This window comes from Triticum urartu, chromosome 6, assembly GCF_003073215.2.
Source record: "Triticum urartu cultivar G1812 chromosome 6, Tu2.1, whole genome shotgun sequence".
NCBI classification, from domain to species: Eukaryota; Viridiplantae; Streptophyta; class Magnoliopsida; order Poales; family Poaceae; genus Triticum; species Triticum urartu.
In genome coordinates, this window is record NC_053027.1 from 353,939,654 (window position 1) to 354,011,742 (window position 72,089).

Consider the following 72,089-nt stretch of genomic DNA (forward strand, 5'->3'; position numbering starts at 1 on the left):
GCGAAGGCCCATTGCATGGCTGATCCCAATGTTGGACAAAGGTTCTACGGGAACGGTGTCACCATTGTAAATGTTGTGCAAATTGATGTTGGTACCCTCCCATACATATGCACGCCAATCTCCACTGGCACCGAGCCTAACCTCTGAAACGGTGGGCAGCGGGAGAATTATGAAATGGACATGGAAGTAGTCTTTAGAATGCATTTACTATGTGATCAAACTCATCACTTACCTCCTCATCGGACAAAATCCGAGTGCCCCTCAACGTCAGCATCTCAAGGGGCGTCAACTTGCAACTACGACCATGCCACACTAGAGATACCCCCATGGAAACATCCTCGTGCATTGCACGTAACATTAAGATGCATTTATATGAGTAGTTTATCTTGTGAGAGAAAAGGATGAACGACGGAAGGCCTTATTTGCAAATATGGAGAGGGGTGTGGGTATCTTTTTGCAAAATTGCCATAGTTTTCTTCCTATCCGTCAGATATAAATCGAATGGCCTATATTGCAGCATGGCAGGCACACCATCATCACCAACTCTGTTTTTTATAAGAGTGGTAGACTAGCAAGATGCCCGTTCGTTCCACGGAACATCAAGATGCATTTGTATGAGTAGTTTATCTTGTGGGAGAAAAGGATGAACGAGGGAAGGCCTTATTTGCAAATGTGGAGAGGGATGTTGGTATCTTTTTGCAAAATTGCCATAGTTTCCTTCCTATCCTTCAGATATAAATCGGACGACCTATATTGCAGGATGGCAGGCACACCATCATCAACAACTCTATTTTTATAAGAGTAGAGATAGAGACTACTACTACCAATGTGCTGGCCCGTGCATTGCAATGGATCCAAAGTAGTAGAATAATACTTGTTCGCGGGCTAGAAATATAAACACTCTAGTTTTGATATGCATATATCAGTAAAAGTAAATCATGCTTCACTCAAAATATATTCCTCAGGCTGTTTTGATGAGGTGAGGGACGGGTGTGGCTGGTTTGAAGATAACATGTTTTAAAAAAATTGGAGCTGTTTTTTTTACATTTTGTAGCATGGCACGACATCCTGTGCACCTAAGTGTCTGGAAAAAAATGATTTTGGGTCGCTGGCACACCCTGCGGCAAGATGTCCGTGTGGGCTTCTTCTATAACTAGCAAGATGCCCATGCATTGCAAGGAGCATCAAGATGCATTTTTTTACAAAACACCAGTTGTGATTTACCCTTGAAGGAGTAATCCCATGTGTAAAAACTAATGATATCTCGAGAATTTTATCGGAAAAATGGTATCTTTGGAACAAGTTTTCTCTACTACTACTGTAACACCCCGGATGTAATTTACCTTATCTGTACTCCAACTCTCGCCTTTTCGGCGCTAAGTTATTTTATTTCATCGGTGTCGGGTTTTTGTCTCTGTGTGTTGTTGTCTATGTCATGCATCTCATATCATGTCATCATGTGCGTTGCATTTGCATACGTGTTCGTCTCATGCATTCGAGCATTTTCCCCATTGTCCGTTTTGCATTCCGGAGCTCCTATCTCCACCGGTGCCCCTTTCTACCTCTTTTCGTGTGTGGGGGTTAAACATTTCCGGATTGGACCGAGACTTGCCATGCGGCCTTGGTTTACTACCGGTAGATCGCCTGTCATGTTTCGTACCATTTGGACTTCGTTCGATACTCCAACGGTTAACCGAGGGACCAAGAAGGCCTCATTTGTGTTGCAGCCCAACACCCTTCCAATTTGACCCAAAACCCACCAAAAACCCATCCATCATCTAGAGCATTCGATCACGATCGCGTGGCCGCAAACCGTGCTCAATTTGGAGCCTCCTAGCTCCTCCTACCTATAAAAAGGTCTCTCCCTCAAAAATTCCGGATCCCATCTACCCCTAAACCCTAGTCCCGCTCCTCCGCGCGGCCGGACACGTCCGCCGGCCGCCGGACAGTTCGCCGCCGCCAACCGCTGCTCGCCACGTGGTGCGCCGCCACCCACTCCCGCTCTGGCCCGCTCGGCCCGGGGAGAGCCCCCGAGGCCCGCGCGCGTCGCCGCCCGCCACCTCGTCTCCGCCGCCCGATCCACTCACCGACCCCGCCGCCTCGCCGCCCGGTGTCCTGCCGCCGTTCGCCACGCCGCCGCGAGACCCCGCCGCCCGGCCACCGGAGCTCCGCCAGCGCCGCGCCTGGCGAGAAGCCGCCACCTCGCCGTCCGGCCTCCGCTTCCCACGCTCCAGCGAGCGCCGCCAAGTCCGGCCACCGCAGCTCACTCCGGCGACCTTGATTTCACGAGCTGCTATTGTGCTCGCCGGCGACGAACCTCGGTTTCCGCGCCGGATCCAGATCTGGTCAAACCTCTCGGTAGACTTCTTCCCCTCTAACCCTAATTTTTTTAGCAATTTTCATCATGTCGTAACTCTCTCATCGTAGATCCGATTTATGCGTGTAGCATATCAAAATGTTCGCCTCGACGAGTACATCATTTCATCTCATTGCATCATTTTCATTTGAGCTGATCTTGATGCCCGAAATGCTGTTGGAAGATGGCTATGTGGTGAATTTGGCAGATCTGTTTCACCAGATAGCTATTTGTCATTTTTGCCATATTTAATGTGTGCATGCTATGATCCTGAGCTCTACATGTGTTTTGTTATATGCCATGCCATTTTTACAGAGGTGCTTGCCATGTATTTTTGTGACATTTGTGGTGACTAGCACAAGCTTGCAAAGTAGCGTAATCGGTAATGCTGATTTCAGGGACTTGAAATTTCACTAAGTCCTTGTTCTGTTTTTGTCGTTATGCCATATGTTCATGTTGTTTCCTAGTGATCCGTGCCTATTTTGAGGATGATCAGTAAGGATGTTTTATTAACATTGTGGGTCTCTATCCATCCATGTCTTTTTTTGCATTTATGGAGAACCCTAGCTTGAGTCAATCGAGCTCTACTTTTGCTATAAAGTGAATCCTGGCAGATTGTTGACATGTTTAGAGATTTTGCCGAGGATGTTGATATTGATCCGTGCTTGCTATGTTATTGTTCTTGCCATGTCTAGCTTCTATGCTATGTATTCTTGATGGGTGTATGCTTAGTTTGTCATGCCATTCTCTGAATCTGTTTATGTTTTTCCATGTTCACATGCTTGCAATCGTATTTTCTGATCCCTTTTGGCTCAAGGTCACTAAGGGACTTTTGTTAAGTGCTTTGAGTAGCTTCATGCTATGCCTTGCTTTGCCATGTTAAGTTCCTGTAGCATATAGTTTTCATGCTCCAAAGTGTGCTTCCTGATGATAAGTTCCAGACTTGTGTTAATTTCACTAAGTCTGAAACCTGTTATCATTTGCACTTTTGCCATGCTTGTTTGAACCTGTTAATGGATGAATTAGCCGTAGCTCAGTGTTCATATTTTGTCAAGCTCCATGAGTGGATCCCTTCCATGTATTTTGTTGTCATGTTTGAGTGCTTTAGCATATTTATCTTGATGCATTTAGTTGGTCACTTGCTGATTATCGCAGACCGGTGCCATATTTGTTTTGCTTGCCATTTCCAAACCGTGCATCCGATTCCGGTGATCTTTATATCGATATCAACCAAAATCACCTCAAATTTACAGTGGCACTCTTGGATTTACAGGTTGAGCCCAGGTTCAATCATTCCTTGTCAAATCTTGCATATGCATCACATACTTCATCCCGCATATCATACCATGTTTGCATCATGTTGTTTGAGCATTGCACGTGGTTGATTGTGTTCCGTGAGCTTGTTGTTCTTGTTTGGGTAGAGCCGGGAGACGAGTTCGTGAACGAGGAGCCCGTTGAGTTCGCTTTCGAGGATCAAGTCAACTCTGACAACTTTGCAGGCAAGATGATCATACCCTCGAAATCACTTCTATCTTTGCTTGCTAGATGCTCGCTCGTTTGCTATGCCTATGCTACGATACCTACCACTTGCTTATCATGCCTCCCATATTGCCATGTCAAACCTCTAACCCACCATGTCCTAGCAAACCGTTGATTGGCTATGTTACCGCTTTGCTCAGCCCCTCTTATAGCGTTGCTAGTTGCAGGTGAAGATTGGAGACCGTTCCTTGTTGGAACATTGTTTATTGTTGGGATATCACTATATTATCTTGTTATCTTAATGCACCTATATACTTGGTAAAGGGTGGAAGGCTCAGCCTTATGCCTAGTGTTTTGTTCCACTCTTGCCGCCCTAGTTTCCGTCATATCGGTGTTATGTTCCCGGATTTTGCGTTCCTTATGCGGTTGGGTTATAATGGGAACCCCTTGATAGTTCGCCTTGAATAAAACTCTTCCAGCAATGCCCAACTTTGGTTTTACCATTTTCCACCTAGCCTTTTTCCCTTGGGTTTCGCGGACTCAAGGGTCATCTTTATTTTAACCCCCCGGGGCAGTGCTTCTCAAAGTGTTGGTCCAACTAAGCGATGTCTGGGGCTATCAGGGGCAACTCTGGGCTGGCCTACCCGACGTCTTGCTCATCCGGTGTGCCCTGAGAACGAGATATGTGCAGCTCCTATCGGTATTTGTCGGCACATCTGGGTGGTGTTTCTGGTGTAGTTTTACCATTGTCGAGGATGTCTTGTAACCGAGATGCCGAGTCTGATCGGAATTTCTCAGGAGAAGGAATATCCTTCGTTGACCCTGAGAGCTTGTGATGGGCTAAGTGGGGACTTCCCTGCAGGGATTTGAACTTTTGAAAGCCGTGCCCGCGGTTATGGGAAGATGGGAATTTGTTAATGTCTGATTGTAGATAACATGAAACTTAACTTAATTAAAATGAATCAACCGCGTGTGTAACCGTGATGGTCTCTTCTCGGTGGAGTCCGAGAAGTGAACACGGTGTTGGAGTAATGTTTGACGTATGTTGTTCTAGGATCACTTCTTGATCATAGTTTCTTCATCCGTTCTTTGCCTTCTCTTCTCGCTCTCTTTTGGGAATAGGTTAGCCACCATATATGCTAGTTGCTTGCTGTAGCTCCACCTCATACCTTGTCTTACCTATAAGCTTAAATGGTCTTGATCACGAGGGTGCGAGATTGCAGAGTCCCCGTGACTCATAGATTACTTCTAAAACCAGATGCAGGGACCGATGATACCGTTCCAGACGATGCGCTTGAGCTCAAGTGGGAGTTCGATGAAGACTCTCATCGTTACTATGTGTCTTTCCCAGATGATCAGTAGTGGTGCCCAGTTGGGGCGATCGGGGACTTTGTCGCATGTGGGGGTGATCTTTATTTTGGTACCGTAGTCGGACCATGAGTGTATTGGATGATTGTAATGTTATTCATGTATTTGTGTGACGTGGCGAGTGTAAGCCAACTATGTATCCTTTCCCCTTTTATCTATTTACATGGGTTGTTGTGAAGATTACCTTACTTGCGACATTGCTTTCAATGCGGTTATGCCTCTAAGTCGTGCTTCGAGACGTAGGAGATATAGCCGCATCGAGGGCGTTACAACTACTCCTTGTAGTGAGCGGTATGCAATGCATGTGTCAGCAGACATGATAGCTTGTCCATGGAAGTCGAACCACGGCGACCATCACGTTTCTACCACTACCACCCGCGATTCCCATGATGCTGCTCCAACCCACGGCACGACGTCCCTCGACGTGCGCCTCATCCCTCTTGGCCCCACCGCTCCTCTACCTTTGTGTGCATGACATGTGAGCTAGCTGAACTGTGGTGACCATCAAGTTTCTACCACAACCACACCCGATTGTACGCGGTTTGCCTGCTCCACTCCTGTGCTCCGATCCATACTCCCACACCATCTAATTTTCATCCAACGACTGTGACACATTTCGTCGCGGGCATCAATCTTCAGCTGGAGTACTTCTGTACTATAGGTAGTACCCGCCTGTGTGGCCATCTACGCCTGTAACGCCCCGATGCCCAGCTGTGGCACCCTCGCCATGGCCACGCCACCACCAGTCGGTTCATCTCGAAAGAGTGAGTCGCGAACCACGCCACCACCATGAGAATGACATGTGGGCCAGCCGCATTTAAGGTCCACATGTCATTGACTCATAGGCCGGTGCACTAAGCCACCGAATCTCGGTGCCGTGGGCCCCAAGAGCAAAATGTAACTCCTACGGCAGGCCTTGTGGTGCTCCCGCAGTACGAAATCATCCAAACCCGGAATTTGTTTCTTACTACTACCAATGTGTCGTCATGTGCGTTGCAATGGATCCAAAGTATATCTATTTAGTGGAGTGCACTCTAAACACATTATCTATTTATTTTTCTCTAGCCTTTCCTAGCCATGCAACTTAGCCGCATAAGCTTCATGGGTGCCCCCCACATCATATTATTCATACTACATTGACTGAAAAAAAGATAATCACCCAAAACAAGATCTTCCCATTTTTTGTTCCTATGATGCTATGTCGTGCATGTACCTAGTTGTATAGTGGTAGTACTAGTTGTAGTACAAACTTCGTACTAGTACGAGTAGTAGTACGGAATGCTCCTACTCTATTAACGAACCCCATCTGACACCAAATTTCTTGGGTTCCATGTTATAGCTAGATCTTCCCCTCCTCGTTTCTGTTTTCCAACATGGTGGGCGGGGTGCGGTTTGCCAATAGTCAGTTTGCTCAACTACGGTCCCACATGAAAGTGAAAATGGTAGGAAACACGCCTTCACTAGCTATGTGGCATGCCAGACGGGCCGTGGAGTACGCCCGATTCCCGGGTGTGTGGGTGTGTGAAGCGAACGCGGCATGCCTTTTAGTTTTACTAGCAATGTGCCTGTGCATTGCGATGGATCCAAAGTAGTAGAATAGTAGTACTTGTTCACAAACTTGAAAGAAAACACTCTTGTTTTGATATACATATATACCATGAAAAATATATTATTTTTCACTAAAAATATATTTCTCAGGCTGCTTTAATGAGGTGAGGGAGGGATGTGGTTGCTTTCAAGATAATAAGGGGTTTTCTGCAAATTGGAGCAGAGAAGTGGGCTATTGTCGCAAAAATGCCACAACTTACGTCACGGCCGTTAGATGCAGATCTAATGGTCTGAAACGACGGATGGCAGACACACCACCGTCACCAACTGAGTCTTTTATAGGAGTAGGAGTAGAGAAACATGTATAAATTATAACATTTCGTTTTGCTCCTTGGCACGATCGATAGATAGAAATAACGATTGGAAACACTAGGGCGGGGCTTTTTCCACCAGATAAGTAGGGTAGTAGCTAGGTTGGTGCATCATCGGTTTGGTCATATGCGGTCCGACATGTTCTAGTGTTTCTAGAAAGATGCCCGTGCATTGCACGAAGTTGATGGAAAAGGTAAGAAAAACTTATAAATTGACGGATGGAGTACTAGTTACAGTGACGCATATAATTAAGCAAAGGGATCACAGATGTCTGTATTGACTGGAATGAGAATGCAATAGCACAATAAGAATTGAGGCCACGATGATGCGATCGCAGTCGTGGTTACAGGAGTCAACAAGAAAGATGTATCCATCAACGTACGACCTCCTCCTCCTCAACTCAGTGCACTGGGCCACTGACCGGCGGCTAAGGACCGGCGGCTTTTGTGGTGAGGTCAAGGTGCTTCTCAGCAAAGGCATACAAGGCTTCCAGCCGGTTGAAGAAGGCCAATGTCATAGCTTTCTCACTGGCCTCGTAGATACCTATGTAAATGATTTTCTCTTAGACGTGGATGTGTAGGTCGATGAATTCTTGCAGGGCGAGGCGCCTCGCAGCGAGCGCGAACTCCAGGTGGACATTCTTCGTGGCGTCGGCGGGCAGTCACAGGGACAGCAGTGCTTGAAAGAGGTTCCAGCCATGAAGGCCGATTAGAGTGGTAGGCAATGAGGAGCCCGGGTGCGCGGGCTGGAGGAGTACGGCAATGTCGTCCATGAGCTTCTTGATGACGGTGAACCTATTGGTGTTGGTAATGATCATCCGGTCCAACTGAGAGTCGTAGCTGGCGTCGATGATGGCCATCCACCAGCCGGTCGCCAACACCGTCTGGAGACAATCCTCGGCGCCATGCCACAGGCCGGCGTTGTGGACAATCTGGCACAACCGCTGGCCGCTCGTGCGCATCGCCGCCATGGGTCTAGAGTGAGCGCTTTAGCGCTTAGTGTAGGTGCTTAGGCAAATGCTTAGGTGCGTACGATGTGGTATATGCATTGGAACGGAGGGGCGCCTTTATATGAGTGCAAACTGTGTTGCATTCACATCGTGGTGCCACCTTTCTTGTTCCTCCTCAGATTACTTCCCTCATGCATTCACGATGCTAATTGAAGGAGGATGCATCCTTGGCCGTTCAACATTTCAGGAACCTCTACCCTCTCCCCCGTCTACATTAAAGCCGTATCGAGAACTACGCCGCCCACTATCAAATCGAATAGTACTACGCCGGCCGCTGCACGCACGGCTGAACACGCCTCCTCGCATCCATCAAATGCCTCCATTAAACCCGCATGCAAACCGAGAAACCTACTCTGGCCACACGTCCGTTCATGAGCAGGCCAGAATTAAATGCAACGCCAGCCGAGCTCCTCCCGTCCGCCCTCAGTTTAAACGAGGCCAGATGCCAGCCAAGCTCCTACTGTTTGCCCTCTATTTAAATGAGGCCAGACAGACAACAGGCAAGAATCGCACCCCTTTGCCGCACCCCCATCTCCTCCTTCACCATTTTCTCCAATCTTCCAATAGCTTTTGAGGAGCTGTTCTCCAGGATACTACCTGGCTAGTGGCCCGCCGAGCCCTCCGGATACAGGCGAGGCCGTTTGGTGCTTCACCAACCTCGCTTGGCCCAATGGAGGCAGTTGCCCCCCCAAGCTGGCGCGTGGTTCAGCAACTCGCCGCTCCAGTTCAGCTCGATGAGGAGTGGCGAGTTGCTCCATGCCAGCACGGCGGCGAGCACGGTAGCACGGGCGTCGTCGCTGCCGCGTCGTACCGCGCCACCAGTGTCTGTGGTGGCCGTGCCTCCCGTGCCTGCAGCAGAGCCATGCATGTAGAGACAAAAGCCGGGTGCATGGAGAGCGACGAGTCGGTGGCCAGCTTCTCCGTGTCCGCCGCCATCATCGAGGAGAAGTAGAACACGAGAGGACGCCGCCACTTGGGTCCCATTAAGGTTACCGCCAAGCTAACAACTGCGTACTCAGGTGGTTTCCTTGCTGCTTCGTATCTTCCGAGGATCTTTGTCGACCCTGCAAGTGTCTACCGGACATGAAGAAGACAAAGGGATCCGCGGGCGGCCATTTCGATTATATACTCTATTAATTATACCATGAGAGCCAGATTAGCACCGCTTACTTCATGTAAATGTAATGAAATCCATCATGTTTATATGAAGATCCGGCTTTTTTATACGAAATCTTTCATGCTTATATGAAATCAGTCAGTGTTTGCATGAATTTCCTCTAGTTGGTTAGAGTTGTGAAAATGTATGCCGCTCGCGTTTGATGTCTTCCTCCGCGGAAGGAAGCAGGAGGAAATTTGCCGGCTTCCATTGGAGATGCTCTTATACTATAAATAATAGAATCACATCCAATCCATTTGAGTTAATTGTGTGTATGATTTTCCCTCGATAAAAAGTTAATTGCATGTACAGTGTACATATGACTTGCAGGGTGGCTACAGCTTCATATAGAAAGTTAAAAAGAAACAAGTACATCCTTAATCATGTATTCTAAGTACTCTGTGGGTTCCACTATCAATACAGTAGTGAAAGAAGTATATATTAAATAATATATGATATAAAAATCTAAAGTTAAAGACAGAATTCGAACTCAGATCATCGCGTTGCAAGCATCCGGCGCTAACCAGTCCAACACATTTTTGTTGTGGACCATGCTGGAGATATATCTCCATGTCTACTCTTATACTCCCTCCGTTCCTAAATATTTGTCTTTTTAGATTTCAAATGGACTACCACATACAGAAGTGTATGTAGACGTATTTTAGAGTGTAGATTCACTAATTTTGCTCTGTATGTAGTCACTTGTTGAAATCTCTAAAAAGAAACATATTTAGGAACAAAGGGAGTAGAAAACAAAGTTGGTGATGATCATGTGCGTGCCATCCTGCAATATAGGCCGTCAGATTTATATTTAACGGATAGGAAGGAAACTATGGAAATTTTGCAAAAAGATACCCACACCCCTCTCCACGTTTGCAAATAAGGCCTTCCCTCGTTCATCCTTTTATATCACAAGATAAAATACTCATACAAATGCATCTTGATGTTCCGTGCAATGCACGTGCATCTAGCTAGTTTCTTTTAAAATAGTTACTCCGATAATTAGGTTGAAGTGATATATTTTACGGCTGCCCTGAATGATTTCAGATTCACTAGTAGTAACAAAGAAAAGGTTGCCTTGTTAATTAACAGAAAACAGGGTGAAAACTATCACATGAGGTCGGTAAAAACAAGGCACACTGGGTTCAGCGTCATCGTCACTATGGCTGTGCGCGCGTGAGAAGTTTACATATCGAGGGGGCTACGGAGAGAAAGACGTATCGAGTGTGTCTAAGTGAGGCATAGTGATCCAATGTTTGAGAGAGAAACCAATTGATAGATTAAGATTAGATCGAGTTGTCACCCTTCTGCTGTGGGGGTGGGGGGGGGGGGGGGGGGGAGGGGAGAGAAAGACATATCGAGAGTGTGCGCGGCATGCACAGAGGCACAACTAGCGAGTGTGTGTATACTTGTGTGTTTGAGAGAGAAGCAGTAGATAGATTGCTATCAAGATCGAGGTGCCACCCTACTCCTTCGGTGTCGGGTAGTGTGTGTGCGTGTTTGAGAGAGAAGCCGGTAGATAGATTAGTATCAAGATCGAGGTGTCACCCTACTCCTTTGGTGTCAGGAAGTGTGTGTGTGGGTGTGTGTGTGGGGGTGGTGGTGGTGAAGTGACACTTAGATATAGGGGGAAGGAGTTTGTGTGACACATATCTATATTAAGGGATAGGTAGATACCATGTGTGCGAGGCATACTTAAAGCATCACAGAGATAAACAAATGATGTGCATGCAAGTGCCGGAAAAATGAAGCGAGAAACAATGTCTACGCGCGCATGTGTGTGAGAGAGAGAGAGAGAAATCTCAAAACAAAATGTGCTCTGCTAGAATCCCATTGTATGTATTCATATGGTACCGGAACTCGAGTTAACGTTAGGCATATGTGTGAGAGACATAATTATACTTTGAGACATTAGTGGCAGTGTTGGGTGGGTAGAATTAAAGGGGTGGGCGTCTTCGACAGAGAGAGTGTATGTGTTTCTGTGTGAGAGACTTGTAGGACGGGGTAGAAAGACGAATTATAGTTTTGATGGAGGGAGAGAAATGCACGAAGAGAGCGTGTGTGATTGCGATGCCCACAGAGAAATGAGATATGTATGCGTGTGAGAGATATTGCACAATTCATTCATGTGTCACTATCTAGTGATCATGGATGCGCATCACTTGAACATAAATCAATATCTACTTCGTATCGTGGCCAAAGATACAATATCGATTCAACACTATAAAGATTGGATACGCACATATCACATTTTTTTCTTTCTAAATAATCCTTTTCAATTGTGCATACCAAAGTTACAGTGATGTTTCTTCAAACAACCAATTTAGCTATCATGTACATGCACCATTGTTAGTCTTGCATTCCAATTTATTTGTCTTGGATGATTTAAGGTTCTATTATGAAGTAATATATGTAATATTCATATATTAATTCAATGGGTAAGCAATTTATGAAATGGAGGCTATGTAATCATATGAGGTAACACTTTTAAGTAGCGGACTACAATATCCATTTCTTTTGTGGGACTAAGATATCCATTTCTTTTTCTGCGCCTCTACAATAACACCTCGATGAATTATGTTTAAAGTACTAACCAATGGCACTAAATTATCTATTTACACGAGAAATACATAGGCTGAGCATTTGATCCCTTTTTGTGAACACGCCTCTACGCCCGGATGATTGGCCGCGCCTGTGTGAACGTGCAATTTATCGGTGCATCATCCCGAGTTAATGTCTTTTTTTCTGGGGTGGACTTCACACCAGTTATTAACTGCTGACGTGTGCCCCGTGTACACAGTCTCGCATGACATTCCCGCTAGCACTGTCCAAAATTAGATGAAACTGGATATGAATGATCCCGTGGGCGGCAAAATCTCCCGCCTCCTTCTAAAATTTCCGCCACTTAGTCTTTAGCACGTGAAATTCCCCTTTTTTCCTTGGTGCACGGAGAACAATAATTACAATGCCGCCCTCATCTACATAATAGGTCGAGGCTTCTTTGATAACTTCCGGTCCCCCCACGACACGGCACCCCCATTTCCTCTCCCCCTCCAGCAAAACGACTAACTCCACAGCACCAGAGCATCTTACATCACGCCGTCCGTACTTCATCGGCTTTTCTACCCCTCCGCTCTCGAAACCCTAGAGTACTCATCCACCGATGTACCAGAGCCCATTCACTGCCAGCGGCATCCACCTTGCCGGATCTGCTTCTACGACCGCATCTACCCCTCTCACCTCCCCTAGAAACAAGTAGACTGCTCATCCACCACTGTACCATAGCGCATTCAGTGTCGGCCTTGTCCATAGCGCCGGATCTGCTTCGCCTGTACTCTCGTCAACCGCTGCACATCTGCAGCAGCTCCTTCATACTCCCCACCAGAGACGCTTTGTCCAAACCCCCCGGAGCCGCCCCACCGACGCCCCCGTCGACGGCCTCTAATCCTGTTCGCCAACACCTTCCTCAACCCTACCAGAGCCGCTTCACCGACACCATCGTCAACCCTACCGGAGTAGCTTAGCCTATACCATTCTCAACCGTACTGGGGCCGCTTTGCCAACTCACAAGTCCACAGCCTCAGATCCACTTCATCACACCTTCGTCCAACCTACCGAAGCAGCTTCTGACGCCCCTTCCATGGCCGCAGATCTGCATCGTCGACACCATCCTGAACCCAACCACCGAAGCAGCTTCACCGATGCCCTCATCCATGGCCTGAAACCCGCTTCGCCCACACCGTAGTCCACCCTATCGGAGCCGCTCCACAAGCACCCTACTCGACAGTTCTAGATCTACTTACCGGACCCCGACATCTAGGGCAGCATCATCACCCTTAACGTTTCTAACTTGATTCCCACCATCTGGCAAGATGCCAAGCACTCGCCACGGCCTAGGTACTTGTCACCTTTAAACCCGTCGAGCATCACCTGCCCGATGTACTTCAAATATACTAACATGTCACTGTTACATGTTATGCAGTTGGCAAAAACTACAAGGATGATGTTTCTTCTGGATATAACAACTTAGCCAACCAAGATCCTGGACTGAGGCATTGCTATGATCTTGTAAGTGCGCCCCTCTCTTGTATTGTTGTGTGCCAGCCAGCGTGCTTTGCAAGGATTTTCGACCAGTAATCCCTTTCTACAGACAATGATTTCTACTACTGGCTGCTAAATTAGATATGTAGATATCATTCATGATACTACCTCCGTTCCTAAATATAAGTCTTTATAGAGATTCCACTATAGGCTACATACAGAGTAAAATGAATGAATCTACACTCGAAAATGCATCTATATACATCTGTATATGGTCCATACTGGTATCTCTACAAAGACATATATTTAGGAACAGAGGTAGTACATTACACAAAATCGAAGGTGGCATGTAGGAATTCCAGTGCACTACATTAGGCTCCCTTAGAGCGCCTGCTAGTCCAACACACAGAGTCATGGCTAGTTTATGCTACGCACACAATCGTTAATTGGTGGTTTAAATATGCACAAGGGACATGCAATGTATTATCATGTAGAGATGTCTGAAATTAGCCGTGTCAACCTGCAGATAGGGTTACGCAATGAAAAAGTACAAGATGTATGTGGCAATTTCATGGAACATCGTAAAAAAAGGAGAGGCAACGGTGAGCCTATACAGTGTGCTATGGTAGGTCACTCCTCCATTGCAATCATCATGACATGTTATATGTATGTCAGTTCTATTTGCCAAGTTTCTTAGGGACAGTTATTATGAGTTATCCTAAGAAAATAAGCACATGTGAATATAAGCTCTAGGTAATAAGACAACCAGTTCTTTTCATTGCCTTCCTTTTCAGCTTATCTTTGGTATGATTAGTGAAAAGTCTAGATTGCATTATATTTTGTCATTTTGCCCCCCCATATGAAAATTAATTTGATTTGCAAACATCACAAATTGAAACCAGTGCAGTAATTAATTTGATAGGAAAACAGACCATCACTATTTGTTGAAAATGCCTTTCAAAGATACCATCTACTTGGCACAATCTACTTTGGTCAATGTCTTCCATAGAGATCCCATTGCCTAATTTAAATGAAGAATGCATGACCCAAATTTAAATGAAGAACAATAATTTATCGAAATTGGATGGTCCAAGTGGCTGGTTATTATCATATAGCACCCCCACCTGAATTGTATAACAGAATCGCGATTCTGACAACCTTGCTATTTGCTTTGATTACTTGCGGTTCCTGACCCAACACTCTAACAAAGCTTGTTAAGGATTTAAACACTAAGGGCTGTTGTAGTGGGGGCTTGTCTAACTCATAGGTGAAATAAAGGTTTGGTTGTACACAAAAGTCAGCTCCCCTGGAGATCCAGTTCGAAGGCATGCCTAGTTTTTACATAGTGCACACATAGTAAATGCTCATTTCATTGTGTGCAAGTGCAAGAGATGTGGCATGTTTCATTATGTGGTGTTGTTTTGTTATAATCTCATACTTTTGTGTTGTTCATAGGCTGGAAAGAATGCATATTTATCTTCCAAGGAGACGAGTAACTAGTTTGTGTCACCTTGCAAATGGGGTGCAATGAAGATAAGATTGAGGATTTACAAGTACAAGATGTTAGGAAGGAGCCTGGCAAGATAAGGAGGAGCAGTGCTGAGCCTGTTCAACAAGTTAAGGTAAGTCACTGTACAGTATCCAACTCAATAGTTAAATTGCTTGTTTGTTTCAGGCATAGTTAATTTGCTCTTTTCAATTGCTTTATTTGTCCTCAGTTAATGAGATGCCCAAACAATGATGCCTGATGTTGGGTACTTGTATAACTATTAGTTGACATAATCAAAGGCCTTACCATTTAATTACTCTGGCGAAGTGTGCCTGAAGCTTTGAAGTCTATTAACCAACTATTACTGCATGAAGCTCACAATCTAGTTTATACTAGGCTAATGATTGCATAGTTTTGCTTGCTGTAGTAGGTTTGTATGAATCCGTTTGCTATTCATTATGCTCCCTAAGACTTTAGTTGAGCTACAGAACGGCCAACTGCTTGCTTACTTATACGCAATGTGCTGTCTCAATTTTTAACTTGTCTGCGTTTTGGATTTAGCCCCAACATCATGCTCCTATAGTGAGCTAAGAGAGATTTCTGTATGCGGGCTGCACAGACTACCATTTTTTGTAATTTTTAAAATATCACCTGCTTATGCTTCATGACATGTAACATTATTGTTAGTCCTATTTTGCCATGTACAAAATAGTCTTTCTTTCTCGCTTCACTGATATAACTATATTTTCGCCCTAGTCATGTGTACTTATAGAAAGATTTCAGGATGAAGTGACAACAACAAAAAGATCTGTGAGCAGCGCGGCATGGCCGTTACCAAATGATTATGGATTGGAATCGGAATGTGCTGATGTTCTCTAGCATCAACTAGAGGTGGCAAGACAATGTGTACATGATTCTCAACGTACAATCAACAAGTTGAGACTGGACTTGCAGGTATTAGATGCATGAGTCAAAAAATGAAACGAGACACCGAGGTAACCATGAAGGAATTGGAGATTTTGCAGACTAAAATTTATGCTATCTGAATCCGGCCAATCCTATTTTCTGAAGAGATTATAGTTCAAATGGCAAGTTCCGTTGATGCGTGTCCATGATGTATGAGCTTTATTTGTCTAGTGTATGTAATTTGCTGTTTGTGTATGCTTTATTATCACTGGTGCCAAATTATAATGCCCAGTGGATATATTCGGTTGTAATTTCTTTATTGTATAGTGTAGGATTATTCTACGTTTCTATGCCTTAGTCTTTTTATTGTATAGTGTATGTTTTTTAGAAGCGATAGTATAGAGTAGGATAGTTCTTGAATATGCTATATCGTTGAAACGGGGGCCATCACGCCCAAACATTTCCTGGACGCCATACAAATGAACAAACATGTGTAGTCAAAGTGGGCCCTTATTGGGCTAGTCATAATAATATTTAGTGGATCCCAAATGATTTTGCCCACCATAACAGCGGCTCTTAGCAGGCCGTTAACAGGACAAAAGCTCGATAGGGCCGTATAAATGGAAATGGCCCGCGGGCCTCTTGCAGGCCGAAATAAATGTAAATTTTGTCTCGGCCCTTTCACTTTACGGGCCAGTAAGAGGCTGAAAGTGTTATGAGACAGATGAGGCCCAATTTTTAAACTAGGCTTTTAACAGGCCGAAAGTCGCATCGGGTTGAAATTTTGCCCTACGCAACGTGGGCCCCTAATGGAGCCAAAGTCAAAGGCCCAACTATTGTGAGGGCCATTAACAGGCCGAAAGACAAAATGGGCTAGGAATTGGCCCATTTACCGAATGGGCCGAAGACAGGCCGAAAGACAAAATGGGCTAGGAATTGGCCCATTTACCGAATGGGCCGAGGACAGGCCTAAAGTCACAACGGGCTAGAATTGGCCCGACTGCAGAATGGGCCGAGAAAAGGCCGAAAGATGTTTTGGGCCGTTAACGGGCTAGAACTAACAATGGGCTGCTAATGGGCTGAAAGAAGCTCGGGCCGTAATTGGGCCTAAAGATGTAGCGGGCTGTTAACGGGATGAAACTGACGATAGGCTGGAAATTGTCAAATCTAGAATGGGCCTTTGATGGGTTGATTCTGTGTAACTTTATGAGCCATCCTTGTGAATGGGCCTGACTCGACTAGGACACTAATGGGCCGGCCCGCTTATTTTGATAGGCCCAACCTTTTAACCTAAATGCGCCACTATTGGGCCGAGACACGTGTCGACGTATCATTGGTGCGTTTCGTCCATTTGCTGGATGACAACTGTACGAACGCCAGGCCGACACGTGGATCTCCCGGTGAATGATAATTTTACACGTGGAAAATCGCCATTGGTCCGTGCTATTAATGGGTTATCGGATCCACACCGGAACCCGATAGCTTAACAACGACCCGTTACGAAAGCACATGTAGGACTATCTTGATTCTGTCATAAAATGTGTCGGCTACCCTTGACGAAAGCACTTCTATGACACGCGATTTATCGTCATGGAAGCGGACACTTCTATGATGATAATTTTTTTAATGTCATGGAACACTTATACGACAGCACAGGTAGGACTATCTTGATTCTGTCATAAAATCATCATGGATGTACATGCATGACAGAAAACGTGACCTACTGTGACAAACACGTATCATCACGGAAGTGCATTTTTCTTGTAGTGCATCATTTCGCCTCCAATTTTTATTCCATGGTAAGAAATCATGATTGTACCCTATGCTTTGATTTTCTAGTGCATTTGAGATCTCGTTTGCTATATTTGAGTCATTTGAGATATCGCAACTACACATGGATGTTAGCAAGATCATTTGTGTGTCGCTTTCTGAGTTTTCATTGATTGTCCAAGAAACAGGAAAAAATCAAACAGTTCAGTCGTAGGGTGCGGCCACAGGCATAGGCATTTTTGGTTTGTTAATTACAGGAAATGCATATAGAGTCCAGAAATAACGAAAATCATTGTGTCATTGTGGCGTGCTCTCACGATTGCATGGAAAAAATGGATAAGTTTGGCACAAGTTTTGGTGCTCCCACCTTCCATACCAGAGCATCTCACAAGAAGGATCATATATAGTTTCCAGAAGGAGATGCAACACTTCGGACTCCAAATCGTCAGTGACTACATCGTTCCACCACGAAAAAAATCATGGTAAACAATCATGGATATACCTTTGGTTTGATTTTCTCGCGCATTTCAGGTCTCGTCTGCTATGTTTAAATCATTTTTGCACTAACCTTGGATTTAGTGCATATAAAGTTAAAACCCTACTACAACTACATGTGGGTATTTTAGTTAGGATATACTTAGGCTACTCATAGTGGAGAGTATCATATACTACTACCATGCATATGATACTAGTGTATGATACTACCTTTAATTATAGTGCATATATAGTATAATAGAGTAGTATCATAGATGATCATATTTATTGCCATGCATGACACAAATTAGCATCACATTTAACATTATACAATATCTACTTATATGTTTACTCTAACCCTCTCTATCTTCTTTAATTCTTTGCCACGTCAGCTTACTTAATATTTCTGAGTGCATGATACTGGCTATGATACCCGCACTATGGACAACCTTAGCAAAGAAGGTGTACAAATCATTTGTGCGTCCCTTTGCGAGTTTTCATCAGTTTGTCCGAGAAGCGGGGAGAAGTTTCAAACATTTCAGCCGTGAGGTGCGGCCACTGGCGTAGGCCTAGTTGGTATTTTCATTACAGTAAATTTAGATGGAGTCCGACATCATCAGAATCGATGTGTGCCTGTGGCGTGCTCTCGCAACCCTGTGGAGCATCTCACACGAAGGATCATGGTTTCCAAACGGATACGTGTCAATTCAAACTCTAGTGGTCGGTGACTTCATCGTTTGGCCTCATAAAAATTTCCACAGTACGCAATCACCATTATACCACAAGTTTGATTTTCTGGCGCATTTCAGGTATCGTTAGCTATATTTAAGACATTTTTTGAGTTTATCGTGCATTTTGTGCATAAAAACAAAATTACAACCGGAACTGCATTTGCTGTCGAAAGGGATGAGGATTGCTGTTCGATCTGGGAGCATCCAACAGTGCAGACGTATGATCCGTGGGGTTTGTGTTCTGGCCAATCAAAAAGCACGACTTAGATCACGCGCGGGGTTTAGTCGACACACGCCTTTCATGAACGAACCATGTGCTATTCACAAACCAGATTGCATATCTTTTCTTCACACATACTGGAGTGAGATCAATTGAGTGTGCTACCTCTATGATATAATAATAGTAATAGTAATAATAATAATAATAATAATAATAATAATAATAATAAACAGTTCATATTCATTGCTTGAGGTAACATCATATCAAGGTCAACATATTAATGGTTCTGGCATCAACAGAAAATCGGGCATAACCCACAAATTCAGTACACGCGAAAATTCTTAATGGAACGAATTAATTTGCAGGGTAGGCATAAAGACTAGTCTTACGGCTTAATTCCCATGTATATGGGGGAACTGGGATCATTACATTGACCCCGAATGAACTTGGGTTTTCTGATGATTTTACGCTTCTCCATTACATGGGTTCGTGATCCCTTGGCTGGCAACTTAGCAAATTCATGATACTCGTCCTCATCGGCAACATCCTCGACACCCAGTACCCTCCTCTTCCCGTGCATCACTACATGGTAGTTCTTATGCAAGGGTCTTCCGCATAGAAAATTTGGGTAGCAATGTTGGCAAGAATGAACGGGTCCGCGTGATATGCTATCATTGTCCTGTTAACATAGGTATTCCTGTAATCATCAACCTTTACATGACCAAGAGGGATCCATGCGCACTTGAATAATGCCACCTTAACTTTCACATAGTTAAGCTCCCAAATCTCTTTGATGGTTCCATAGTATACCCTTTTATCAGCTTCATCCACAGTCGTGCATTCTATTCGAATAGAGCTGTTCTGATATGAGTTCTTCTCACCACATTCCTCAGTGTAGAACGTGTATCCATTTATGTCATACGCTTGGTACGTCAACACCGTAGGTGATGGCTTTTGTGCCAACCACGTAGGAATGTCATCGATGGATCCTTGTGCTAAACGATTCTTCAGCCATTCGGCGTAGTTTTTAGTGTGCTCCTTCATCTCCACATCCGATGAAGGCACCATTGGTAAGAAGCTTTGGCATATCTACGCCAAGTGTTCTTTGACATAAGCACTCAGAACTGGGCTGTTAAGAAGTACCGTTTAATTGGCTTTCTCTGCCAATTCTCCGGGTGCAACTATTTACGTGCCAGCAAGGACCAGCTTACCTTTCAGACTTCCCTCTTGGTGATAGAGGGGCAAACCTATAGGTCTTAGTTTCGTGTATTTGGTGCAAAACTCAACCACCTCCTCCACGGCATAACCTTGTAGGATGCTTGCCTCTGGATGGTTTCGATTCCGACAATAGTTCTTCGGTATTCCCATGAACCGCTCGAAGGGATACATGTTACGAAGAAACACATGACCGCAATACTTTATCTTGTCGACAAGGTGCACAATGAGATGGACCACGACATCAAAGAATGACGGTGGGAAAAACATCTCTAGGTTGGACAATATTCTTGCAATATCATCTTGCATATGATCCAACTCTTCAGGATCTACAACTTTCTGCCATAGTTGGTTAAAGAAATCAGAGAGCTCAATGAGTGTGTTTCTTATATCTTTGTCCATCAGATTCCTGATGGCCAACGAGAGGATTTTTGTCAACATTACGTGGAAATCATGTGACTTCATGTGTCCCAACTTCATTTTACCTAAGCTCACATCCACGAGAGTTCTAATGTTTGCATAGTAGGAAGAGGGTGTCTTAACTAACAAAAAATAGGTGAAGAACTGTTTTGCTTCTTTCGTACTAAAATTATAACTCTGGCGAGCTTTGATGAATTTGTCATCATCTTCTGCTTCACTCTTTCGTTTTGATTGATCAGCAAGCATATTGAGCCGTGCACCGTCACCATCCGTTGTTTTACCTTTAATCTTGAGCAGAGTACCAAGGATGCTTTCACATACATTCTTCTCTACATGCATGACATCGAGCCAGTGACGTACAGGTAGAATCTCCCAGCAAGGTATTTTCCTGAACACTGATTTCTTATTAAACACTTGACCATTGGGTTTTTGTTTCACCATCAAAGTGTGATTCTTGCCAAGCACAACATTAATTTGTTTAGCCATGTTGTGGACCACCTCCCCATCATAGGGTCTTGGGCCCACATCAACCTTTGTCGTACCATCAAATTCAGCTTTCATCTTTGGGTGCGAGTTGGGAAGAAATCTGCTAGCTATCCTATCCATGCATGTGACACACCCTACATCTCCCTTTGTTTTCTGCCCTAATGTGTTGCCTAATGCCAGCATATCTTGAATGGCGTGCACCCGCATTGCATGTAGATCAAAAATCTCCTTTTTGTAAGCATCATAACATTTTATAGCAGGCGCATCTATCCACACTGTCACCAGTTCTTCTACCAATAGCTGAAAGTAAATGTCGATGTCATTTCTAGGTTGCTTCGGGCCTTGGATAATCATTGACATCGTAATGTATTTTTTCTTCATACACAACCAAGGAGCTAGGTTATATACGCACAAAACCACCGGCCATACACACTCCCCAAGCCTTATAATTCTAGGATCCTTGGTAAAGTCTTGAAATTTGGTGTCGATTAATTCCCACTGAGCCCCATCTTTCAGGTGCCTCATATATTTACCCACAGTTCGCTCATCATGATGCCACTTCAACCTCTTTGCCTCTGTAGGGTTTGCAAACAAACTCCTCAACCTTGGAATTAAAGGCAGCTACCAAACAACCTTGAACGGGATTCCTGTCTTGATCTCGTCATCCAATTTGTACTTGTCCTTTGCTCTCCTACGCTTGTATCGTGCATGCTTGCATATGGCACATGCACGCAAATCCTTGTACACACCACGGTATAATATACAATCATTCACACAAGCTTCTGTACTTCAAGTTCCATTGGGCAAACAATTTTCTTTGCTTCATTCGTTCTTTTGGGGAGAACATTATCTACTGGACGATTTTCTTTGAAAATACCTAACATCTCTGTGAAGCCCTTCTTTGATAGACCGTTTTCTTCTTTAAATCTGAGAAGCGCCAGGGTGGCACTCAACATGGAATATTTCTGTTTCTAACATGGATATAATTCTATCTTGGAGTCCGCATCAATGGTTGGCAGATCCTTGTGCCCAATCATATCCTTTTTGGGGCCCTTGAAATCTGCAATCATAGCAGAAAAATCTAGCATATCAAGATCGTCGTCATCTTTGTCGACGTCTTGGTTTTCCAGTGGGAGTTTTGGCTTTCTGGTGTTCCATTGGTAGCTTGACGGCTTTGCCCCAATGTTAGATTCAACATCCATGCGACATTGATCGAGGTTTGGCATCTCGCAGCCCTGGGTATATTCATCCATGACCCGCTCTTCACCATGTCTGGTCCAACGTGTATATCCATACATCAATCCCCAGGAGACTAAGTGCCACTGGACATCTGCAACTTCACATGACTCTGTATTGGCACAATGAGTACATGGACACATGATGTAATCCGCATCACCAATTCTCCGCGTTGTACTTTTATCCAGATTCATGAACTCTGTCATGCCACTGATAAAATCCGTGGTTCCCTGATTCTTCATCCATTCAGATCGTTCTATCTGTACCACATGGACGGTAATTAAAACAAAACAACAACATTAATACACGGAGTAACTGATGCCCAAAGATGCATGCATAAATCATAAGGTTTTATTTTCATAATTACTGAGGGCGCTCCATATTGTTATCCAGACGTGCAATGACAAAAATTAATGGCCAGTCAATGTACACATAGAGTACTAGTACAACACTACCCTTAGGAATTGAATACCTTAATTAAGCCACTCACAAAAAGAATACCTTAATTAATTAGCCACACGGCGACCTCCACCCAACAGACAGAGAAGCACGATGCGGCGGCACGCCGAGACAGCAGGGTCGAGGTGCAAAGCTTAGTGCGGCTGCCGCCTGAAGTTCGATGTAACATCCCAAATTTTCAATTTGGAATGTTATACATAGGACATCATATGCATATCATATTTTTTTGCATTCTGGTTTTGCGATCCTGAAAATCCTAAGCAACTCAAGGACCCACGGAGAGAGTTGGGGATTGTATTATTTTCATATTTGAATTTTCTCAAATATTGAAAAAGGGATCACTTTGGTTTTAATTATTTTTCTCTCCGAAAATATTTCAATATCAAAATATATGAGAGGGGATAATATGACTTCTCCAAAACAAAAGAGATATGGGAGGAAAATTATTAAAATCAAATAAATTATTTTATTTGGATTTTTATTGCTATTTTATTTCAATTAGAAAAATATGCATTTTTCAAAATTGCATTTTTAGGCCAAGAAAAATGTTCACTTTGTTCTAAGTATTTTATTTAGACGGTGAAAATTGCTTTTGGCATTTTTAGATTTTTATTTTTAGTTATTTAGGAATTATTTCTCGGTGGAACCTTTTTAAAAAAAATAAACCGACCTTGGGCCGTGCCCGAGCGGGACACCTTTTAAAAAAACGACCCGACCTCGGGTCATGCCTGAGCGGGACTGTGTCCGCGCTCAGACCTTATAAGCCGCCTGAGCCGCTAGCCCACCCGCACCCCCGAAACCTAGTGCCGCCCGCCGCACGCGCCACCAATCGCCGCCACACGCGCTGTCCACCGCCGCCCGCTGCCGCCGACCGCCACTGCCGCCGCGGCCGTCGACCGCCGTCATCGCCGCCGCGGATCTCACCGGATCCGCTGCCGTTGTTTTTTCGGTTAGGTAAAAACCGATCGGTTTTCTTTTAAAAACCCTAGATCTGTTTTTTTAGTTTTTATTTGGTTTAGTTATTTAGCGGACGTTCGTCCGTTACTTCGTTTTAGTTATTTAGTTATTTTTGTTTCAAGCAATTTTGAATTCGAAGTTCTTTTGACCGTAGTTTCAGTTTCGTACCTCCGATTTGATCGATTCTTTTTGCAAATCGAACCTCTTCAGTTGAACTTTCAGACTGGATCTTCTTATTTAAAGTTTTCCCCTTGCATCTTTGCTTGAGTGCTTATGTATGCTATTGTTTGTTTGCGCTAGAATTCCCGGAGGCACAGCGTGCTACTACGAGTCACTAGGTTTTGCGGATCATCAGCAAGGCAAGTAACACGTTGATGATACCCTTTTATGACCCAGTTTTTATGCATTAGTTACAACCCTCAAACATTTCATGAGTAGGATCTCTTAACATGTGGGTTTTGGGAAGTAGATGATGAGGTAGAACCTATTACCCTTTTTATTATCAAACCCTTGGGAGTTACTTCTACGTTATACTTATATCGCCATGCTATGCTGGTAGACGTGGATTGGGTTTGAGTGTATCCATGACAGATATGAGATTGTTAATTAATAGTTAACTTAAGGTGGCTACTTAAACACACATCTGGTTGGATTGCTTGCGGGCACCTGGGGATATACCAGTGTTGTCCTTTTATGGTTCGCCACCCAGGCTCAAAGGGATCATAAGATTATTCATGCTAGAAACTTCCGTGTGCAGCCACAAGCTAATATGGGCTCTAGCATAGTGGAGTAAGTTGCATGAACTCCTCCAGTGGTAGGCTAACAGATGTAGGGGATGTAGGTTGGTACGGTCTACCCGGGGTTAGAGTTAATGCATCTGAAAAACTATGTCTCGGTCATCCGTTTCTCAAACACCAAGTAGTGCAAGAAATCCAACGAAGGAGATCGAGTCTTGTGGGGGAAAAGTGTGCAAACCTCTGCATAGTGTACAAACTAATCATGGTTAGGTGTGTCCCCGGTTATGGACATCTTGAGTATCTGGTTCTTGAATTCTCATGTTGATCTCATCACTCTAAAATTAATTTGTTTGGAAGTTAATTACTTTTTAATTGGGATTGAGATGGGAACTTACCATTCTCAGTGTTTTTCAACTACCATGATAGTTCAAAAATATATATTCCTTTGTTGTAGGAAAAAATTGGCTTTTCGCAAAAACATTAAAACCGGAGAGCCTCCACCAGGCTCATATGCATGTAGTGATAGTCTTTACTTGTTCAATGCTCTACTGTGTTATCTTGGCAGCATATTTCATGTACTGACCCGTTTCGGGCTGCAACATATCATGTTGCAGACTTTTTAGACGAAGAGTTAGGTGCGCTAGATCGTTGTCTTGCACTCAGCTATGCCATTGGAGTTGATGGACTCACTTTATCTTCCAAGTCTTCCGTTGTTATCTTATTTAGATGGCCTTAAGCCATATTTATTTTAGTAAGTTCTCTTTTGAGACATTCGATGTAATAAGTGTGTGATTGCAACTCTGTTATAAATCCTTCAAAGTACTGTGTGTGTCAGCATTACCGATCTAGGGAAGACACTTAAGCACAGAGATTTGACCGTTTGAGGTCGGATCGCTAGAAGATGGTATCAGAGCACACGCTGAATGTAGGAAACAACCACTAAGATGAGCCATAGGTCACTCTCCTCTACTTATTTCTAACTTCTCTCCATCTTCTACTCTATGGGATGGCGAACACAAGGAACAAGTTTGCACAGCCGGATGAAGAGACACCTTTTGGACGACACTTGAAGGAAGTCACTAGGTACCTGAACATTGTAATACAAAGCTTCACCGGGACCTACACCGCCACTTTACCAGAAGTGGTGAGTTGGATGATTCGAGTTCATGTTCCAGGAAGGACATTCACGCCAGTTACTGAACCCATAGAGTTTTCCTTTGATGCACCAACCTGGAGTCTAGGAAAGAGCATGGCAGCCCACATTGCCATAGGACGCATCAAGTTTATCTCTAGGATCTTAGGGATACTATCTACCAGATATGTGGGTGCCGAGATGAGCAATGGGAGATGATCAGCACCAGGAAGGACAGGTCCATTGCAGCTTTTATCTAGGAGTTAAACCAGCACATTCGTCGCCAGCAGAACCAGATGTGCGCGAGCATGATAGATCTGAAGAAGTTGATGACTAGGAACATGGAGCTGGAAGAGGAACTCAAGTCTACACCAGACGGATACAAGGAGGAAATCACAATACTAGTGGAGAAGAATGATGACCTGACAAGGAAGCTAGGAGTATTCATGGGAGACCCTGCGCCAGGAGGAGATGACGACTATCCCAAAGACTACATCATCATCGACGACACCGACTCCGACCCCGACAATAGTGATGATGATTATGAAGACGAAGCTGGAGCAGATATCATGGAGTCTTCTACCGATCAGAAATTTTAGTAGACCACCATATTATTAGTAGTATTTCCCCCATGTATATAGTAGTAGTCCGAGCACCGTAATGATAGTTAGATCGATTGCATGCCCTTGCTTGAAATTGATTTGGTGTGATATGATTGTGTTTGTCTCATGTGCATATGGGTAGTATTTTCTCACTAGACCTCATTCTATTCTAATCTCTCCCCTCTAAATCCATCAGATGCCTCCGAGACATGACCCCGGATTTGCCTTCCCACCAGAGCTCACTCAGTTGATCCAACAGCAGAATACACTGATGCAGTTGCTAGTTCAGAATCAAGGCAACAACAACAAGAACAACAATAACAATAATAAAAACAATAACCCACCGCCACCCCTCAAGTTGACAACTTAGCCCGTTTTCTGAGGTTACAACCACCGGTGTTCTCCAGTAGCACCGAGCCCATAGTTGCTGATGACTGGCTACACAGGACTGGAAGGGAGTTAACCACTACAGGTTGCATAGATGCTGAGAAGGTGCGTTTTGCCGCACACCAATTGGATGGACTTGCAGCCTCATGGTGGGAGAATTACACAACCACCTTCCCTATAGCCAATGTTACTTGGGAGCAGTTGCAGCAAGCATTCTGCATTGCTCATGTCTCAACTGTAGCTATGAGTATAAAGAAGCGTGAGTTTCGCAACTTGCGCCAAGGAAACCGTACCGTGGGGCAGTACGTGGAGGAGTTTAGCAAGTTAGCTCACTATTCCCCGGATGATGTGGCTATAGATGCCGCGAAGCAAGAGAAGTTTATGGAAGGGCTGAATGACGAAATGAGTGTGCAGTTGATGGTGGATATACCCATAACCATGGAGGCCATAACCACAATGGAGGAAGCTCGCATAACCATAGTGGCCCCAAGAATGGAAATGGGAACGGAGCAAGCACTCAGAACCACTCTAACCCAGCTACACCCGCCAAGAAGGACCAAAGTCACATTACGTGTTTCAAGTGCGGGAAGACTGGACACTATGCCAATGAGTGTCCTAAACTCAAGAATGGAAATGGAAATGGCAATGGAAGCTTTGGGAAGAAACCCAACCCTTTCAACAAGGGACAAGTGAACCACGTGAACATGGAGGAGGTTGAAGAGCAGCCAAATGCAGTTATCGGTAAGTTTTTGGTTAAGTCATTTACCGCTCTCGTTCTTTTTGATACTAGTGCATCACATTCATACATTTCAAGGGGATTTGTGGACAAGTTTAAGTTACCCACCTTAGCCCTTAGGACACCCTTGCTAGTAAGCTCACCATGTGCAGAGTATATGGCCAGCCGATGGTGTGAACGGTTACCCTTAAACATTGGCAACCATGTTTTCCCCTCAGACCTAATAATTTTGGAGTCACAACGATTGGACGTTATACTGGGTATGGATTGGCTATCGAAGTATGGAGGAAACATTGATTGTGCTAGTAGGTCAATTCTGCTCACCACCCCGGAGGGAAAAAGGATTAAGTATGTATCCAGGCATACCCCAAAGAGGACTCACGTAAACTCCCTCACGGGCGTTGTTCAGGAAGAAGTGCCAGTAGTGAAGGATTACCTAGATGTATTTCCAGAGGAACTACTAGGCATGCCGCCGGATCAAGACATTGAGATTTTGATAGAGCTGTTGCCAGGCACCAGACCAATATCGAAGAGACCACATCGGATGCCCGTAAATGATCTAGAGGATATTAAGAAACAGATTAAGGAGTTATTGGATAAAGTTTATATTTGACGAAGTTCGTCACCATGGGGAGCCCCAGTGCTCTTGGTTGAGAAGAAGGATAAATATCTGAGAATGGTGGTTGATTATCGTGCATTGAATGAAGTGATGATCAAGAACAAGTACCCATTGCCGATGATCAATGATTTGTTTGACCAGCTGCAAGGAACTAAAGTATTTTCCAAGATCGATCTTCGATCAGGATACCACCAGCTGAAGATCCGAGAACAGGATATACCTAAGACAGCATTCACCACAAGGTACGGGCTATATGAGTACACAGTTATGTCATTTGGATTAACAAATGCCCCTGCCTATTTCATGAGTATGATGAATAAGGTGTTCATGGAGTTCTTGGATACGTTTGTTGTGGTGTTCATTGATGATCTTTTGTTATACTTGAAGAATGAAGAAGAACACAAAGAACATTTGCGTTTAGTTCTTGAGAAGCTCAGAGAACGTCAGTTATATGCCAAGTTCAACAAATGTGAGTTTTGGTTGAATGAAGTTGGATTCCTTGGACATGTTATATCAGGAGAAGGTATAGCAGTAGACCCTACTAAGGTTCAGTCATTCACTGAGTGATTGGCACCCACCTCAGCTGGAGAGATCCGCGGTTTTCTAGGACTCGCGGGATATTATCGGAGATTCATCGAGAATTTCTCTAAGATTGCAAAGCCTATGATGGATTTGTTGAAGAAGGACACCAAGTTTAGATGGATAGATGAATGTGAGGCAAGTTTTCAGGAGCTGAAGAAACGTTTGGTTACAGCCCCAGTGTTGATTCTGCCGGATATACGCAAGGATTTCCAAGTGTATTGCGACGCATCTCGCTTAGGACATGGAGGCGTGCTTATGCAAGACGGAAGAGTTGTCTCATATGCCTCACGTCAGCTTCGACCGCATGAGTTGAATTATGCCACACATGATTTGGAGTTAGCAGCTGTAGTGCATGCGCTCCAGACCTGGAGACATTTTTTATTGGAAATCATTGTGATGTGTACACGGATCATAAGAGTTTAAAGTACATTTTCACACAGAAGGAGTTGAATCTCAGGCAAAGGAGATGGTTGGAGCTTATAAAGGATTATGATATGAAGTTGCACTATCATCCAGGCAAGGCGAATGTCGTAGCAGACGCTTTGAGCCGGAAGAGTTATGCCAATACCCTCGTAAGCGGAGGATTGCCAAAGGAGTTAGCTGAAGATCTCAGGGAGCTACGTTTGGAGATAGTCCCTAGAGGTTTTGTTGCAGCATTAGAAATTCTGTCGACATTATTGGGAAAAAATCGAGAAGCTCAGAAAGATGATAAGGAAATTGCTGGGATAAAGGAGAAGATGAGCAAAGGAAAAGCCAAGGGTTTTCATGAGGATGAGCATGACGCCTTGTGGTTTGAGGACCGTGTTTATGTACCCAATAATGCAGAGATCAGGAAGCTGATACTTCAGGAAGCTCATGACTCGCCATACTCGATACACCCCGGAAACACCACGATGTATTTGGATTTGAAGGAGCGTTTCTGGTGGACTGGTATGAAGAAGAATATTGCCGAGTATGTAGCTGTTTGTGATGTATGTCAAAGAGAGAAGGCGGAACATCAGAAGCCAGCAGGATTACTGTAGCCTATGCCTATACGCGAATGGAAGTGGGATAAGCTTGGCATGGATTTTATCACCGGATTAACCAGGACCCGATCGGGATACGATTCTCACCTAGTGAAGACCACCTATACAAGTGCGAAGTTGGCCAAGATATATATGACCAGGATCGTATGTCTGCATCGAGTTCCGAGGACCACCGTATCAGATAGAGGAACACATTTTACTTCAAAGTTTTGCCACCAGCTGCACCAGACTTTGGGCACCAGGCTAGAGTTTAGTACAACTTTTCATCGTAGACAGATGGACAGACCAAGAGAGTCAATCAGATTCTGGAGTACATGTTGAGAGCTTGTGCCCTATATTATGGATCTAGTTGGGATGATAATTTGCCTTACGCAGAGTTCTCATACAACAATAGTTACCAAGCCAGTTTGAAGATGGCACCTTTCGAAGCTTTGTATGGAAGAAGCTGCAGAACACCGTTGATGTGGGATGAAGTTGGAGACCGCCAGTTGTTCGGACCAGATTTGATCAAAGAGTCCGAAGAGAAGGTTAAGTTGATTCGAGATAGACTAAAGGTAGCTCAGTCCAGGTAGAAGGGTTATGTAGACTCAAAATGCAAGGAGGTAGTCTATGCAATCGGAGACAGAGCATATCTTCGGGTGTCACCCCTGCGAGGAGTTAAATATTTTGGAGTTAAGGGAAAGTTAGCCCCAAGATTTGTAGGACCATACCGAGTTTTGGAACGTATGGGAGAAGTAGCCTACAAGTTGGAGTTACCCGAAGGACTGTCAGGAGTTCATGATGTGTCTGACGTTTCTTAGTTGAAGAAGTGTCATGCAGAGATGGCCGATATTCCTCTAAGAGATATAATGCCTCTAGAAGCAATTCAGCTGGACAGTGATCTCACCTATGAGGAGAAACCAGTCAAGATTCTCGAGTTTGCCAGCCGAGTCACACACAGCAAGGTTATCAAGTTTTGCAAAGTTCAGTGGAGCCACCATACCGAGGATGAAGCCACCTGGGAACAAGAGGATGATCTACGGAAAGACCACCCACAACTATTTTCTAGATAACCTAAATCTCGAGGGCGAGATTCACCTTAAGGGGGTAGGTTTGTAACATCCCAAATTTTCAATTTGGAATGTTATACATAGGACATCATATGCATATCATATTTTATTTGCATTCTGGTTTTGTGATCCTAAAAATCGTAAGCAACTGAAGGACCCACGGAGAGAGTTTGGGATTGTATTATTTTCATATTTGAATTTTCTCAAATATTGAAAAAGTGATCACTTTGGTTTTAATTATTTTTCTCTCCGAAAATATTTCAATATCAAAATATATGAGAGGGGATAATATGACTTCTCCAAAACAAAAGAAATATGGGAGGAAAATTGTTAAAATCAAATAAATTATTTTATTTGGGTTTTATTGCTATTTTATTTGAATTAGAGAAATATGCATTTTTCAAAATTGCATTTTAGGCCAAGAAAATGTTCACTTTGTTCTAAATATTTTATTTAGACGATGGAAGTTGTTTTTGGCAATTTTAGATTTTTATTTTAATTTATTTAGGATTTTTTTCTCGGTGAACCTTTTTTTTAAATGCACCGACCTTGGGCTGTGCCCAACCCGGACTCTGTCCGCGCTCAGGCCTTATAAGCCGCCCGAGCCGCCAGCCCGCCCTCACCACCGAACCCTAGCGCCGCCCGCCGCACGCGCCACCCGCTGCCATAGTTTTGAATTCGAAGTTCTTTTGACCGTAGTTTCAGTTCCGTACCTCCGATTTGACTGATTCTTTTTCCAAATCGAACGTCTTCAGTTGAACTTTCAGATTGGATCTTCTTATTTGAAGTTTTCCCCTTGCATCTTTGCTTGAGTGCTTATGTATGCTATTGTTTGTTTGCGCTAGAATTCCCGGAGGCGCAGCGTGCTACTATGAGTCACTAGGTTTTGCAGATCATCAGCAAGGCAAGTAACACGTTGATCATACCGTTTTATTACCCAGTTTTTATGCATTAGTTACAACCCTCAAATATTTCATTAGTAGGATCTCTTAACATGTGGGTTTTGGAAAGTAGATGATGAGGTAGAACCTATTACCATTTTTGTTATCAAACCCTTGGGATTTACTTCTATGTTATGCTTATATCGCCATGCTATGCTCCTAGACGTGGATTGGGTTTGAGTGTATCCATGACAGATGTGAGATTGTTAATTAATGGTTAACTTAAGGTGGCTACTTAAACACACATCTGGTTGGATTGGTTGCGGGCACCTGGGGATATACCAGTGTTGTCCTTTTATGGTTCGCCACCCAGGCTCAAAGGGATCATAAGATTATTCATGCTAGAAAATTTTTTGTGCAGCCACAAGCTATTATGGGCTCTAGCATAGTGGAGTAAGTTGCATGAACTCTTCCAGTGGTAGGCTAACAGATGTAGGGGATGTAGGTTGGTACGGTCTACCCAGGGTTAGAGTTAATCCTTCTGAAAAATTGTGTCTCGGTCATCCATTTGTCAAACACCATGTAGTGCGAGAAATCCAACGGAGGAGATCGAGTCTTGTGGGGGAAAAGTGCGCAAACCTCTGCAGTGTGCACAAACTAATCATGGTTAGGCGTGTCCTCGGTTATGGACATCTTGAGTATCTGGTTCTTGAATTCTCATGTTGATCTCATCACTCTAAAATTAATTTGTTGGGATGTTAATTACTTTTTAATTGGGATTGAGATGGGGACTTACCATTCTCAATGTTTTTCAACTACCATGATAGTTAAATAAAATATGTTCCTTTGTTTTAGGAAAAAATTGGCTTTTCGCAAAAACATTAAAACCAGAGAGCCTCCACCAGGCTCATATGCATGTAGTGATAGTCTTTACTTGTTCATTGCTCTATTGTGTTATCTTGCCAGCATATTCCATGTGCTGACCCATTTTGGGCTGCAACATATCATGTTGCAGACTTTTCAGACGAAGAGTTAGGTGCGCTAGGTCGTTGTCTTGCACTCAGCTATGCCGTTGGAGTTGATGGACTCACTTTACCTTCCAAGTCTTCCGCTGTTATCTTATTTAGATGGCCTTAAGCCATATTTATTGTAATAAGTTCTCTTTTGAGACATTCGATGTAATAAGTGTGTGATTGGAACTCTGTTATAAATCCTTCGAAGTACTGTGTTTGTCAGCATTACCGATCCAGGGATCACGGTTAAGCACAGAGATTGACCTTTTGATGTCGGATTGCTACATTCGACCTCCACTATCCCGCCGTCGACCGCGATGGATGTGCTCCAATCACGCCGCTGCCGACCTTGATGGTTGAGCTCCTCCTATCTCCCTTCTCAGACCGAGGATTGACCTCCTATGACGCCGCCACTACCCACCGACCGCGGATTGAACTCTTCTCTAGTAGCCGCTACCTAGGCCACCGCCGCCATCTCTATATGCAGAGCGTCTGTTTACATGGTATCACTGTAACTCAATTATATGTACAGGGTAGTACATCACATATGGTTATGTAACAGCAAGCGTGTCTCACCTATGTTGTCTTCTCACACGGTTTGGTGTGGAAATCATGTGTGAAGTTGTAATACCTAACACAAACAACATGTATAAATAGTGTGCTGTATACAACATATAGTGCCATAAATAGTTCCCGACCATTAGCTTATCCCCATAGTTTCCCCATTTATCCCAAATCCCTAGGTAGCCTCCAAATTGCCTCGCGTGGCGCTCACATTGGGGAAATGCAGACGAGTGGTGCTGATGGTTTCGATGCGGCTGCTGCTGCTCGTATCGCCGCCACAACGGCGGCCGAGAGCACTTTCCTAAGGTCATCAGAAGGTATGCGTACTATGGATCTGAATCGTCCTGTTAGGTTCCAATCTATCCTGATTTTTTTTAGCATGTCCAAAGTAGCTCCTTGCTGAATCCGTCCTGAATGACCCCCCACCAGGAAAGCAATCTGCTGCCAGATCTAGAGCATGACTCCAGACTCCTGCAACACGAGTTTGACTCTGAGTTCTGTGCCACTGGGAAGTACCAAAAGCTGAGTTGTTTCCATGGGCACACTCCCGCTCGACGTGTATGCACAGACGGATTCGAGATTGGCAGGCGGTTTCTCAGTTGCCCCTTAGAGGTTAGTGCTAAGTTCACCATTTTACTTGAGTTAATGCCACCCCTCATCCTGAATACTATTTAACATTGGAAGGGATATGAGGCTTGTGCCTTTGTTGACTGGCTGGATGAAGAATGGCATGGCAGGGCTCGGAGTGTTATCACCAAGCTCGCAGAAGATAACGTAAAGCCAAAGAAGAAACTGGTTGATCTGGAATGTATAAGCAGTACGATGAAGCAAGAAAGAATCAATCACAAGCAACAGATGAAAGCAAGAGACAAGAAGGAACTAGCATGTGTAGTTGTGGTTGTCACATTAGCCATGTTCTATGCGCTATTTGCAATGATGATTAGGGGTTTTGTTTGACAGTATTGCTAAAGCACATGTAGATGTGCTCTAGTAATGCATATCTAGGTCCTGTGCCATTGATGTTACGCGAAGATTCATGCAGATATTTGATACGTCTCCAAAGTATCTATAATTTTTGATTGTTCCATCCTATTATATATTCTGTTTTGGATGTTTAATGGGATTATTTATACACTTTTATATTTTTTGGGACTAACCTATTAACCGGAGGCCCAACCCAAATTGTTGTTTTTTTGCCTATTTCAGTGTTCCACATAAAAAGAATATCAAACGGAGTCCAAACGGAATGAAACCTTCGGGAGTGTGATTATTGGAACAAACGTGATCAAGAGGACTTGGAGTGGACGTCAAGCAATCAACAAGGAAGCCACAAGGCCGGGGGGCGCGCCTACCCCCCGGGTGCGCCCTCCACCCTCGTGGCTCCACCGACCTACTTCTTCCTCCTATATATACCTACATACCCTGAGAACATTGGAGAGCACCACGAAAACCTAATTCCACCGCCGCCACCTTCTGTACTCGTGAGATCCCATCTTGGGGCCTTTTCCGGTGCTCTGCCGGAGGGGGCATTAATCACGGAGGGCTTCTACATCAACACCATAGCCTCTCCCATGATGTGTGGTTTACCTCAGACCTTCAGGTCCATAGTTATTAGCTAGATGGCTTCTTCTCTCTCTTTGGATCTCAATACAAAGTTCTCCACGATTCTCTTGGACATCTAGTCGACGTAATCTTCTTTTGCGGCGTGTTTGTCGAGATCCGATGAATTTTGGGTTTATGATCAAGATTATCTATGAAAAATATTTGAATCTTCTCTAAATTCTTTTATGTATGATTGGTTATCTTTGCAAGTATCTTCGAATTATTAGTTTGGTTTGGCCTACTAGATTGATCTTTCTTGCAATGGGAGAAGTGCTTAGCTTTGGGTTCAATCTTGCGGTGCTCGATCCCAGTGATAGTAGGGGAAACGACACGTATTGTATTGTTGCCATCGAGGATAAAAAGATGGGTTTTATATCATATTGCATGAGTTTATCCTTCTACATCATGTTATCTTGCTTAAATGTTACTCCGTTCTTATGAACTTAATACTCTAGATGCATGCTGGATAGCGGTCGATGTGTGGAGTAATAGTAGTTGATGCAGGCAGGAGATGGTCTACTTGTCACGGGCGTGATGCCTATATACATGATCATACCTAGATACTCTCATAACTATGCTCAATTCTATCAATTGCTCGACAGTAATTTGTTCACCCACCGTAATACTTATGCTATCTTGAGAGAAGCTACTAGTGAAACCTATGGCCCCCGGGTCTATTTTCCATCATACAAGTTTCCAATCTATTTTATTATGCAATCTTAGCTTTCAATTTATATCATAAAAGTACCAAAAATATTTATATTATTATTGTTATCTCTATTAGATCTCACTCTTCCTAGTGGCCTTGAAGGGATTGATAACCCCTTTATCACGTTGGTTGTGAGGTTCTTATTTGTTTGTGTAGGTATGAGGTGACTCGCGCGTGGTCTCCTACTGGATTGATACCTTGGTTCTCAAAAACTAAAGGAAATACTTACGCTGCTTTGTTGCATCACCCATTCCTCTTCAAGGGAAAACCAACAGATGCTCAAGAGGTTGCATTTTCCTTTTTTCTTTTCTTTTCCTTTGTAGTTTGATTATTACTGGCTTCATCAATAAGAAGAGCTCAATGTATTGCTTGCCAACTATCCTACTCCATTCGTACCGGTACCGGTCCATAATCCCAAAACTCTTTCCTTGTTTTTGTCATGAAAAAAGAAATCAGCCAATAAGAGTCCTGCGCAACCCCAGGAATTTGGAGTGACTATATACAAATAATTGTGGTTGATTATAACATCGTTTAGATAATACGTCAACCCCCGCTTCAATTGACATTTCCTCTTCACTCCATACCCCACTTAAGTGTACACCATCTTCATCGTCCCCGGCAGGCCGCGCTGCACACTTGCACACACTCTGCAATCTTGCTTTCTCGCAGTTTTTATATGACTGTAGCCATGTCGAGCGACAGCGAGGACTATAGTTCGGCCAGCTCTCTGGCGCCCGATGATAGGTCAACATCGGAATCATCCCGCTCGTCTTCCATGAGTCCGGTGTTGAACCTAGACCTCGATCATAACTGGATCATGGAAGTGACGGCACCTCTGGAGTCGTTAGACGACAACCACACGGACGAGGAGCCGTCGGAGGGCGAAGAAGACGATGATGATGATGAGGAGGAGGAATGGTCGAACGAGGAGGAGGAGGACGATGCCAACAACGACGGTGATGACGGCGGAGGCGATGAAAAGCCAACGGTCAACAGGAAGAAGCGTCCTCGCCTAGACGATGTCGCTGGGCAATCCAACAACAACAACAACAACAAGAATGACTAAATTAAGTAGACTGTATATATCTCTATTTCCTTTCATTCATATTAATTTGTTATCTTTGTTTATCCTGTCAATCTCATCGCAGACAGTTAGTAATACGTATTCGACAGAGATCTTCTACATTATTGCCACAGGTTGGTTTGTTGAACTATGTGCCTTGATGAGCACACAATTCACAAAAAAAGACGGTATGTGCTGTCTGTAATGATCGCACACAGTTCTGATTACCGACCTATTTGCGAGGTATCACACACATCTTGTTACGATGAATCATTTGTGTTCACCTCGATCATAGCAAATGGTTCATTGGAGCAAACAGTATGCCATATATCGCACACACTTTTATCTGGCTGCCTATTTCTGTTGTTTTGTCTCATCGCAAACAGTTTGTATGGATCAACCGTATGCCCCGCATCGCACACACAACTAAAATCTGAACCATATTTGATGTATCATTCATCGCAAACATTTTGCATCTTTTTTGAGCGTTTTTTACATCACCGTTTGTGATTAATGCATCGCACACAGTTTTGTCAAAGGTTCTCTGATTGTAGTGTCGCATTAGCAACATCCTGCAGTAGTGATCGGAAGCGTTTCGGGGTCACCGGAACGGTTTTAGTGAGTATCAGGTAATACCGTGTATTATCGATAAATTATATATAGGTGGAAAATGTTTCCGGAGATGTTAATATATATAATGGTATATAAGTATTTACAACATTTTATATTTATTTTATATATCAATGGTTCTAAAAAGGCCAAGATGTGGAAGGAACTTGGGACAAAAAGGCCCAAGTAGGATAGTTCCCCCTTCCCTAAGAAAGGAGGCCGAATTGGGAGTAGGGGAGGAGTCCAACTCCTGCTCCCTTAGGCCGGTGCCTCTAGGAGGATTTCCCACCTTGGTGGAATCCCTCCTCTTCCCCTCCAACGTATATATACTTGAGGTATTGGCCACAATTATACGTACAAGTTTTGGAGCCTGCTCTAGTTCTTCTAGTTCTAGTTCTAGTTGGTCCTAGTTGACTAATGAGAGATAGGATAATCCTCTTGTCCTCATAATTAGAAGCCCCATGTGGTTCTAATTTCTCCCTTCTAATTCTCCAGCAAATATTAGCTCTGGATGGCGAAACACGATCGGATCGTGAAGGTTGCACACTTGCAACCAAGTAGGGAGGTTGTGCTTTCGGTCTTTGGTTCGAGGGACTATTCGTGGGTACGATGGTATGAGGGATAGTTCATTGATCGTTCGAGGGACTCCTAGTATGATCTACACCGACGCGTTCTTCTTCTGCTTTAACTCAATGACGGTAACGACCATGATCCCAACCCATTATGCATCTTCATATTGATCTCGGGTATGCTTAGGCGCAAAATTTTTATTTTCTATTACGCTTCCCAACAATCTTCGCTTAGGAATTTTTTTACTGTAGCCGATGCGCCTAGCATAGCCCAAAAGTGGTAGCAGAGCCTCTGCTATAAGATCTGGATTTAGATCGGATGCATATTTGATAAGTGGAGGCCGCAGATGAGATATGTTATCGTTTATGAGATCGACTATGTACGGGATCAATGTGGCTACATTTTCTGTCAATCAGAATTGATGAGGCCATGACACAACCTACCCCTACTGGTCAGATTTCGCCATCGGGCTTAACGGTGAAACGTAAATCCAAATCGGGTTCATGATGATCATAAGATTTGTTTGATCGGAAAATTCGGTGTGGTCCGAGTACTGCAGATGTGATATGTGATTTCCACCATATGCGTAGCACCATAAATGTCGTACGTGTTCACTGAAATCGGTAGATTGCGATTCTAGGCATAACTTTGTTTTGTAGGTTTGATGTGAATAGTATGGATCATGTGTATGTGATGCATGTATGTAAATTATAAATGGCCTGTGGGTCATGATTCGTCAGTCGGCAGGAGCCAAACATTCTCTGGAAAATTCATTGCTCCGTGCAGTAGTTCAACGGCAGAGATCAAATTCGTGGCTGGGTGTTCTAGCGTGACGAACAAGAAGTAGTTCCAACTTGGTCATCGGTGTCGGAGCCGACCTGGAAGAACGTCCATGAAGGAGCCACACTATTCCAAAATATATGTTTATTTTGTGATTGCTATGCTTCTTAGTTTATATGCTTGTTAAAATGGTAGAAAGATCCCTCATCAATATCAAGCCAATTGCCATCCCAAATGTTGCACCTTCGCATGTCAAGTACGTCTTGTAGTGGGCTCATAAAATTGGGGTGCTACAAGGTGTCCATGAACTAAAGGGTTCGTGTCAGACATGGACATGTACTGCATCAGGTTAACTTGACAAGGCTATCAAAACAGTTTTGGGCCTTGTGGCAAAGGAGGTCAGGAGCTGGGGTATAAGATACCTAACCGACCGCCAGGAGTTGTATAGAGATACGATTAGCAAAGAGTTGCTTACCAGATAGTCAGTCGGCTCGCAGTGATGCTAAAGCTCACTGGTCGTTTGCGCTAGTTGGATCCTGAATCACTGAGAGTTTCTGGAGGGATGCCGACTTCTGTGGGAGTATTTCCGTTGAAGGCTTGAATTACTATACATAAACACATTGCTTAGTGATTGCATATTTTTCTGTTGTAGATCAATTTCACCACCTTCTCAACCCCACTTTGCATTGTATCAATCTTGGAAACAGATAAACTTAATGGAACAAACTTTACCACCTAGTATAGAAACTTGAGAATTGTTCTCAAGCATGATAAGAAGGAACATGTTCTAGAAAATCTGCTTCTAGCTGAACCTGCCGAGAATGCTAATGCTACAACCAGGAATGCCTACCAGAAACATATTGATGAATCAATGGAAACCAATTGTATGATGCTGGCTTGTATGAAGCCTGATTTGCAACAACATTTCAAAAATGTTGAGTCTTTCGATGTAGGCTAGGACCGAAAGGTTCAATGTCTGGCTATCCTTAATGGATTGTAAACTTAAGTAAGGTGATCCACTAATCCCGTATGTGATCAAGATGATCATGTACATGCAATCATTGAACGATTATGCTTCCCTCTTAGTGATGACCTATCCATAGATACAATTCTGATTTCTTTTCCACCCACTACAAGAAATATGTCAACTTATGACCACCACTATTGGTCACTGAAAGGTCACAAATTTCCATTTATGACCTTTTTGTGACCAAAAACATAAGGTCAAAAGCTGGGCGTCGTAAACTGACTATAGCAACCTTTCTTCTGGAATGGTCGCAATCGTTTATGACCAAATTAAGTCCAGTGTGGCTTTCTGGTCACTAGCAACCTCCCCAGGCCACGTAGGCATCCAGCGTGGCAAGCTGATGTGGCACAAGATTCAGCCCGGTCCAATTCAGTTTTCTACATGGGCCTAGCCCATTAATTCAGCCTTTCTATATTTTTTTCTATCAATTTTTGGTCGACTTCATGGGCCTGGCCCAACATTGCAGCCTTTTTTATTATTGGGCCTTGGCCTTTTCGTCTAAATAATTATAATTTCCTTTTTTTATTAAATGGGTCCACCAGTCAGATGGGTCCCAGTTGTCAGGTTTGGGTCTGGTAAGTGAGTCCCATCTATCAGGCTCATATTCTTCATATTTCAACTAGTATTTAACTTGGCAGACAAAAGCACACATAATACTTCAAATAAGAGCAACCAGATCACGTTGCCAATACATATGACCATGTGTAATACAGTACTTTACAAGATCTACATGTGTAACGAGCTCTAGAAGTGTGATACAATACTGCTTTACAAGAAAATGACGACATGCCGGACTCGCTGGACAACCATAGTCAAGGCTGGGAACAAACAAAACGGCAACATGGCTTCCTCTGTCAGGGCTGCCGATGCTGCTCCTTCCCCGCCGCCGCCGCATAGGTGAATTTCCTGCACAAGTGAAATTGGACTGAATCTATAAACTTGTTTATACTCCTGGACTGTTTTTGGAATGAATTTGGAGTACAAGGAAACCAAAACAATATCTGGACTGTGTTTGGACTAAATTTGGAGTACTCCTGGACTGAATTTGGACTGAATTTAACTGAAACAATGATCAGGACAATGAACAGTACACAAAACATTATAGTCCAGAACCATATGTGACGGACGGTACCCCAACATTACACAAAGGATGGTCAATGATCAAGACTAGTGTGCAATGATATATACCTTTGGTGACCGGGCTAGAATAATGGACCATAGCCTGAGGATTACGACGTTCGTCGTCTTGACGTACTCGTGCACCTTCTTCATGATGTGTTGTGCCTCCACTATACTCTCCATCGTCATCTTGTCCGAGGACTTGTCGATGATCACCTCTGAGCATATCTCACCTATCTTTCTCTGCTTGGCCCAGACCATCGCGCCCACCGCTAGTAGCAAGGATGCTGCCAGTGCATAACCGACCCACTCGCTGCAATAGAAAAGATGAAACTTGCATATTATTCCAAGTCCCATTTTCAACTTGAGTACACACAAATATGTAACCAGGATTCAATGAAAATGATGCTTATAATCTTAATGATGCACTAAGCAGACTAACGGAAATATATATGGGAGGTATTCAGAAACATGTTTAATGGAAATATCCAGCTTGGAGATATTCAGAAGCATGATACTCATAAGCATGCTGAATTAATCACATTTTTGTTCTAAAAAATGGAGAGAATAGATGTGCCTCATGAGTAATCCTATGAGATAACTAGAAGAAAAACAGTGAAGGGAATCTCTAGTATAATTCGTTCGGAACAATACTCAAGCCAGTCAGGTTAAGCAACATATGCATGAGTTTCATCTTTAGGATTAATAGAACAGGACAGATAAATTAATGTTTTTCTGAAACTATAAGAGACATAGCAGCACACATAATGTAACTATTCAAGTTTTCAACTATAAGAGACTATAGACTGTCAAATAAAGAACATCAGTTATAGAACTCTGTATCAGGTAGGCAGTAAGCATGCTTAAAAATCACATGGACATACCTATGCATATTTCCCATACTACATAAGTACTAAACAAACTAACAAGTGCTCACTTGAAAACCTTCCATGCACATGATAGTAGCTCTTCCCTCATGTCATAGAAAAAACATTTGCCAAGTAACATCATACTGTTGTTCACATACAGCGAGAGAACCTTCCATGCAAACTCCCATTGTTTTAACCCATGGGAGAAAAGAAAGGTCCTTATCATCAGGTCCAAAAGAAGCAGAAACATTCGAACAACTAGAGAAACACAGTACAGCAGCAAAAGCATTGAAAGAGCAGCAGGCTTGGACTGACACATGTCATATCTTATAAACTTAGGCAAGTGCTCTCAGGTTATCCCTAACATCATGCACTAGCTTGGGTAATTAACATCAAACAATACATATCAGTACAAGGCTAGGCAAGATAATAAAGACTTGGGAAAAGATAGCAGAGTTATAAAAAATGATATGTGCCCTTAAAGAGAGGGCAGTGTCAAGTGCGCCCACAGACATAGGCATTAGCCGTACCCACGACCCCTGGACACTCTCACAGCCGAAGAGGAGGTGCCTTGCATATGGTCTCCTTCGAGTCTGCGAGAGAAAGAACGAGGTGAAGGTCAGTACGCATCAAGGATGCTGCTATTCTGGGTTAAGCTAAGTCAAGGGCATAAGAGATTTTAGTAAAAAAAACATGTGAACATCTTATACAAACTATCATCATTTATAAAATATAAAAAACAAATATGCAAATAGTTGTACAATGGTTGAGTGCTCATCTTATATTATAGCAGGCAATAGCATTTAGCCATAACCATTACTAAATTCTGCCATAAAATCAAAATCAAATTGTATTGAACAGCCGCATCAAATTCAGTTTGGAGCCCAATCCTGAGTAGGGCTGTAAGAATCATAAGACAATTTCGACAGCGAAGTGGATCGCTAAATACTAGTATTAGAGTATCCAGTACAAGCATCTGTTAGATGCATAGTTTGTTTATCTCATACAGCAGTGCAATGTGCAACATAGATTACGAGTGGTAAGACAAATTGGTAATGAATTGAAAGCAATCAGGCAGTTCAGTACAGGTGCGCAAACTCGTTTTTCAGTTAGAAGCTCGCTGCCCTAAACAGTCAGGTAGTGCAGTTTTTTAACTGAACCAAATTCAGTTTAGAGAACAGCCGCAGAAATCCAAAAACAGGATCACTGGACCGAGTAAACTGAAACTGCATAGCCGTCTAGTTTACAGAACTAAAACTTAGCTAAATGAATTATTTGCACTGCTAAATGAATTATTTAATCAAATGATTATTCACACTGCTAAATGAATTCCCTGTGTACACCCTTCAATATTAAATGATGATTGTACATGACAAAAACAAACACCGGTAAGGTGGAAGATATGAAGATCAAATCACAATTAATAACAGTACCAATAGGCAAAGATATGAAGAAGCAGTGTCAGATCAATTCATCAAGGAGCATCTAAGTACAGACAATTGTCAGACATCAGAATGCACGGCCACCGTTCCACAACAAACATCCCACTGCAACTGCAGTTACCGGTGGCTTCATGATCAGGGACAGAAAAAACATACAGCAGCAGCAACAACATCTCAAGTTCAATAACTTGCTGCCTTGCTGCCCAACCTGCTAGCTAAGCTAGTATAGACATGAACAAGGGGTATTACACACAACAGACTGACTGACACATGAAACTAGACGGCATCAAGAGTTCACTTACTCCATTACTAGGTGAGAAGGGAGGGGGTAAAAAGTAGGGCCTCATTCGCACTGTCAGGGGCAAGGAACGGGAAGTAGGGAACAAATATTTTTGCAGAGGGGGAGAGGGAGAGGGGGCACTCACTGACGATGGCCTGGCGGTAGGCCTGGACCACGGCCCTGCCGACGACGGCGCCGCCCATGACGAGGAGTTGCCCGAGGAGCTGTCCGGCCTGCGGAATCACCCATCAGCAGAGAGAATCAGCCACGCCGACGCGGTTAGGGATCAAATCGAGAGACGGATCGAAAGTCCAGCGCATGTACCATCTCGCCCTGGTTCCGCTCCTCCCCTCCCCTCCTCTCCGGCAGCGGCGGAAACCCTAGGCGGGCGGGCACGATTCTTGTGGGAGATGCGGGGCCCGTGAGGGGGCGGGGGCCGCGAGGTTGAGGCTGTTAGGTGGTGAGAGGGGCTTGACGCCGGCGGCAGCGGTGACGGCGGCGGCGAATCGCTCTCTGGCTGGCCGGTGGCTGAGACGGATTTGGCGTGGGCGAGTTGTGGGGGGAGGAGGAGGAGGAGAGTCCGGGCCACGGCGGCGCCCCTCTCTCCGTTGCGGCGGTGCCTCTCTCTCAGTCTGGGGAGAAGGGGGCGGGGGCGGAGGGAGTGGATCGGGGGAGAGGCGAGAGGGGGCGGCGACGATGGATCTGGGGAGGGGATAGGGTTTGGGTGGTTGGGCTGCCCCGGGGGTGGGGGTTCTTTTTCTTTCTTTCTATTTTTTTCTTTAGATAAATGGGATGGATAGATGGATGGATGGATGGATGCCATGTCATCGATCCATGGCACAAACATTTCAACCAATAAGACCAAAGCTTATGTAATTGTGTTTTTCTATTTGTTTCTCTTGTATTTTTTGCACGAGGGTGCATTTTGAAATGGCATAATTTGTTCAAAATATATCATACTTTGCATCAGAGTGCATCTTGGAATGGCAAACAATGTTGTCTAAGGAATTTTCCATTTTATTTACATGGAAAATTCATTTTCCATTTTTCGAGTGCCCGAAATGAGGTTTTTTTGTGAAGGACCTACCATATATTTGTTGCAAAATTATACCAAATCAGTTTTCTAAAATACTAGGACATATTTAATGCACAATTGACCAAACGGTTGAGTGTAAAAAGTTTTGATCCACCTCTCGTGAAAAAGACAAATTCCCGCTGATTCAGTAGGAAGCGGGTTAAATTTGAACTATAGCTACCTCGTAGTTTACTCTTTATTTTTTCCAAAAATTATTTCAAGGTACATAAGTATCTATTTAATCAGAGAAACACCAAAAAAATTCAAGATTCAACCACTAGCTAGGAACGGTCATTCCCGCCGTTTTGACCGCATTTTCAAACGGGCATAAAAAATTCAAAAAAAATCAAAAAATTGGAAAACCTTCGCATTGTGTCATTATATGTGACCAAGTTACCAGCAAAAATTATAAACTTGTAATACGGTGATTATTTTTAAAAAATGTTCTCACAAACGAGCTATCAAGTGTGAAGATGCATGGCTTTCAACCCAAATGCTCAAACTTATGGCCACATTCATGGCATAGTTTGTTCAAATGATCTCATATTGTGCACACAAGGGTGCATATTGGAATGGCAAACAATGTTGCCTAAGGAAGTTTTCATTTTCGTTGGACGAAAAAACCATTTTCCATTTTTCGAGTGCCCGAAAGGAGGTTTTTTTGTGAAGGAACTACCAAATAATTGTTGCAAAATTGGACCAAATCATTTTTATAAAATACTAGGCCATATTTAATGCACAATTGACAAAATGGTTGGGTGTAAAATTTTTGATCCACCTCTCGTGAAAAAGACAAATTTCCGCCGATTCAGTTGGAAGCGGGTCAAATTTGAACTGCAGCTGTCTCATAGTTTGCTATTTATTTTTTCCAAAAATCATTTATAGTTACATAAGGACCTATTTAATCAGAGAAACACCAAAAAATTCCAAGATTCAACCACTAGCTAGGAACGGTCATTCCCGCCGTTTTGACCGCATTTTGAAACGGGCATAAAAATTCAAAAAAAATCAAAAAATTGGGAAACCTTCGCATTGTGTCATCATATTATGTGGCCAAGTTCCTAGGAAAAATAACAAACTTGTAATATGGGAATTATTATAAAAAAGTGTTCTCAGAAACGAGCTATCATGTGTGGAGATCAATGGCTTTCAAGCCAAATGATCAATCTTATGGCCACATTCATGGCATAGTTTGTTCAAATGATCTCATATTGTGCACAAGAGTGCATATTAGAATGGCAAACAATGTTGTCTAAGGAAGTTTTCATTTTCGTTGGACGAAAAAACCATTTTCCATTTTTCGAGTGCCCGAAAGGAGGTTTTTTTGTGAAGGAACTACCAAATAATTGTTGCAAAATTGGACCAAATCATTTTTATAAAATACTAGGCCATATTTAATGCACAATTGACAAAATGGTTGGGTGTAAAATATTTTGATCCACCTCTCGTGAAAAAGACAAATTTCTGCCAATTCAGCTGGAAGCGGGTCAAATTTGAACTGCAGCAGCCTCATAGTTTGCTATTTATTTTTTCCAAAAATCATTTGTAGTTACATAAGGACCTATTTAATCATAAATACATGGTTTGGTGGCAATACGTCAAGGTTTGGGCGGTGGCCGAGGGCCCCAACTCTAGAGCGCGTAAACTCGCATGCCCGTCGCGTGGTCACCGCGTGACCGTAACGTTGCCATGTGTTCTGGGCGGCCTAGGCATGTCTAGTGGGTTGGGCACTCCCCAGGTTGGTGCTAGAAAGAAAATTACAACATAAGATTCTCACGAGGAGACCAATTGATGCTCAAACATGAATTAGTAGCCAAGTGTTTGATTAGCGGTACGGGAAATGCACATGGCCAATGGGCGTGATTTTTGGATGACGATGATCATCTACTAAGAAGAATGTCTTCACAAATTTTTAGCTCAAAAGGAGGATCCTAGGTGGTAGTTGCTTTGCAAAGTACCATGCTGGACAAAAATATGAATGTTGAAGCTGGGCTCAAAATAATGAATAGAGTGAGCTGCAATTTTGTGGAGGATGGTTATTTGAACATAGGAAAGCATTGTAGAAAATTGATACCATTTGGACATGCCAAAGTAGTACTTCCTTCACAATGCTCTTCTATGGACAGAAACTTGGGAAAACTAGTGAGAGAGATTGGATGAATGAAATGAGCTCAAAATTGGTGTAGGTAAGTTACTTAGGTATGGTCATGCGCTGGTAAATTTGCAGATCATTTGGGTAAGCCTAGCTAGTACTTACTTCACAAAGCTTCTCTCGAGGTAGAAACTTTGGAAATTTCCCGAGAAAGATTTACTAGGAAAATTGAGCTGAATATTAGCATGTGGCAATGATTTGGGTATGGAAGAGTGCCCAAAAAGTTTGAGGGTAATAGGAGGGGTATATATAACACTTGCTTTGCAACGTGCCAATTTGGCCATAAAATATAAATTGAACCTGGGCTCACATAGATGATTTGACTGAGCTGCAATTTGGAGGAGGGTGATAATTTGGGCATATGAAGGAACTGTATAAATTTCATGTCATTTAGAGATATAAAAAAGGTACTTCCTTCACAATGCTTCTAGGTGGACAAAAACTATGGAAATTTGCCGAGGAAGATTTGCTAGGCAAATGGAGCTGAATTTTGTCATGTGGTAATGATTTGGATAGGAAAGAGTGCCCAAAAATTCAGAGGGCAATCAAGAATAAATAAATAGCACTTCCTTCATAAAGTGTTGTTATGAACAGAATAGGAAAATGAATATTGTTGAATTAGTTTTGAACTAGGCAAGGAAGGATTTTTACATATTTGATGAAGATATGCCCCAAAGAATTTATGAGATTTTTTTGGGAATTTTGGGAATGATAGAAATATAGGTTGCTTCACAACCTAGGGCAAAAACTGCCACATCGACATGACACATAGGCAAAACTGATGAGATGGCGCCTAGTCATCACAACCCACCACAATCTACAAGGCTATGACCATCTATATTGGTCATTAACAACTAGAAATAAGGCAGCGGACTAGCACTATTTGCTTTGTGACCATTTCGTGTAAGGAAATTATGACCTTTCTAACCAAAATGGTCGCAATGGTTTAGGGTTTGGAGCCCCCTGAACAGCTTTTGACCAATTGGTCTAAAATGGTCATAAATTTATGACCAATTCTTCGAGGGTCACTGACAGAAGGTCATAAGTTGACATATTTCTTGTAGTGACCAAGCTATGTGTCGTGTGTACGACCATCTATGGGATCATGGCGATCCCTTTGCGGTTCGACTGGAGGGATCGACAAGCACAAAGAGTAGAATCAGCAGAAATGCATGGTGTTTACCTAGGTTCGAGCGGTTGTGAAGCATAAGACCCTAGTCCTGCCTTGTGTATTAGATGTGTGTATATGCCCAATTACAGGGAGCACACGTCCGACAAGGTGCTTGGGAGGTGCAGCTACCTGCGTGAATTGGACAGGGTTTCGATCTTTGTTAAGTCAGCCATGGGCCTGCTTTTGTAGACTAAGGGGTCACCACAATGGAAAATGGTAAATCCACACTATAAATAGTGGTAATAGTGCCCAATAACGAACTTTGACGGGTTAGGACAAATGCATTTAATGCAACATGAGATGTCTTGTGGGTGGAGCTCCCCGGCAAGGCTGGTCTCTCCTTCTATGTCGTTCGCCCATCTACCTTCTATTCCTTTGATACATCATCTAGACGGGTGTCATTAAAGTTGTATCTTCGGCGGTGAGCTGCCACATGCCCAGACAAGCCTCACCTAACTACATGACCGCTCAACACCTAATCGACAAGTGACAACCCGATCGATGAGGTGGAGCAGTGACAATGTAGTGGGATTCTTGCTGGGTTCGGAGCTTGCCGGGCTTGAATCTTGCCAGGTTCTTCCCCACAAGGATCTTGCCGGGTACATGAACTGTATTTCAGCATTTCTGATCAATGTCTTCTGAGATCTTCTTTACTCCTTGTAATCTGACCTTGAGTCTGCTTTTAGTTATCCTTCAGCAAGCCTCGCTGTCGGGAAGGCTACTACTGCCTTGCATAAGTCTGGGGTATTGAGGACCCCATTCCTAATACACCGACATGAGCCCCTGAGCCTGGGCCACACACACATGCGAGGTGTTGTTGGGCTAGGCCCAAACAATGCACAAGCACGCATGGCATGGAATAACTGCCAATTCTATCATAATCTCTTCTTTCACTGCGCCCTCCACCAAGCGTACTACATGCAAGGCATGGGATTGGCGAAACTGGGCGGTTGCTGGGGTAGTGCACCTGACGAAGAGTGGTCACTTCAAACACACAATAAAGAGGCAGCCCCCGCGCCTTCCCCATAAAGAGGGGTTCACGGAGAGCATTTCTCATTTACCTCTTCCCCTTCTGTGGGAGTCCTGGATTAGGGGGTCTCCGGACAGCCGGACTATCTCCATTGGCCGGACTGTTAGACTATGAAGATACAAGATCGAAGACTTCGTCTCGTGTCCGGATGGGACTCTACTTGGCGTGGAAGGCAAGCTAGGCAATATGTATATGGATATCTCCTCCTTTGTAACCGACCTTGTGTAACCCTAACCCTCTCCAGTGTCTATATAAACCGAAGGGTTTTAGTCCGTAGGACAACAATCACAACATACAATCATACCATAGGCTAGCTTCTAGGGTTTAGCCTCTCTGATCTCGTGCTAGATCTACTCTTGTAACACCCATATCATCAATATCAATCAAGCAGGACGTAGGGTTTTACCTCCATCAAGAGGGCCTGAAGCTGGGTAAAACTTCGTGTCCCTTGCCTCATGTTACCATCCGGCCTAGACGCACAGTTCGGGACCCCCTACCCGAGATCCACTGGTTTTGACACCGACACCTTCCAATCTGCAATCCACCATCACTTTCTACCTCTCGCCTTCCCTTCCCCTCTATGTTCTTCCAAGAAGCACTACCACAATGGTGACGGGAAAGAGTCGAGCTCGTGCGTCCGCCGTCGCCGTGAGGGCTTCTCCCCGGCACCACGTATGCTTCCTGGCCACATCTGCGGAGTTCGGCTCCAGTGCCTGAGGAAGGGCTGCGGTCTGTGGCCGTGGGAAACGCGGCTCCCGGGGTCGAAGCAACAATGATGGAACACGCAGCGTTCCGACCTAGGCCATTCTGCCCCAGGCGGAGGGCCACAGAAAGGATACGACGCATGAATTTGTCGTGGAGCCGCGCCATCGGCTATGCAGTTGGTTGCGTCTCCCAAACCCCTTCGCCAGGGCGATGGAAGACATCCATCTGTTCGGCCAGAGGCTGTGGGTGGACGGCTACTGCAATAGCGCCACCTAGGTGGCTGTGGAGAACTCTCCCAACAACATCATGTACTTGACACAGGGATGGAAGTCATTTGTCCGCGCCTGCAGCTTAGGCCAAGGACACCTTCTCCACTTTAGTTTGGTTGGATCTGACACGCTCTTCGTGAAGTTCTTCAGGGCTTTTGGTGCTCGCCTGGAGTGTTGTGCGGAGAGCTCAAGCAGCAATGACTCTGACTCCTCCAGCGAGAGTGAAGACGACGAGAGCTCCCCAAGCATCAAGATCAAGGACTGCGACTCAGACTAAGTACAGATGGTACTCGAGTCGAATCTTGAAGGCAAGTCATGCCCCAATCAAGTTATTTTCCTTTTGTTCTTGTATTGCACCCAAGATAACCCTGCGTGGACGCAAGAAAACATTGTTGGACACTTTTAAATGAATATCTCCTATTTATTATGTTTGATGAATGTGTGTTGTTTCCCTTATTCATTTCTGTTTTTGCCTAGTTTATACCCTACGTTGTCTGGAAACTTGTCGGTGTGCGCACTTGCTGCGAGCACTTGAGAATCGATCCTTAGCAGCCTGCTGGAAGCGTCACTGCCGACAAGGTCCCTTGGCGGTCTTAGCGCAACTGCTTAGATTGTTGAGCCGACTTGAAACAAACTAAGAGCGCAGCCAATTGCGGCAAGGTTCCCTCGCGTGCAAGTTTTCCATACAAAGGCCAAAATGTTCAAGGATAGTAGCTCTGTAACAAAGAATTTGTCAGAAAAATTTTCAACTTTGCTTTTTTTGCTGTACTTCTTGTCGTGGACTATTAATTTGATGTCACTTGCTAGTGTCCATACCATCACTCCCCCCAGAAAACTTGCACGCGAGGCAACCTTCTATCCTTTTGAGAAAAAGAAAGAAGAGAAAATAATGACATGGAACCATGATGGTTCATTAATCATCCATACAAGGCAAGTATATCACAACATCACAGAGAAACACATATAATAAAACATGTGAATTGAAAAAGAGTTGTGAAATACTTAGCTTTTATTTCACCATGCATATGGTCTGCGCTTGGCTTTCTACAAAGGATTACATGCTTTGCCAGCACACTTGTAACAAAAGGTGGTTGCCGGGCAGCCCGACAACCCACGCCTTACGGGTAAAACTTGCGACGATGCTCAATATTCCATGAGTTATGCACTAGAATGCGATCTTCGGTCTCTAGGAGGACTGCACCAGGCCTAGTGACTCATTTTACCTGTAAGGGCCTTTCCACTTTGGTGTCAACTTGTTGGAATTCTTGGTGGGCTGAACTCGCCGAAGAAGAAGGTCGCCTTCCTCAAGGCTCCTGGCATTTTACCTTGCGGCTGTGATAGCGGCGCAAAGCTTGCTACTAACATGCGACACGTACAAGATCCTAGAGATGATCTTCCTCAAGAGTGTGGCATCATCTTGACGCAGCTGCTCTTGCTCAACCTCATCATAAGCAGGCACTCGAGGTGACCTGTACATGAGTTCCGCGGGGAGCACTGCTTCTACCCCATAGACTAGGGAGAATGGTGTCTAGCCAGTGGCTCAATTAGGTGTCATCCTAAGTGACCAAAGAACTACTGGCAACTCATCAATCCAGTGTCTTCCACACTTGTGAAGCTTGTCAAAAGTTCTCCTCTTGAGCCCCCACAACACTTCAGCATTAGCTCTTTCTGCCAAGTTGTTGCTCCTTGGGTGAGCAACTAATGAAAACAGATCTTGCTGCCAAGGTCGTTAAGGTACTGCATGAAGGCGCGACTGGTGAACTATGTGCCATTGTGGGTGATGACCCTGTTGGGCACTCCAAACTAGAAAATTAGTCCTTTAAAGAACTTGACGGTTGACTATGATGTCACCTTCCTCATCGGCTCCACTTCTGGCCACTTTGTGAACTTGTCTATTGCAACGTACAAGTACTCAAAGCCCCCGACAACGCGTGGGAAGGGGCCTAGCAGGTGGAGCCCCTAGACAGAGAAGGGCAAAGAGAGAGGGATTTTTTGAAGATCTTGAGCTGGCTGATGTGACTATTTTGAATGGAACTGGCATGCTTCACACTTGGTTACTAGCTCAGTTGCATCCTAGAGGGTGGTGGGACAAAAGAAACCTTGCCGGAAAGCTTTGCTGACAAGGGCCCTTGATCCTATGTGAGAGCCACATATCCACCCATGTATCTCTGCCAACAACATCTATCCATCATCCCAATAAGTACACTTCAATTTCATCCCATTTGGTCTTTTTCTGTATAGGTTGCTGCTGACAAACTGATACATATTGGACTGACGGGCTACTCTTTTAGCTTCTTCTAGATCTTCAAGAAGTTCTCCTATTTGAAGGAAATCGACAATCTACTGTGCCCATGCCGGAGCCTGTGGCTCGACAATAAGGATTAAAGGCATCTCTTCAGCTGTGGGAGTGCTTGTCTCAACGGAAAAAACATGATTCGTTGTCGTAGCCCCTGCTGCTGAACGGGAAGCTTGTCGCTGTCCCCTGCAACATCCTTGCCCACAATATCTGAGAGATCGGCATAAAATACTTGCTGGAGTCAACTTTCATCTCTTGTTCTATCCAACTGATGGTGTCACGGATGGCTGAGTCAAGTGTAGCACAAAAGTCCTTGGTTCCACAGGTAGCTTGAGTGCGACACGCTTCGATTGATCATCTGCAATGCTATTTTCTGCATGAGGAACATGCTCTGTTTGCAATCCGTCAAAGCGCACTTCCAATTTTCTCACTTCATCAACATATGCATCCATCAATGGACTCTGATAATCCTTGTTGAATTACTTCACAACCAACTATGAATCACCTCTGATAATAAGCTTTCTAATTCCAAGATCTATCATGATCCTGAGACGGGCAAGCAATCATTTGTACTCAGCAGTGTTGTTTGTCACCTTCTCTCTAGGGAAATGCATCTGAATCACGTACTTGAGGTGCCCTCTGGTGGGTGCGACAAGCAGCACTCAAGCACTGACGCCTTGCAGCGAGAAGGCCCCATCAATATACATGATCCAATCTTGAGTTGTTTCCTTGTTGGGGAGAGAGTTTTCTGGAATTTCTTCATCTAGCATTGGCGTCCATTCTGCAATGAACTCTGCCAAGGCGCTACTATGAATAGTTTAAGTGCTTTCAAACTTGAGGTCAAACAATTCCAAATCTGACTCAACAATCCTGCCTGTTGCATATGGATTTCACAAGATCCTCTGCATCCGAAATCGAGTGACGACAGTGATTTTGTGTGCTTGAATGTAGTGGCGCAACTTCCTTGAGGCGATAAGGAAAAGTAATTTCTGCACACCAGAATATCTTGATCTAGTCCCTTCTAGAAGGAGACTGGCAAAATTGACTGGACGCTGCACCAACTTCTTCTGCACAGCTTGGTATTTTATTCCACTTTCTTGCTTTGCGCTTGACTTGTCGGCACCAGGACATGCCGGAGAAGATTCCAGCTTGTCACTTGATGGGCTTGCATTTGCTGTTTCTTTGCCTTCAGCTTCCCTCTTTGCCACTAGTGCAGCACTGACCACTTGATTTATTGCTGCCTAGTATGACAACAATGACTCTTGCGGCCTTGGCACGACTAGTCTTAGCATAGAAGAGAGGTACTTCTTCAAATCTTGAAGTGCTGCCTCTGCGTCCGGAGTCCATTTCATTATACCTGCCATTTTCAAGATTTTGAAAAAGGGCAAGGTGCACTCAACAGACTTGGAGATGAACGTGCTTAGTGCAGCAATGCAGCCGGCAAGGCGGCGCACATCCTTGACGTGCTTCAATGCTTCAATTTGCTCAACTGCCTTGATCTTGTTAGGATTGGCTTTAATCCTATGTTGAGAAACATAGAACCCGAGAAGCTTGCCGAATGGAATACCAAACACACACTTATCGTGATTGAGCTTCAGATTTATCTTGCGAAGATTAGCAATATTTCTTCTGAATCCTATATCATTGTTGACTTGTACTTGGTTTTGACCACTATACCATCCATATAGGCTTCCATGTTCTTGTGCAGTTGGGCCTCAAAACCAATCTGGACTTCTCATGCAAATGTTGAACCAACACTCTTCAACCTAAAGAACATACGTATGAAGCAATATGTGAGACATGGAGTGATGAATGCAATCTTCTCTTCATCTTCCTTTGACATGAAAATCTGGTGATACCCAGAATTGGCATCAAGGAATGGCAGCAGGTCACATCCAGTAGTGGAATGAAAAACCTGGTCGATCCGCAGCAAGGGAAAAGGATCTTTTGGGCAAGCTTTATTGATATCCATATAATCAATGCAAAGTCTCCACCTGTTGTTTGGATGAGCACCCGAACGATGCCGCTCACTTGGCTGTGCTCGCCAGAATGTCACGTAAGCTGATCTTGGCCTCTGCCTCCTCCACCACCACCCGCGCTGTCTTCTGCCTGCGTACGCATTAGCAGGTTGGACAAAGACGGACTAAACACTACGGTGCCCTTCTTCTTGGGCACCATGGTGATAAAGCTATCGATGAATTTGACATGGTAATTGATGATTCTGGTTCGCACAAGCGATTCCCCTACCTGGCATGCCAAAGATGTCGTGCATACGAACATCTGTTGGATCATGGCGATCCCTTTGTGGTTGGACTGGAGGGATTGACATGGATAAAGAGTAGATTCGGCAGAAATGCATGGTGTTTACCCAGGTTCGGGCCGCTGTGAAGCGTAAGACTCTACTCCTGCATTGTGTATTGGATGTGTGTGTATGCCCAATTACAGGCAGCACACGTCCGGCATGGTACTTGGGAGGTGCAGCTACGCATGTGAAATGGACATGATTTCGACCTTTGTTAAGGTAGCCTTGGGCCCCCTTTTATGGACTAAGGGGTCACCACAATGGCAAATTGGTAAATCCACACTACAAATAGCAGCTACAGTGCCAAATACCTTACTCTGACGGGTTAAGACAAATGCATTTAATGCACCATGAGATGTCTTGTGGATGGAGCTCGCCCTACAAAGCTGGTCTCTCCTTTTGTGCCGTTTGCCCATCTACCTTCTATTCCTTTGACACATTATTCGGACGGGTGTCATTTGTCGGATTTTGGGTTCCGGCAAAACCCTTCAGGTTCGAAAACTCGGGTGCGCATGAAGATCTCTCCTCTTCTAGTTCACGCCCTCACTACAATCTCAAGGCTTAGCGCGTCGAACCCGAGAACAATGGGACACAAGATTTATACTGGTTCGGGCCACCGATGTGGTGTAATACCCTACTCTAGTGTGGTGTGGTGGATTGCCTCTTGGGCTGAAGATGAATAGTTACAGGGGAAGAACAGCCTCCTAAGGAGAGGTGCTCTTGTGCTTGGTGAGTAGATACGATAGAGGATCGTCCCCCTTTCTAAGGTGGTGGCTAGTCCTATTTATAGTGGCCCGGGTCCTCTCCCCAAATATTAGGCGGGAAGGGATCCCACAATGGCCAATTTGAAGGGGGGCATCTAGTACAAGCTATCCTGACAAAAGATGGTCTTCGCCTGCCAAAGGCTCTGGTGATGACGCCGTCTTGGGCTCCACTGTGACCTCCGTCCTGCCGTCCTACTGGTCTTGGTCTTGTTGCACCAATATGGAAACCTTTGCGTGATGCCTCGGGACTCCGCCCTACGCTTGCCTCTTTAGCACCAAAGAGGAAATGAGGACACTGCGCGCTGGAGCCCGCCTAGTGCCCGCCTGGCCTTGGTCGTCATGGCTTGCATCATAGGAACCTCGCGAGGTGCCCCTTGCCTTGATCTCTCTGCCCCCCCACGAGCCAGCCTGGTTAGGCCGCCCCCGAGGAGGTCTTTCATCGTCCGCCTCGTGAGGCTTGGCCCCTCGTGAGGGTCTTCAATGTTTGATGGTGAAGATGGGCCATACAGGGCCGCTAGTGGAGCCACGCCGTGGGCCGCAGGTAGGTAAGTCTGGGGACCCCCGTTACTAGGACACCGACAGTAGCCCCCGGGCTCAAGGCGCGCTCGGGCTTGGCTTCGAGGCAAAGCCAAGGGCAAGTGCGGAGCACCACGGACCCCAACAGCCTGCGGCCTCGTTGGATGCATGGCGGTTGATTGGAAGTGGCCGTCTTCGCTTGCCCACGCTGCCTCGGCAACAGCCCGACTAGACGGGTCCCCTACTGCATGCAGGAAAATGTCATTATTACCTTAGATCATGGAGGCTGGCGGTTGGCCTCCTCTTTGCTATAAATGGGAAGGGGGAGTGGAGCCCCCGTCACCCGTCTCTTCCTTCGCTCCTCCTGCTTCTTCTTCTTCCTTGCTTCCTTGCTAGCAGCAACACTCATGGTGCCGGCGAAGAGGTTCTCGGCCACAGAGAAGGGGAAGGCCTGCCAGGAGGGGCCGGCGAAGAGGTTCTCAGTCGCAGAAAAAGGTAAGGCCCGCAAGGAGGGGCCCGGCTCAACGCCACCCAAGAGGGGGCGTGGTCGCCCGCGCAAGCACGCCGCGACCCCCACTGTGGCCCCTCGCGGCAACGGCGGCGCCTCCCCGCACGGCGGGAGTCGCCTTGGTCGTGGCAGTCCCGTTGATGAAGTGAGGCGCGCCATGGTTACGCGGCCTCCTCGGCCGCGCTTCCATTCGGCGGAGGTGATGCCGGAATTCATCGTGTGGTCGGAGAACCCGGCTGGCACCTGGCTTCAGCTCCCACGGTTCTTTGTCGGTGAACTGCCGTCCGCAGGTCCAGGCGGTCTTTGGCTGCAGGCGGACGGTTGCTACAGCAAGGCTTCGTGGGTCGCGGTGGAAGTCCCTGCCGCGGGCAACATAGCCCTGGCCTATGGCTGGCAGACATTTTCCCACGCGCGGCCTAGGCAGGCGGTGTGCCCTCCACTTCATGTACGACAGTGACGCAACCCTCTATGTGAGGGTAGTTGGGGAAGATGTCTGCCGCACAGGGTGCTGCCACGAGGACAACGGCGGCAACGAGGTGCTTGACCATGGCGATGGTCGTGACAAGGATGAAGGTGGCTTCATCCTCGGCGCTGGCCGCGGCTCATCCAGCTAAGGCAGCTCCTCCTCCAGCGACAGCTCCAGTAGCGGCGGCTATGCCTAGCCGCCACGCCGCCGTGCCTGTTTTGAGGGTGGTAGTGGGTCGTCTCCTTGCTGCACTCCAGGGCAGCACTCCTGAGACTCCGAGGCGTGTACAGCCCCACTCATTACTAAGTGAGAATTTCACGAGCGGAGACCTTCACAGGCATGGGGCCTTGCTTCACAGGCGCTGGGCCTTGCTTCATGGGTAGAACTTTCGAAGGTGCTGGATGTTCCAGGCATTCTGGATGGGGATCCCGTCCTGTGTCTCCAGGCGCGCGACGCCAGGCCTAGAGACACGAGCGATCCTAACCGGGCCCTCCCACATGGGGGCGAGCTTGTGCAGCCCTTCCTTGGAGAGCACCCGCCTCAGGACGAGGTCACCCACCTCAAGCGTCCTGGAGCGGACGCTGCGATAGTGGTACCGTCGCAGTGCCTACTGGTACCTTGCCGCTCGGAGCGATGCTTCATAGCGGTGTTCCTCCCTCAGCACAAGGTCCATCCCCCGCATGGCGTCCTCCTGCGTCTCATCAAACGCTAGGACCCACGCGGAGCGATGCTAGACCTCGTGAGGGAGAACCGCGTCTGCTCCATAGATGAGGAAGAACGGGGTCTCGCCTATTGGCTTGGTGGCGATGCTGTGGATGGACCACATCACCGACTGGAGTTCATCGTGCCAGCCCTTGCCGCAGTCCTCGAGCTTCTTCTTGAAGGTCCTGGTCTTGAGGCCTCTGAGGACCTCTGCATTGGCACGTTCGGCTTGGCCATTGCTCCTGGGGTGTGCCACTGAAGCGTAGCAAATCTGCGTTCCAAGGTTAGCACAGTATGCCTTGAAAAGATTGCTAGTGAACTGCAAGGCGTTGTTGGTGATGATGTGATTAGGGACCCCAAACCGGCTTACAAGACCCTTGACGAACTTGACCGCAGATCCGAGAGGGATGGTATAGACGGCTTCTACCTCCGCCCATTTGGTGAACTTGTCAATGGTGATGTAGAGGTAATGGTAGCCCCCAAGCGCTCGAGAGAACATGCCTAAGATATCCAGCCCCCAGACTGCGAACGCCACGAGAGAGGGATGGTCTGGAGGACCTGAGCTGGCTGGTGGATCTGCTTGGCGTGGATTTGGCAGGCCTCGTAGGACTTCACCTGCTCGGTTGCATCGTTGAGCGCCGTAGGCCAGTAGAACCCGCTGCGGAACGCCTTGCCGACGAGAGTTCGTGATGACGAGTGGTGCCCGCAGTCTCCGCCGTGTATGTCAGCCAGGAACTCGTTCCCCTGTTCCCTGGAGATGCATCACAAGGAAACATCATTTGGCCGCTTCCTGTATAACTCACCATCCTGGATGCAGTATGCCGTAGCCTGTCGGGCCACGCGTTCCGCGTCCTCCTCCTTCTCTGGCAGCGTCCCTTGCTTCAGGTATTCCTTGAGCTCCTTGGTATAGCACCCCTCCCGAGACTCAAGCGCCAGGAGTAGGCGCACTCCCGAGGTCGGCCACAGGCCGGGGCTCCCAAGACAGGTGGTTGGGGGAGCTCCTCTCGAGACGACGCCGGCCCAGAAAGCGGAGGTGCTGCCGATGGCTTGAAGAGCCGCTCCTCAAAGACGCCAGGCTCTTGGGGTTGCCGCTTGGACGCCCTTTAGGCGATGTCGTCGGCCTCCTTGTTGGTGCCATAGGGTATGTGCTGCAACTCTAAACCCAAGAAATTCTTTTCCATTTTGCGTACCTCCGTGAGGTATGCCTCCATGTGCTCGTCCTTCGGCTCATATACCTTGTTGGAGAAGTTGACGAGGAGCCGCGAGTCGCCCTTGATGGTGAGGTGCTTCACCCCTAGCGCCACCGCGGCCTTGAGGCCGGCGATGAGGCCTTCGTTGTCACATCCCTAGTTCTGGTATGCTCGAGGCTAGTTACTATTGTTTGCATCATGCTTAATTTTCAAATGAACTTGAAATGGGGGATGTTCAAACCCTAGCATCAAAAGGAATCCACCAGGTCCAACTAAAAATATTTTCAGTGATTCCAAATGGCCTTCAAAAATGTTCATCTTTTTTGGAAAATGCTGGAAACAGTAACCAGAGGTGATGCACATTTTCCTCTGACATTTGAATTTTTGAATCAATTCATATTGTATTTGAAGTGGGGCTATTAATTCATATAAAATATTTAGTAGCTGCAATACTTCTGATTTTTCGTGAAGGGCTTTGGATTATTCCAACTATTCCCTACAAAAATTATGAGAGGAAACAAAAATTATTTAGTTCTTAAAACTAAATCAAAACAAATTACAGAAATAGAAAGCAAAACAAAAGAGAGAAAAAGGAAAGAGGCTTACCTGGCACTCACCTGGCGGCCCAGCAAGCCGGCTGGCCCAGCCCACCACCTGCCGATGCCAGTCGTCGTCCTCCTGGTGCCAGGAGGACGAGGGCCACGCGCTCGCTGCCCGCGCGCATGGGCGCCACGCCACCGGCCCGCCTGCCCCTACCCTTGATGCCCTGGCCTCTCTACATGACGCCACGCACCGCCCTCCACCCTCTCACTCTCTCCCGTGCTCATCCCCTTCTCTACCGCTCGCTCTCTCACCCGCCCGAGCGCCACCGTCGCTGCCGCTCACCGTTGCCGCACCCACCACCACGGCCTCGCCTCTCCGACAAGCTCAGAAGCTTCACCGCGTCTTCCTCATCGTCTCCGTCGAGCCACGCGCCCCAGGAGGCCCTGGAGCGCCTCCATCACCGTCGTCTTCATCTCCCACCACCGTGGATCCCCATCGCCGCCCCGTCAACCTCAGCGCATCCCCGAGCTCACCGTCAAGCCCACCGAGATCGTTGTGAGCTTCTGCTCCATTCCCCTCTCTCCATTTAGCCGTTCGCGCGCCGTAGCCCCATCTGCCACCCTGGCCGTAGCACCTCGCCGCCGTTCATGTCGCCACCGTCGCCCTAGTCACCGCAGCTCGCGCCCGCGCACGCCAACACGCTCAGTAGGCCCCCAGCAAGCCCGTGCCGCCAACTGCAACCCCTGCCATGCACCGCATCGATGCGCACACACTTGGCCGTGCTCCGGCCACCGCCGTGATGTAACGCCCTCAATGCGGCTATATCTCCTACATGTCGAAGCACGACTTAGAGGCATAACCGCATTGAAAGCAATGTCTCAAGTGAGGTAATCTTCACAACAACCTATGTAAATAAATAAAGGGGAAAGGTACATAGTTGGCTTACACTCGCCACATCACACAAATACATAAATAAGTCATTACATTCATCCAATACACTCAGGGTCCCACTACGGTACCAAAATAAAGATCAACCCCCAAATGCGACAAAGTCCCCGATCGCCCCAACTGGGCACCACTACTGATCATCTGGGAAAGACACATAGTAACGACGAGAGTCTTCATCGAACCCCCACTTGAGCTCGGTCATATCATCTGGAGCGGTATCATCGGTCCCTGCATCTGGTTTTGGAAGGAATCTGTGAGTCACGGGGACTCAGCAATCTCACACCCTCGCAATCAAGACTATTTAAGCTTATAGGTAAGGCAAAGGTATGATGTGGGGCTGCAGCAAGCGACTAGCATATATGGTGGCTAACATACGCAAATGAGAGCGAGAAGAGAAGGCAAAAGCACGGTCGAACAACTATGATCAAGAAGTGATCCTATAACAACCTACGTCAAGCATTACTCCAACACCGTGTTCACTTCCCGGACTTCGCCGAGAAGAGACCATCACGGTTACACATGCGGTTGGTGCATTTTAATTAAGTTAAGTTTCAGGTTATCTACAACCGGACATTAACAAATTCCCATCTGCCCATAACCGTGGGCACGGCTTTCGAAAGTTCAAATCCCTGCAGGGGAGTCCCAACTTAGCCCATCACAAGCTCTCACGGTCAATGAAGGATACTCCTTCTCCCAAGACAATCCGATCAGGCTCGGCATCCCGGTTACAAGACATCCTCGACAATGGTAAAACAAGTCCAGCAACACCGCCCGAATGTGCCGACAAATCCTGATAGGAGCTGCACATATCTCGTTCTCAGGGCACACTCAGATAAGCAATCCGTATAACTAAAACCATCCCTCGAGTTTCCCCGAGGTGGCGCTGCAAGGGGCTCTAGTTTGGACCAACACTCAGGGGAGCACTGGCCCGGGGGGGTTTAGTAAAGATGACCCTTGGGCTCCGAAAACCCAAGGGAAAAAGAGGCTAGGTGGAAAATGGTAAAACCAAGGTTGGGCATTGCTGGAGGAATTTTACTCAAGGCGAACTATCAAGGGGTTCCCATTATAACCCAACCGTGTAAGGAACGCAAAATCCGGGAACACAACACCGATATGATGGAAACTAGGGCGGCAAGAGTGGAACAAAACACTAGGCATAAGGCCGAGCCTTCCACCCTTTACCAAGTATATAGGTGCATTAAGATAAACAACATAATATTGTGATATCCCAACAATAAACATGTTCCAACAAGGAACGATCTCCAATCTTCACCTGCAACTAGCAACGCTATAAGAGGGGCTGAGCAAAGCGATAACATAGCCAAACAACGGTTTGCTAGGACATGGTGGGTTAGAGATTTTACATGGTAATATGGGAGCCATGATAAGAAAGTGGTAGGTATCGTAGCATAGGCATAGAAAAAGAGTGAGCATCTAGCAAGCAAAGATAGAAGTGATTTCGAGGATATGGTCATCTTGCCTGCAAAGTTTTTAGAGTTTCCTTGATCCTCGTAAGCGAACTCAACGGGCTCCTCGTTCACGAACTCGTCTCCCGACTCTACCCAAACAAGAAGAACAAGCAAAAGGAGCACGATCAACCACGTGCAATGCTCAAACAACATGATGCGAACATGGTATGATATGCGGGATGCGATATGTGATGCATATGCAAGATTTGGAAAGGAATGATTGAACCTGGCCTCAACATGGAAATCCAAGAGTGCCACTGGAAAGGTGAGTTGATTTCGGTTGAAATCGATATAAAGATCACCGGAATCGGATGCACAGTTTGGAAATGGCAAGCAAAACAAATATAGCACCGGTCTGCGATAATCAGCAAGTAGCCATCTAAATGCATCAAGGCAAATATTCTACAGCAATCAATCATGAAAACAAAATACATGTAAAGGATCCACTCATGATTCTTGACAAAAGATGAACACTGAGCTGTGGCTAAATCACTCATTAACAGGTTCAAACAAGCATGGCAAAAAGTGCAAATGATAACAGGTTTCAGACTTAGTGAAATTAACACAAGTCAGGAATTTATCATCAGGAAGCAATCATTTGAGCATGAAAACTACATGCTACAGGAACATATCATGGCAAATCAAGGCATGGCATGAAGCTACTCTAAGCATATAACAAAAGTCCCTTAGTGACCTTGAGCCAAAAGGGATCAGAAAATACAATTGCAAGCATGTGAACATAGCAAAAACATAAACAGATTCAGACTTAGTGAAAAATTAGAGCATGCAAAACAGATTAACAAGTAGGCATGTTAACAAGCTCTATGCACTCACTACAAAGCATGGCATGACGAACTAACCATACACCCATCAAGAAGACATGGCATAGAAGCTAGAAATGGCAAGAACAACATCATAGCATGCACGGATCAATAGCAACATTCTCGGCAAAATCGCTAAACATGTCAACAATCTACCAGGAACATTTTATAGCAAAAGTAGAGCTCGATTGACTCACGCTAGGTTGCACCATAATTGCAAACAAGGACATGGATGGATATAGAAACACAATATCAACAAAACATCCTTACTGATCATCCTCAAAAGAGGCACGGATCACTAGGAAACAACATGAACATATGGCATAAAAACAAAAACAGGACAAGGACTTGGTGAAATTCCAAGTCCCTGAAATCAGCATCAATGAGTAGGCTACTTTGCATGCTTGTGCTAGTCACCACAAATATCACAAAAATACATGGCATACACCCCTGTAAAGATGGCATGGCATTCTACAAAACACATGTAGAGCTCAAGATCATAGCATGCACACATTAATCATGACAAAAATGACAAAAAGCCATTTGCTGAAACAAATCTGAAATATTCCTCACATAGCCCTCTTCCAACAGCATTTCGGGCATCAAGATGAGCTCAAATGAAAAATGATGCAATGAGATGAAATGAAGTACTCGTCGAGACGAACATTTTGATATGCTACACGCATGAATCGGAGCTACGGATGCAGACTTATGGCATGTCAAAGATTACAAAATATTAGGGTTTTGGGAAGAAAAAGTCAACCATGATTTCATATCCAAGATCCGGTCGGCACGGATCCCGAGGTTCACCGGACTTCACTGTTCACCGGAGGAGCTCATGGCGGCCGGAGTGAGGAGGTGAGGAGGTGAGGAGGGAGGCCGGCCGGAGAGGACAGCGAGGGGCGGTGGCGCGGCGGACTCCGGGCGGCGGCGGTGCTCGGAGCGGCGCCGGCGAGCGGAGGAGGGCGGGCGGCGCCGGCGAAGAACGAGGCGGGCGGATCCGGCAACATTGAGGTGGTGGCGAGCGAACCGGGACAGGGGCGGGGCGAGGAGCGGCGTCGGGGGCGACCGAGGCGGGCGGCGCACCCCGATGGGCTTGGAGGGCCCGGTGCGGGCTCGCCCGGGTCGAAGGAGAGAGACGGCGGCGGTGGGATAGGTGGCGGCCTCCTATTGGCGGCGGCGATGCGTCCGGCCGGTGCTGGACATGTCCGGCGCGGCGCGGGGAAAAATCTAATTGCTGACGCATTGAGCAGGAAGGCTTACTGCAACAGTTTGATTCTCAAGCCTTACCAACCCGAGCTTTGTGAAGCTTTCCGCAAACTCAATCTGCAAGTTGTTCCTCAACGATTTCTCGCAAACCTCCAAGTCTCTCCTACTTTGGAATATCAGATTCGCGAGGCTCAACTTCTTGATGCTATGGTGAAGAAGGTGAAGATTGGGATTGCCAAGAGTAAACCTAAGTACAAGTGTTATCGCCTTGATGACAAGGATACTCTATTCTTCAAGGATCACATTGTTGTACCTAAAGGTGACCTTCGTAAAGTCATTATGAACAAGGCTCACAATTCACTCCTCTCTATTCACCCTGGATGTACAAAGATGTACCATGACCTCAAGCAGTCGTATTGGTGGACTCGAATGAGGCATGAGATTGCTCAGTTCGTGAATGAATGTGATGTCTGCAGAAGAGTGAAGGCAGAACACCAACGACCAGCTGGTCTCCTCCAACCTCTTGCCATTCCAGAATGGAAGTTTGACCACATTGAGATGGACTTCGTGACTGGATTTCCAAAGTCCAAGCGTGGCAATGATGCTATATTCGTTGTCATCGACAAACTCACTAAAGTGGCTCACTTTCTGCCTATCAAAGAATCCATCACAGCAGCTCAATTGGCAGAGCTATATACCTCCCGGATTGTCTCTCTGCACGGCATTCCGCAGTTGATATCTTCAGATCGTGGCAGCATCTTCACCTCCAAGTTTTGGGATTCTGTTGAAAAGGCCATGGGCACCAACATCCGTTTCAGCACAGCTTTTCATCCCCAAACTAGCGGCCAAGTCGAGCGTGTCAATCAGATTCTTGAAGATATGCTCAGGGCTTGCGTCATCTCTTTCAGTATGAACTGGGAAGATTGTCTTCCATATGCCGAGTTCTCCTACAACAACAGCTTTCAAGCGAGTTCGGCCAAGGCCCCATTTGAAATTCTCTATGGCAGGAAGTGTCGTACTCCTCTTAACTGGCCAGAGACTGGTGAACGTCAACTTCTTGGCAATGACTTAATCACAGAGGCAGAAGAGATGTGCAAAGTCCTTCGTGATAACCTCAAAGCAGTGCAATCACACCAGAAGAGCTACTATGATAGTAAGCATCGTGATTTGGCTTTCGAGATCAGAGACCATGTTTACCTTCGCGTCTCTCTTATGAAAGGTACTCGTCGCTTCGGTGTCAAAGGGAAGCTTTCCCCTAGATACGTGGGTCCTTTCAAGATCATCAGCAAAAGAGGCGATCTCGCCTATCAACTTGAGCTTCCCTACAATTTTGCAAACGTGCACGACGTGTTTCATGTCTCTCAAATCCGCAAGTGCTTCAAGACCCCTGACCGCACCATCAACTTCGAAGTCATTAATCTCCAAGAAGACCTTTCTTATCGTGAGCACCCTGTTGCTATCCTTGAAGAAGCTGAGTGCAAGACTCGCAACAAGTCAATCAGATTCCTCAAAGTCAAGTGGTCACATCATTCCGACCGTGAAGCCACCTCGGAACGCGAGGATCACCTCCGTTCTGAGAACCCGGAGTTTTTCCAGTCCTAGATCTCGAGACGAGATCCTTTCGTAGTGGTGTAGTGTTGTAACACCCCGGATGTAATTTACCTTATTTGTACCGAACTCTTGCCGTTTCCGGCACTAAGTTAATTTTATTTCCTCGTTGTCGGGTTTTTGTCTCCATGTGTTTTCTCTTTGTCATGCACCTCATATCATGTCATCATGTGCATTGCATTTTCATACGTGTTCGTCTCATGCATCCAAGCATTTTCCCCGTTGTCCGTTTTGCATTCCGGCGCTCCTATGTCCTCCGGTGGTCCTTTCCACCTCTTTTCGTGTGCGGGCGTTAAACATTTCCGGATTGGATCGAGACTTGTCATGCGGCCTTGGTTTACTACCGGTAGACCGCCTGTCAAGTTTCGTACCATTTGGACTTCGTTTGATACTCCAACGGTTAACCGAGGGACCGAAAAGGCCTCGTGTGTGTTGCAGCCCAACACCCTTCCAAAGTGGCCCAAAACCCACCTAAACCTCTCCCATCATCTAGAGCGTTCGATCATGATCGCGTGGCCGCAAACCGCACCTCATTTGGAGCTTCCTAGCTCCTCCTACCTCTATAAATAGATCCCACCATGAAATCCCGGGTCTCCTCTCCCCCTAACCCTAGATTTTTCCCCGCACCGCGCCGGACATGTCTAGCACCGGCCGGACACATCGCTGCCGCCAATAGGAGGCCGCCACCTGTCCCACCGCCACCGTCTCTCTCCTCCGTCCCGGGCGAGCCCACACTGGGCCCTCCAAGCCCCTTGGGGCGTGCCGCCCGCCTCGGTCACCCCCGATGCTGCTCCTCACCTCGCCGCCGTCCCGGTTCGCTCGCCGCCGCCTCAATGTACCGGCGCCGCCCAACTCGTTCTTCACCGGCACCGCCCGCCCTCCTCCGCTCGCCGGCGCCGCCCCGACCACCGCCGCCGCCCGGAGTCTGCTGCGCCACCACGCCTCGCCGTCCTCTTCGGCCGGCCTCGCTCCTCACCTCCTCACTCCGGCCGCCACGAGCTCCTCCGGTGAACAGTGAAGTCTTGCGAACCTCGGGATCCGCACCGGCCGGATCTCAGATCTGAAATCACGGTTGACATTTTCCTCCCGAAACCCTCGAAATCACTTCTATCTTTGCTTGCTAGATGCTCGCTCTTTTGCTATGCCTATGCTACGATACCTACCACTTGCTTATGATGCCTCCCATATTGCCATGTCAAACCTCTAACCCACCATGTCCTAGCAAACCGTTGTTTGGCTATGTTACCGCTTTGCTCAGCCCCTCTTATAGCGTTGCTAGTTGCAGGTGAAGAATGGAGATCGTTCCTTGTTGGAACATGTTTATTGTTGGGATATCACAATATTATCTTGTTTATCTTAATGCACCTATATACTTGGTAAAGGGTGGAAGGCTCGGCCTTATGCCTAGTGTTTTGTTCCACTCTTGCCGCCCTAGTTTCTGTCATATCGGTGTTATGTTCCTGGATTTTGCGTTCCTTACACAGTTGGGTTATAATGGGAACCCCTTGACAGTTCGCCTTGAATAAAACTCCTCCGGCAATGCCCAACCTTGGTTTTACCATTTGCCACCTAGCCTCTTTTTCCCTTGGGTTTCCGGAGCCCAAGGGTCATCTTTATTAAACCCCCCCAGGCGAGTGCTCCCCTGAGTGTTGGTCCGAACTAGAGCCCCTTGCAGCGCCACCTCAGGGAAACTCGAGGGCTGGTTTTAGTTGTACGGATTGCTTATCTGAGTGTGCCCTGAGAACGAGATATGTGCAGCTCCTATCGGGATTTGTTGGCACATTCGGGTGGTGTTGCTGGACTTGTTTTACCATTGTTGAGGATGTCTTGTAACCGGGATGCCGAGCCTGATCGGATTGTCTTGGGAGAAGGAATATCCTTCGTTGACCGTGAGAGCTTGCGATGGGCTAAGTTGGGACTCCCCTGCAGGGATTTGAACTTTCGAAAGCCATGCCTGCGGTTATGGGCAGATGGGAATTTGTTAATGTCCGGTTGTAGATAACCTGAAACTTAACTTAATTAAAATGCACCAACCGCGTGTGTAACCATGATGGTCTCTTCTCGGCGGAGACCCGGAAGTGAACACAGTGTTGGAGTAATGCTTGACGTAGGTTGTTATAGGATCACTTCTTGATCAAAGTTGTTCGACCGTGCTTTTGCCTTATCTTCTCGCTCTCATTTGCGTATGTTAGCCACCATATATGCTAGTCACTTGCTATAGCTCCACATCATACCTTTGCCTTACCTATAAGCTTAAATAGTCTTTATCACGAGGGTGTGAGATTGCTGAGTCCCCGTAACTCACATATTCCTTCCAAAACCAGATGCAGGGATCGATGATGCCGCTCTAGATGATATGATCGAGCTCAAGTGGGAGTTCGATGTAGACTCTCGTCGTTACTATGTGTCTTTCCCAGATGTTCAGTAGTGGTGCCCAGTTGGGGCGATCGGGGACTTTGTCGCATTTGGGGGTTGATCTTTATTTTGGTACCATAGTGGGACCCTGAGTGTATTGGATGAATGTAATGACTTATTTATGTATTTGTGTGACGTGGCGAGTGTAAGCCAACTATGTGCCTTTCCCCTTTATTTATTTACATGGGTTGTTGTGAAGATTACCTCACTTGCGACATTGCTTTCAATGCGGTTATGCCTCTAAGTCGTGCTTCAACACGTAGGAGATATAGCCGCATCGAGGGCGTTACAAGTGAGCTCTGCTCTGGCGAGCTCCGACCACCCCACGGTCTCCCGCGTGTCCCACTAGATGCACGCGAGCCTCGTCTTCGCGTAGGTGGTCTCCGCCGCCTGAATGGTTGCCGGAGGGCGATTTCTGTGCCCTCTGTCGCGTTCGGCCTCGCCAGCGGTTAAACACCGACGGGTTTGACCGAATTGACCTCGCCGGCCCGTCAGGTGGGCCCCTTTGGTTAGGTGATTAGCTTAGGGCTAATCGCCGTTTAGCTAATTCCCCCCTGACACTGACATGTGGGTCCTGCCCAGCTAATTTTTAGTTAGGTCAGTATTAGTGTTAACCAACCCTTTTAGTTAATTGTGACACTGACGTGTGGACCCACACGTCAGGTTTGACCTGGTCAGCGCCGTTGACCCGCTGACGCAATGCTGACGCAGTTATTATTTTCTGGTATTAAAACAAATCAGGAAATTCCAGAAAATGTTATAAACTTCAAAAATTCATAGAAATTCAACCGTAGCTCAGATTGAAATAATTTATATATGAAAAATTATCATAAAAATTCAGTCTATCAATCTGTACTAGTTTTATGCATGAAAAAGCAACTTATACCAACTGTATAAGTGAAAACACATAAATGGCATTTATAAAGACTTAACTTGGAGTTGCATTTGAATTTTGGTTCAAATGGACTTCATCCAAATAACTGTTAGTTGTATTAGCTCAAACAACATCACATCTTCATGACATGTTCATGCATCATAGTGTTGCATCTGCTTTTGTATTGATTGTCGACACCGTTCCTTCTTGATAGGTCCTGCTCCGGAGAGTGCTCCATAGTACCTGTCTGATGAGTAGTGTCCCTGTTGATCTAACAGGCAAGAAAACCCCCTTGTTCATTCCGATATAATCCTACTCTCTCGCTCCAGCTCTCTTTTATTGCATTAGGACAACAACAATTGAACTGCTACTTTATGCTGCGGTAGTTGAACCCATTCCTCTGCATGACCTTTCATTGCCACAATAAATAGTTGAAACCCACTGGCATGTGTAGGAGTTGATTGAGCCATGTTGTGTTCCTACCATGCATTGCCTGCTATTGCTTAGAGTATGTCAGGTCTGATTCATTGGGAATGAATTGGAGTGAAGTCCTATGTTCTGATGTTGAGAATTAAGTGTATGAACAGAATTTGGTAAAGGTAGCGGCAAGAGGCCATGTAGGAGTACATGGTGGGTTGTCTCACTAGAACTGTCCCTAAGAACTGAGTTCCGTGCATGTTGTCCAATGACTAGATACTACCACACATTGGGTTCCGGTAACTCGACCCCTCTCAACTTATTAATCGACTTGGTCTCTATCCAGGAGTCGCAACTAGTTTCTTGTGTTTGTAGGCAGTGTTATTCTTCTACCAAGTGGCACCCGGCAAGGTGTGCTTGGGACAGACTAGGCACAGGTGGCACGGTTTACCAACTGGAACCCGACGGGTGGGCTTGGGAACCCTTCTCACATCGTTTGGGGCCGTGAGCGAAACCTCGGCTGAATCTTCTTGCGGATGCAACCCGAATAGGCGATAAACCTAGACTAGAGTCTTGCGTGGTTAGTCAGGTCATGGCCGACACCCTCGCCAGGCTTCTGCTTGAAGGTTGCTGAGATACATGACATGTACATGGCGGTAAGTGGCAAGAGCGTGTGTGAAGAAGTACACCCCTGCAGGGTTAACATGATCTATTCGAATAGCCGGGTCCGCGGTTATGGACTTCTTGGATGCTTACGAGGTACATAGACAACTTAAAGTGGATACTCTAAAATGCTCAAGACAAGTGTGAGTGCTATGGATGGCCTTCTCGTAGGGAGATGGGAATGAATCCATAGTAGTGTATTTATGTGGTGATTAGTGGACTCGTGTGCGCTTTCCTACCTCAAAGAACTTACTCGTAGTCGTAGAGCAGGATAGCCATTGAGTCAAAGCTGGCTTGCTGCAACTAAACCCCACATTGCCTTCTTGATACTAATGTATGTATGATAGGATCTGATGTAAGTCTTGCTGAGTACCTTTGTACTCATGTTTGCTTTATTTATGTTTTGCAGATGAGACATCTGTCTCACTAGTAGTTCTGCTTGGACTTCGACGAGTAGCTTGTTACCTCAGCTACGATCTTGTACCCTTGGGAGGGACATTTAGATAGTTAGGCTGCTCAGCCTTTTTCATTTGTAGTTGTCTGTACTCAGACATGTAATGCTTCCGTTGCTTGAATGCTCTGAATGATGGGTCATGTGACCCCTGCTTGAAATATAATGTTATGTGGCTCTTCTAGGCCTTTATCTATATGAGTTTGAGTAATGTTTGTGATGCCATGTTGTACAACACATATTTGCATGTTATGCGTACGTGTGACATGTATTTCTATGTGTGGGATCCGACAACCTAGTTGTCTATCCTTGGTAGCCTTTCTTATGGGGGAATGTAGTCTAGTGCTTCCACTGAGCCATGGTAGTCTGCTACAGCCCGAATTACCGGAGTCCTGTTAGCCCAGTTGCTACTGCTCCAGAACACTTAGACTGGCCAACATGTGTCCTTCTTCGTTCCTGTGTCTATTCCTTCGGGGAAATGTCACACAGTGTCTACCAGAGTCCTTCTAGCTTGCTACAGCCCCGGTTCCCGGAGTCTTGTTAGCCCAGTTGCTATAGCCCGGATTCACTCGCTAATGACCGACACGTTCGTTGCTGGGTCATGTATGTCTGTCCCTATAAGTTAGTGTCACTTTGGGTTTATGACTAGTCATGTCAGCCCGGGTTCTCTGTCATATGGATGCTAGCGACACTATCATATACGTGAGCCAAAAGGCGCAAACGGTCCCGGGCCAGGTAAGGTGGCACCCATGGGAATACCGTGCGTGAGGCCGCAAAGTGATATGGTGTGTTACATGATATATCGGTGTAACTTAGGATTGGGGTCCCGACAGCTTTGGTATTAGAGCCTGACTGCCTGTAGGATTACCAAGCCAAACTGGTCGAAGTTGAGTCTAGAAATTCTTTAGTTATATAAGGGAATTGATTGTGGAAGGGAACGTAAGGCTCTTTTTACTTCTTATATCTCATGCCCTTCTGATCTGAGTCATCCTATCTTTCCTACGGGGTTAAGGAATTAGGCTTTCTCTTCCGTCTATCAGGATCACGCGTTACTACTTCGTAGTATCATAGGATTGGTTGATCAGAGTCATATTCTAGTTTTCAAGTACTTCCGGTGTAGTCTATTTATTACTATCCCAGAACCTTGAGTGATGATGTTGAGTGTGGTTCTATCCCATCATTTGCAGGATGTCTCATTTTGAGCATTTTACTGCCGTTATGCTACCGGAATTATCCTAGGAGTTCAATAGATAGTATTTCATTGTGCTACATTATGCATCCTATAGTTGATGCTGACTCCGTCCTTGGTTTTGTTTCTCAGGATGTCATCAGTTAACCGAAGTTCTGTTGCTCGTAGCCTAACCACAGAGTTCATGTTAGACGTTGAGATGAACAAGCGTGAGACTAACTGCTTGTTGGCGCAGATTGAGCAAAATACCGCACATCAGAATGATAAGTTGGTTTCCATCACCAACTTCATTGGCCTGAACCCACACACCTTCCATCATTCCATTGAGCCACTCGATGCAGATGACTGGCTCCGTAGTATCACCCACAAGCTGCGTTCCATGAATGTAGCTGAAGGTAACAAGGTCACCAATGCCACATATCACCTGGAAGGTCCTGCTAGTCTTTGGTGGCAGAACTATGAGGCTATGCTTCCAGCTGGTCAGATTCCTACCTGGAGAGATTTCACCGAGGCCTTTTGCGATCATCACATTCCTGAAGCCCTCATCGATTGCAAGAGAGAAGAGTTATGTACTTTCACCCAGAGTAAGATGGTTGTTGATGCTTATAGTAGAGAGTTTGAGAACCTCGCCCGCTATGCTACAGAAGAGGTGTCCACGGACGCCAAGAAGTAGGCTAGGTTCCGGAAGGGTCTCAACCCCAAGTTACGCTGTGATCTTCACCTACACCATTGCAATACATTCCAGGCTCTTGTGAAGGAGGCCATTAATGCAGAGACAACTCAGATCACTTACAAGGAGTCTTGTAATCACACCCGTGATTTGGGTTCTTCCTCCGGTTTTAGTTCTCATAAGCACCGGATTTGGGTTCCGAGCTCCGCTCTTCCACCTGGTTATTCACCGAGGCCATCTTATGTGGTACCTCCCCCAGTTAAGTTGTATGCTCCACCCAGGCCTATTGGTAGACCGCTTATCAATGCGGGTCCACGTCCTACTTCAGGGACTTGCTTCACATGTGGAGAGCTAGGACACTATGCACGAGACTGTTCTCAAGCCAACTATGCTCCACCCCAGCCCGAGGAGTCTGGTCTTCGTGGTAAGCCATCACACAAGACAATCAGTGTCAAGTCAGCTTCCACCGAACATGGATGTGTGCGTCACGTCTCATCTAGAAACGCTCATGATGATCCGGATGTCGTTCTTGGTACACTACTTGTCAACTACCATCTAACAACGGTTCTGTTCGATA